At 35.9% G+C, this 72,089-nt stretch overlaps 3 protein-coding genes across 4 annotated transcripts in view; 2 read left to right on the forward strand and 1 right to left on the reverse strand.

The window, feature by feature from the left end:
* Positions 1-7,626: 7,626 nt before the first annotated feature.
* Positions 7,627-14,240, forward strand: LOC144452686 (uncharacterized; the record flags this gene model as incomplete). Its single annotated transcript, XM_078143830.1, has 3 exons — positions 7,627-7,689; positions 8,106-8,153; positions 14,187-14,240. Coding segments are annotated over 3 exons (165 nt in total), but the record flags the coding sequence as incomplete, so codon positions are not given.
* Positions 14,241-16,953: 2,713 nt separating this feature from the next.
* Positions 16,954-47,744, forward strand: LOC144452611 (cryptochrome-1-like). Its single transcript, XM_078143732.1, has 12 exons — positions 16,954-17,150; positions 22,212-22,320; positions 22,822-22,964; positions 23,304-23,488; positions 26,521-26,609; positions 27,853-27,993; positions 35,031-35,201; positions 35,569-35,709; positions 40,133-40,284; positions 41,109-41,311; positions 43,569-43,792; positions 44,403-47,744. Exons 1-12 carry the CDS (start codon positions 16,954-16,956, stop codon positions 44,430-44,432), a joined length of 1,785 nt encoding a protein of 594 aa, XP_077999858.1. The 3' UTR covers positions 44,433-47,744.
* A 6,208-nt stretch (positions 47,745-53,952) lies between these two features.
* Positions 53,953-72,089, reverse strand: part of LOC144452651 (oxysterols receptor LXR-alpha-like) — a 38,164-nt gene continuing 20,027 nt past the window's right edge. For both annotated transcript variants that reach the window (XM_078143790.1, XM_078143789.1), the window contains exons 2-7: positions 62,751-63,071; positions 62,447-62,587; positions 60,917-61,128; positions 59,762-59,932; positions 58,947-59,172; positions 53,953-58,492 (exon numbers count right to left, since the gene is read on the reverse strand). In XM_078143790.1, the coding sequence (XP_077999916.1) occupies positions 58,254-58,492; positions 58,947-59,172; positions 59,762-59,932; positions 60,917-61,128; positions 62,447-62,587; positions 62,751-63,071 (1,310 nt within the window). In that variant the 3' untranslated portion in view covers positions 53,953-58,253. The remainder of the gene's footprint in view (positions 58,493-58,946; positions 59,173-59,761; positions 59,933-60,916; positions 61,129-62,446; positions 62,588-62,750; positions 63,072-72,089) is intronic.

Genomic DNA, 72,089 nt, shown 5'->3' on the forward strand with positions numbered 1-72,089 from the left:
AACACAAGCACCAACAACCCCTCCCTCACTCACAACACTGGAACCCTCAACCCCTCCCCCACCCACTACACCAGCACCCACAACCACTCCTCTACCCACAACACCAGCACCATCAACCCCTCCCTCACTAACTACACTAGAACCCTCAACCCCTCCCCCACCCACTACACCAGCACCAACAACTTCTCCCCCACCTACTACACTTGCACCCACAGCCCCTCCCCCACCCACTACACAAGCACCAACAACACCTCCACCACCCACTACACCAGCACCCACCCCTCCTCCTCCTCCTCCTCCAACGACACCAGCACCAACAACTGCTCCTCCATCTACCACACCAGCACCGACAACTGCCCCTCCACCCACTACACCAGCACCACCTCCCCTTCCAACAACAACCCCGGAGCCTCCAAAGTGCATAGAGGAAAATCCAGAAGACGAACCACCATGTCCTGATGTAGAAGAAACTGGATGTGTTTGTGAGTGTATTTCAATTTATATATGTACCTAGAGATTATCACCACCCTCCCTTTATACCTCTGTACATTGCTAACAAATACTGGAAAAATAAACGTCATTTTTAATATCAAAGGAACACATTTGTACATCCTACAAAACCTAGTACTGTGTTTGAAGATATAGACACAAACACGGTTTGTGAATTCCAATTTTAGTCATAACGGAGGTTCAGCCAGACAGTAGTTGGAACATTCAAAGTTTTACGTATTTGAGTACTAATTTGTATAACATTAAAACTGCATTAGCTGAAACTGAAACTTTTTTGAAATGTTTTGTCAAGTACAATACTAGTATTTTACACTGTAAGCAGTATAGCATCACTGTGGATGAATGTATTTTTGCAGTTGTATACACGATTTAAGCAAATCAAATATGATTTTTTGAGCAACCAAACATCAGCACCCTCGATGCCTATCACGATTTTAACCTGTTTTTGTGCTTTTTTTATGGATAAGACCATTGGTTAACACGTATCTCTAATTATTGGTATTTTAACAATTTTCAGTGAATATATTGTGGTTGTCTTATCGAAAAATGACACTCTAATTGCACCAGTACAGATTTTACATGATGACAGAATCAAACCCAAGCTTTCGCCCAAGATTTGAACTTTCTACTACACTAGTTGCTGATAATATGGACGACTAATGAACAGACACAAATAGCTGATATTTTTTTAGTGAAGTATTTGGTTATTTAATGAAAGAAAATATCCCAGTTGTAGCTTGTGTATATTTAAAAGTTGAAACCAAACCTAAAACAACCAAAATTCTTGTGATTCGTCGTAGACGTTTTCCATCATGGCACAGCATAACAGTAAGAATGTTGACGGGTGAAAAATTGATTTAATTAAGACAGTAATGTGAACTTATAAACCAATGTAGATCATACTGTATTCGGACTTGAATATGGGTCTTCATATTTTTTGCTGAATATGTCTAAGACAATCTCTACCTTATTATACTTGCAATATTTCCATCCTTATCTTTTTTTTGATATGTTCTTTTTCTTGTATTATGTTCCTTTTCAAAGATGAAATTCCTCATTGTTACACAAACGTAGCCAAAGGCAAGTGTGCTGAACAGAGCTCTGGGTTCTGGTACAGTCAGGCTATGTTTTGTACAGATGGCAACACAGACTCTAACTTCTGCCACGAGTCCTGCACCTTGACAAGACATGAATACGAACCTTGGTGGAGAGTAAATCTCGTTAGACCTCGTGTTGTTCATTACGTCACGATAACAAACAGGGATGACTGTCTGGGCGAGTGTAAGTTTGTGAAAATCTTGTTTGTAGCTAGTACATAAGTGGAGTCATCCTGTCCACGTGAGGCAGAATGTGATGTTATTTTGTGCAAGTTTAATAGGCAATGATGTCATCTTGTCCAATTTAAATAAAATATGACATTGTCTTGTACGTCATCGTACCCAAGTAAATATGACATATCATCCTGAGATAGTATGATGTCATCCCAAAATAGAATACGTCATTTTATGTAAGTTAGATAGATCATGACGTCATCATATGTAGGTTTGATAGCATGTGACGTCATTCTTGTCAAATCAGATAGATTTGAGTGTTTCTCCAACGTTTCTCCTGATATTGGCCGTGAACAAGCTCGGGAAATCCACGAGAATACGTAGTAAATAGTATTCTCTCTCTGTACCAGTGTTACTTTGCCCAATCGATGCTTAACGTCATAATCAGCTCTCTGGGTTAAATTTCATGTCAATGCGCAACTTTAATTCATGATTATGGCGCGTACCTTGGTCAGCTAATAGCTAATGACCCGGAATTCAATATATGAATAAATTATGTATATGTAATTTGAATGTGAATGGCTATAATTAACCGAGGTCGTTAGATAACTTTACTACTTTCCAGGTACTTGATTACTCTATAATTAGACGTATTCACATGCATGTCTGTGTGGATTTGGCAACATATTACCATTATTGCTTTTTAACCAAAAACTGTTTTCAAATGCACTAGGTATATGCAAGGTTACTTTACACTATTATAGTGATAAGATATCCACAGGAAGAAAAAAATAATTTGATGTATGAGCTATAAACTAAATTGTATATCATATCATATCATATCATATCATATCATATCATATCATGTTATATTATATTACATGACGTGACTCCACATCACATCACATTATATTATATTATATTATATTATATTATATTATATTATATTATATTATATTATATTATATTACCTCACATCACATCACATCACATAACATTATAGATTAGATTAGGTTAGGTTAGGTTAGACTAGATCACATCATAATATATTTTGTGAAATAACAAAACATAATTGTTTTTATTTTTCCATCGATTCTGACTAGGTCTGTTAATTCATGGTGTAGAGATACGAGTAGGGAATGATTTGAACATGAAGCAAAACTCACTTTGTGGTGTTGTTACTCTGGGTGGCCCAAAGAAAACACAAATCAAAGTAAAATGTGAAAACGGTCCTTTGTTTGGAAAGTATGTCAGTGTACAAGCCAGATGTAGACATGCTACTTTGACTCTATGTGAAGTGCAGGTCTGGTCAGATGACACTGATGAAGAACTTGACCACGAAGTGACGGTAGACAAGAAACCATGCGAGGACGATACGAAACCGCAGCCTGCAGTGTTACCGATACCACCACCACCGCCACCCCGTCCTGAACCCGAACCAGGTAAGAGTCTGTTTGATAATACAGATGTGTACAGAAATATGAAGTATTCCGGTTACCATAAGACATACAATTGTATAGTTTGCCAACTTCTTTACACCCGGATTTTCATGCTCATCTGAACTGAGCCTATGATATGCACCAGATTTACAACCAAAGCCAACCCCCCCCCCCCTTCGAAAACTATAAAGTCGGTTTATTGTTGTAACACATACCTAAAGAAAGACATATGTTCTTAAACCACACAGAACGTGGATATGATTTGTACCCATGGATATCAGGTGGACGACCGCAGACCCATGATCTACGAGACCTACTCAGAAAATATTATGATTCCCCTGATACAGAGCAGCAACGCTATGCTGATCCTTATTACATTCCCAGGGCAAGACCTTACCGCCCGTGGAAATAAAAAGAAAGCATCACATTAGGCAGTAATGTTGTCGTTGGTGGCGCTTTAGAAGTACCAAGCTTGATTTCCGACCTCATGTCACTGCGCTAAATCTTGCCAGGGTTTATCTTGGTCTGACACAAACATAGCAACGCCAGCGGTGTCTCGTCTTTCTACCTATTTTGTTTACTTTTGATTAACCACAAATGAGCTTCACCTATCATGTGTAAAGAAAACCCAAGCTGCTGATAACTGCACATACAAGTACGTAATAATACTAACAGGGACTCTACATGAAAAATTCGGTAATTTTCAGAAATCAAGCAAACACAGAAGGCACTTTGAGAGAAAATGGAATCAGAGATGTTTACTGTTTTGTGGTAAGGGGAGAACTATTTGATTTCTGGGGTGGAGGAAGTGGGTATGGCAGCAATTTTTTTCCCATCACTGTGACAGGAATTTTTTTTCTATTGTCAGTCCTGTATCAAATTATTTTTTCCATATGCAGAAGCAATGCAATTTTTTTCCTCGGTTACCAATTTTGTAGCACATCGCAACAAATTCAAGTCATTACGGGATCAATTTTTTTTCTCTTTCAACTTTAGGCAATTTTTTTTCCAAAATCCCCCCCCCCCCCAATCAAATGGTTCTCTCCAGGTGTACTGGCTTAAGAGATCGCAGACAATTCTTTATGTCTGATAACTGTCATTAGGTTGATAACAATGGTAATAAAGCATATTCCACAATGATGGCTGTCAACATAATGTTACCCAATTATTATCTCTGGCACAGACCTATAGTGGCACCCTCTCCACTTTCACATTCCCCTAGGGAATTCTATACAATCCATTACAGGCTCATCTTCAACCACTTTGGATTGAATCCTTCACTTTACAATTAAACCCATCCCTTGATTAATTATCAAACTCTGTTTAACAATACCACAATTTTCAGACAATGAATTGCTACTATGAGTATGAGTGGGATATCATCACCTAAGCGGCTGCTTACATAAGACGAAACGTTGTAATCTCTGTTTAACTGAGAAACTATTATAATCAATGGTGAAAAGAGCATGTTACTGAACAAAAAAAATCAGAAGTAGTTGTCGTGAATTACATTTATTGATTCATATTTTGTGTTACACGTTGTTGTTGTCAACATTGTTGCCGTTTCTGATGAACTCATTATATAGTCATACGTCATACATAATCAACCAATCAGCACGCAGCCTGTCGATAAAGCAGACGATCAGTTACAAGTTGGTGCGCGTGCATATAAAGAACAGAGTTCCCAGTGTATACTTCAGCTAAACCACCCCCTGAGGATGGTATACCAAGAGGTTTTGACCAGTGAACGAAATATATTGAGTTCACTGGTCAAAACCGAGTGGTATACCTTCCCCAGGGGGTGGTTTATCGCTATTATATTATACTAGTATATTGAAAATATCGGAAACAAGATAAGAACTAACGTTTTCTCGTTTCATATGCGCCCCTGTGACTAATTTGCATAACAATAACGCTGCTTTAAAGACAGCTGATCTTGGCCTCAACGTGAACGTCGTGCAGCGACTGGATTTATTTTATCTGCGAATCGTTTCTAGGGATAATCTGTACATTGATCGGCTCATTAAAAGTGCACAGTGATGAATAAACAACCTGTTTGACTCAAGGTATAAACTTGAAGTGGTTTATTGAATACAGCGTGCTTCGATCGTTCCCGGCCGAATTCGCGACTCGGTGATGTGATAGACAGGTTGATATTTACAATGTATTTATATTACTGGAAGTTACGTCAGTAGATTTTCGGGTTTGAGGATTTCCCTCTCGGATTGATGACTGATACTCTAGGACAGGATCCCAGACAAATTTCTATTTAGATTAATGGTAAGTCGGCCAGTGTAAGCTCTTTCACTTGCTTCATTTTTATGACAGGAAAGGACAGCTCACCAATGTTTCCACTCCAGCCGCGCCGAGGCTGGGACCGATCTCGTGCATGCCTTGACCTTAGTACATGTAGTAGGCGATGATTTGAACAAATACGCGATGACTGGGTTGCTTTCGAAATTTCCTTCATAATTTCTCATAAAATATTGTCTCATTGAGAGAAAATCCTCCTCTGACAATTTGAAGAGTTCACTATTTTATCACAGCGGACTACAACTCAACGCTCGTAGACGAACAAAATTTGGACGCGTGCCAACCGTGCATTATCGGTCGTTTTAGACGCGCTAGTTCGATGTCTAGACCAATCAGATCTCTCGATTTGCGCCATCAATATACTAGTATAATAATTATAATAGTATTAATACTACTTGCTTGTATTGTCATTTCTATTACTGCTGTTTACCTCTTTTCTATTGTGAGTCATCCACAGTAGTCTGCAAATGCCTCCATGAAAATAAGTATTTCGTCGCCAACTATGGAAGTATACCTCAGTAAGGAACTTTAGTCCGACCATCTTGCTTCATAACACAAACATTTACGTGTAAACATATCGATCGTGACAATCAAAGGGACCGGTCAGTTTCTTCGGCCTGGGGGGGGGGGGGGCGGTGGATTTGTAGGGGGGTCAGTCTGTTTTTGAAATTAGCAGTAGGGGGGGGTCATGCTGTTTTGAAAATTGTGGATGGGGGGTCATTGTGTTTTGGACTCATGTCGTGGAAGAAAAATAAAAATATCCGCCTGATGATCGCTGATGGAGAGTGAAACTCAAATCTGATGTGATGAAAGCGGCTAGATGTCTTTATTTACCTCTATTTCCATTGTTTTGTGTCGTTTGTTTTGTTCTGGGTGATCGGTGGGAAGGCGGCGATAACCCAGAATAAAACAAAACGACACAAAACTATGGAAATAGAGGTAAATAAAGACATGTAGCCGCTTTCACCACATCATATTTTAATCAATTTGCATGAAACTGGGAGGAACGACTTATAACATATTTATGCTTTTGATTAAGTTTATATAATAAAATAGAACATGTTCGTGACACCAGTTTTAGTCATACATAAATAGGACTACCAGAGCTATCAAACAAATTGATATTTGTAGGAAAAGAACCAACCATATAATATTGAGTGGGACATCATTACCTAAGCAGCTGCTTACATGAGACGAAAGTGATTTTAATCAGATTACTTGCTGATAGTGATGACGTGTAACATCTTTATTCGTTGCATTAAGTCTATATATATAATAGAACATGCTATTTGATGGGGAAGCCAATCGATTATCATAGCCATATTGATACTAACAGCAGTCTTGTGTCAGACCAAAATCTTTACTACGTCCGCTTTGGAGTCAGGTTAATACATTTTCAATTATTGGGAGAGGTTTTTTATTCGTCAAAATATAATATTGATAAAATTGGAATTGAAATTTGACAGCACGACGAACGTACACGTTGAGAGAGAGAGAAAGAGAGAGAGAGAGAGAGAGAGAGAGGGGGGGGGAAGGGGGACAGACAGACAGACAGACAGACAGACAGACAGACAGACAGACAGACAGACAGACAGAAACAGACAGGCAGGCAGGCAGACCGACAGGGAGAGACACAGACAGACAGAGTACATGTCCTTCGTTCCTTACATAAGACGAAACGTTGTAAACATCAGATTTAACCAGATTGCGTGTAGCCGTGAGCAACGACTTATAACAACTTTATTCTTTGGATTAAGTCTATATATATAATAGAACATGTTATTTGATGAGGTAAACAATCGATTATCACAGCTATTCATACTAACAGCAGTTAAGCCAAAATCTTCACTACGTCCGCTTTGGAGTCAGGTTACATTTTTAGTTATTGGGAGAGAGTTGTTATTCGTCAAAATATAATACTGATAAAATTGTGATTGGAATTTGACGGAGAGAGAGAGAGAGAGAGAGAGAGAGAGAGAGAGAGAGAGAGAGAGAGAGAGAGAGAGAGAGAGAGAGAGAGAGAGAGAGAGGGGGGGGAGGAAGGGAGAGAGATAGAGAGCGAGAGAGAGAGCGCGCGAGAGCGAGAGATCTAGAGCAAGCGAGAGAGAGAGAGAGAGAGAGAGAGAGAGAGAGAGAGAGAGAGAGAGAGAGAGAGAGAGAGAATGAGGGACAGACAGATATACAGGGAGCGATAGCGACACAGACAGAGAGTGAGTACAACTCCTTTGTTCCTTACATCTTGACGAAACGTTGTAAACATTTTAATCAGATTGCGTGTAGCTGTGAGTAACGACTTACAACATCTTTATTCATTGGATTAAGTCTATATATATAATATAACATGTTACTTGATGAGGAAACCAATCGATTATCACAGCCATTGATACTCTTAAAGGAGTCTTGTGTATCAGACCCAAATCTTTACTACATCCGCTTTGGGGTCAGGTTACATTTTCAATTATTGGGAGAGAGTTGTTATTCGTCAAAATATACTATTGATAGAATTTGAATTGACAGCACAGCGAACGTACACGTTGGGAGGGAGGGAGGGAGGGAGAGAGAGAGAGAGAGAGAGAGAGAGAGAGAGAGAGAGAGAGAGAGAGAGAGAGAGAGAGAGAGAGTGTGTGTGTGTGTGTGTGTGTGTACCAGAGACAGACAGACAGACAGACAGACAGACAGACAGACAGACAGACAGACAGACAGACAGACAGACAGACAGACAGATGACCACATATTGCAATATTCAATAAAGCACATTTTCTCAAATAAAATTTGTATTCCTAAAACATAGGTTTTTATTCGTTTACTTACACATTTGTATTCTTAAAATCTTTTTCTCCATGGTATTAATCAATAATTGCATTGGTCAATTTTGTTGTATTATTCATGTAACGTGACAGTCTATTCATGTATTCATTTACTATCCCCAGTTCTAGTTTAGTCCAGGTTCCAATACAATGATCGCACAGATTTGTGTGCTACCTCCTGCAGCGTTCATATAAACATGACGACTTCCTCGCGTCCCACGTGATTTTAGTTTAAACAGACTGGGGGAGTCATCCTACAAACATGAGAAGGTTGAAGCCGTTTGGTGACGACAGTATGTATGTCAATTTGTGATGGATTACTAATGATGTGCGTCATTCGTTCTTCACTCACCATGGCATGGGGTCCAAACACACTTGACACCTCTCCTTGGGACCTGAACTAGACTGGGGATAGTAAATGGAATACTTTGAGTACATAATAAGGTGCCAGACAGGACCTGAGTAGTGGTTCTAAACGGTGTATTTTATTAGTGTTCGTCAAAAATGTATTTGTAGTCGTCCAGCTTAACTTTTGTGTTCTAATTTTAATTTTCAATATTGTTAGTGATGAATTATTTATATTTTATCAATTTCTTTTCGTATTGGACAAATATTATATTTGTTTGTCATAAACTCTATATCCACATGTTACAATTCTATTTCTGTTATACAAGATAACATCCTTTGTGATGATGTACGCATTGCCTTTCACGTAAAATAGATTTGTGTTTGTAAAATTTCAATTTGTCTGTGTAAACTTCAATTCGTATTCATGAGTCATGTGCGATATACTATGATATACGTGTGAATATTGCAACACATGGTCTGTCATCATCTTAGACAATAATATTGGAGCCTTGTGCATGCTGGTCACATGTAGAATTAAAGCTGCAGGTAGCGTTACAGGAGTCCGAGTAACGTTACAGGGGTCCGAATACTATATCTGGTCCTATACTGGTAATATAGGCATAAAATTAGGTTTCTCTCCAAAGGCTGTGCTTTCTTGAAAATTCTCTGTACACTTGTTTCCATCTGATCATGAATTGTCAATTGCAACAATACATTCTGACTTTCAGGAATGGAAGATGTCAGGTGGTGTCTGGTCATTTTTTCATTTGTTCAAATGTTTATACCTTTGCTTTTCTGGGAGGTAATTTTCTGGGTTTTGGGGGTTGTTTTAAACTGTCATGTCTTTGAAAAGACTTGTGTGTCACCTTGGTCTTGGCAACGTCGTAAATCACAGCCTCTTTTACGGCACCACCCAAATTATATAATAGCTCTGGTTAACGAGAATGGGTCTTGGCTGCTAGACACATTTCATCTTTCACCCTTGAAAGTTTATGTGGTAACACACCGTCGCCGTTTGGTTGTTGCTATGGATGTGGTCTTAGTTGCTAGACACACTTACATTCAATTTCGGAATGTTCACTCACTTGACTGTCTTTCAACCTTCTCGAGTAGGTTTAACTATCTTTCACCCTTGGAAATTTATGTGAAGTCAATAAGGTACGCCGTGACGGGGGCCCCCTCACACATCGGTCAACCCCTCACACGTCTGTATCGATCTGTACCCTTCCCAGCAGGGGAAGCAGGGTTTGCAACCAGATCTGGTTGCGGCTAGTGACAGATACGTACATAATAAGAGGCATTACAATGACCATGGCCTCAAACTTTTAAGTTGATATATTTAAATTTCTCTGGCGCCGTAACCAGACAAATGCGTCATCGATATTAACATACGTTCCGCCCACATCCATGGTATTTCTTACCATGTCATGCATGTGTAAATAGCTATAATCTGTTCACTCTTGTATAGCAACATATAGTACAGAGTAATATGTCAATAAGTTCTCAGTTTGACCACAACCACCATAGACCCTCCACCCTTACGTGGAGGGTCTATGGTTTGACCATGGAAGTATGGTTATACTTCTATGGTTTGACATAGGCATTTACCAAAGTACGTTGGGACGTTGTACTAGCTACCAGCAAAATGTCTGTCGTGCACGTGGGTGCCGTAACGAAGTCTTCCCTTGAATTTGGATTAGTTTTGAAAGGTAAGCAGAGAGAATGTCTAGAGGTTTTTTGTACACATGTTTGCGATATGGTAATGGGAAATGTATGCCTAGCACCTAAAGTCACCTATTTTGTCAAAGGATATCAACCAGGCTGATTGACCCTTTACTAAACCATAGACCCTATGACTAAATCGATGACTTTAGAGACAGTCAGTTTCTCCAGCGGGGGGAGGGGTGTGTGTGGATTCTTCCATTGCGCTGACAAAAAGTCACTGACACCCCCCCCCCTCATTTAATTCTAAAACATGATGACCCAACCCCCCCCCCCACCCCTCATATATCATATTCACATGACAGGTATTATTTTATTGTTATTCAGTGTGGACTGCTTGACCGTCTTACAAATTCTTTATAAGATTCTGGGATAGGACTATCTTATAATTATTGACTACACAGGGTAAATATATTCAAAAAAGAGTTAAATAGCATATTTGACAGTGAAAGGTAGGGGGAAAGCTTGAGAAGGGAATGTGTACACCTCTCATGGGGGGGGGGGTCCTAGGGGGTCTCCCTCTAGAAGCCCTGGAGGTTTTTTTACTCTGGAAAGTCAATTTTGAGACTATTCAGACACTTTCAGGCAATACTTTGCAAGCTTTACAAAACAGCACCAACATGTAAAAAGCAACTACATAGGGTTGAAATATTGTTGAAATATAGTTTGATAGCACCTTCACAGTAAGAGGTAGGGGGAAGAGCTTGAGACTGGGATGTGTACACCTCATGTGGCAGTGGAGAGGTCCTAGGGGGTCTCCCCCTCGAAGCTCTGGAGGAATTTTTTACTCTTAAAGCCAATTTTAGGCTATTCAGACCCTTTCAAGCAATAACCTCCAAGCTTTACAAGACAGAAATAACCTCCAAGCTTTACAAGACAGGAAGTATCAGAAACTATTCTTTATATTTTACATTGGGTTGAAATATGTTCTTAAAAAGTTAAATGACATCCTTATAATAAAGGTCAGCACATCTAATGGTAGTATCATTGGTAGGGGACATTTGGAATTTAAGGCAATTTTAGACTATTTTGGCAAACATGTCACATCTTTAAAAGACAATATCATCTCGTTAGCCTAAGGTGAAAATATTTAAGAAAAGTTTAATACCATTATGACAGTAAAAAGGTTGGTGCATCTGATTGGTGGTTGAATGCACGAGTGACCTCTGGGGGTGAGGGAATCCTTGGGGTTTTCCCTCTGGCAGATCTGGAGGATTTTTTTGTTTCTATTTATGCAATTCTTAGGTTATTCATAGCCTTTAGGGTAATATTTCCAAGCTTTGAAAGCTAATGTAAATGTAAGTTCTAAATGAGTTACCCATGTCACATAAAAATGGGCCTGTAACATTGGTATAGGGGCATTAATAATATTGCATGTATAGTAAAGTCACTGGTATGTTAGGGAACTTTAGGTGGTCATACCTAGTGTATAATAGAAACTGAAATCTGATGAGATGTGGTGATTTGTAGTGTCAATAACATGTAGTGTCCAAAATAGAAAGTGTGTTAATCCCTTCTGACAAGTTCATAGTGAAGAGTAGAACAATTTAGATTAACTTCTTTTATAAACTATATATGAAGATTACCATTATGAAACCTTCAAGTTCACTTTTGCCCCAAAGTACAATATATGTGAAGCATTGATTGTGAAACAGCTAAGTACTTACATGACATGTTCTGTAACTAGAGTGATAGCTAGGTGTATATGTATATGTATATGTATATGTATATGTATATGTATATGTATATGTATATGTATATGTATAGTTATGTTTGAACTCTTACGTGAAGTAATAAAGAATTAATGTAAGAAACAGGGAGAAGAACAAATATTTACATGTACCACATTTCAGACAAGGCTATGTGCCATTGTAGAAAAGGATTTTTATCTTCCATCACAATCCAAAACACAATACCCCCCCCCCCATATCCACAATTTTCAAAACAGCATGACCCCCCCCCCCCCCCCCATGCAAATTTCAAAAACAGGGTGACCCCCCGCCAAGTCACCCCCTCCCCTCAACCCAGCCTAAGAAACTAACCGGTCACTTAGGTGCTAGGTATATATTTCCTGTAACCAGTCGGTAATATCGCAAACACATGTGAAGCAACGTATGCCAAGTCCTTGTTTGCAACTCAATAAATTGCAAAAGATTAATAAATGAGTAAAATGTTTGTTATTGTACGAACAATAACAAACTTTTTTTGACATTTTTTAGAAACGTATTGTTTCATATTGATTTCCAAAGTAGGAAGACATGATAAAATTATTTTGTGAAATAAAAATCTGAAATAAATACCAAATCCTCATCCACATGGTCACTTTGAATTAACCGATTTTCATTAGTAGCAAACACATATATGGGTTCTTCATGTAAATTTTCAAGCAGAGGAAAATTTCTTCTCTCTAGAATCCAAAATGGCTGCCAAATACTAGTATTGTGTTGACACTTTTGGAATGAAGATTGTTGATGTCCTAGGCCTGGCACTTTGTGAACCCCATGGAGAATGTCTTTTATCATTTCAAAAGTACCCCAAGCAAACTGCAAAGCTTTTAGATATTTGAATGGCTTTGAGATATTTGAATGGCTTTGAATATCAGGAAAAATGGCTACAGAGGTTTCTGTCTAGACGACGTTGATATGAAAAGGCCTGGTACTAAATACAGATATGTAACAACGACGTCAACTCTAATCATTATATCATGTTTCCATGGCAACCATGCCATCTGATATCGTGTTTCGTTGATTAATGTGCATGTCAAAGAAAATTATTGATTGGTAACAAATAAATGTCAATTATAGAAAGGAAATATACCTATATGATTACACTGAGCACCGCTACCCATAGAGATCTTGATATATTATCCTGTTAGAGTTTTGTGAGACAGGTAGCAATACATGGTTACTATGGTAACGGTGGGTAATTAGCACGCATGGTTTATGTATTCACGTGTTTTTTGTCGTGAGTTTTAACTGCACATGATGTAGATTTTTTGTATGGTAGAACCATAGATGCTCGTGAAGTTGCTGTATCATAGAGAACTGAGCGAATGAGGCCGTTGTAAACCGCTGTAAGCACAATATGCCCAGGAACCGTGCTACAAACAAACAAACAAACTATCAAGTTAACTAAGTAAACTAACTTACTATCAATTAATCAATCAATCAAATTTCTATAGCGCCGATTTCCAGAGCAATGTTCTGTTCAGTAGCGCTGAATTGTTATTAAGCACATGCTTTGGTGAACAAATAAAGTCTTCAGTTTTGTTTTCAAACAATCCAGGCTGGAGGCTTGGTGAATGTGAAGTGGCAAGAGTTCCATAGTTTGGGGGCAACATATGAGAATGACCGACCTCCATAGGTGACTTGTCTGTAATTTGTTGTTGCGATCAGATTCTTGTTTGTACAGAACATAGAGTGTATGTCAGTGTGTATGACTGGAGAAGATCACAAATAAAATAACTAATAACCAATATATGAATAAATTGACGAATATGCTTCAGGAATTGAAATATCATTTTTAAACTCATGGATAACGCTATAAACATGTATATATTGTGTATATGGGTCTGTATGTATAGTTTGGGGTCACATCCAAACACAGCGCCCTCAACGGCAATCACAATTTCAACCAGGTCTGTACTACATACGAATAAAATAGGCCTCTAATTAACATGCATAATGTCTAATTCTTGATATTTTAATCACTTTCTGTGATATATTGTTGATTGTCTGATCGAGAAAAAAACTCTCCATTTGCTGTTTTTTTCGCAGGCAATAACAGATGTTGATGACAATTACATCATCATGGAGTATCGCACTGATTAACTATGCAAGTATGCGTAGCTTATATCCCATCATACCATGCTTATATTTATACTGACATTCGTAAACCAAAAATCTGCAGTGAGTCTTTCCCATCGCTATACACACAGGAGGTCGTATCTTTTCTATGATAATGAGATATTGATAAAAACTAACTGATAAAAACATAAATAAATTAAAAACAATAAGCGGGTAATACCAGGGACGTATAAAAACAAAGGGATTACGCAAGTGAATGTGCGCGTGACCTGTTTATAAATACGTCCCTGGTAATACCACAGGATTTAGGAGCTGGCGCTGTAGCTAAATTCACCACTAGAGGGCGACATGAGAAGTTCAAATCTGGCCCTAGACATGCCAGATTAGTCTGTATTCAGACGCTGATTATACTTTGTCGTATTCCTAAAAAAAAAACTTCTGAAATATGTTTTATTTAAATACTAGTTGTGTGCACATACATAACCTATAACATACAATCTAATAGTCAGCCTGCACAATGTCATCAATGCACATACAGAACGCGCGCTACTCACTGAGGATTCAAACACATAAAATGAAATAATCTAGCATCTTGACTTCATGGAACCATATATTGATACATGTATAAGTTCACAATTTATCGAATCATATCCTTTAAAGTGAAAAGTTATAAATTTTGATCATTTTGTGAGAAATTCCATAATACGGGGTCACGCACAAATTTAAATTTTAATGCGTGTAGACCCCCCGCGAAGTTTAATAGGCTCCCGGTCCCATTGTTCTCCGCGACCTGCGTTCCGACTGGCACGTCCTACGCACACCATGCTTAATTCTATTAATTTCAGCTGCAACAATAGCAAAAAAGTCAACATGACTGTTGACAGTCTAATGCTAGATGTGTACACAGTGACGAACGCAGTCGATGCGTCAAGAGCATGCGCGATTTCTTCTACTCCGGCGTTCCAGTTCTTATCTGTGTAACATGTTCATGATGTTTCGGCTTCTATTTATATAAAGTTCATGCCCATTGGCATGTTTGTTTATAACAGTTCTTTCATTATCAATCTATAAATAACAGCATAGATAGGAATTCCTGTGACTATACATAGAACATTGAAGAATGGCCTGAAGAAACTGAACAGATACAAATGATGGAGAGGGTTTAAAAAGGGAAAGCCTTGGGGATAGTCAAAGTAGATGAAAAAAGTCAAAGAGATTGATGAAGTTCGCTGAAATAGCATGGGAGTGATGTACAATTCACACTTTTCCTGAGCTTCTCATCAGTAGCTAAATGGCCTGTCATTGGTGACTTCAAACTCTTCAATTATTGCCGATGGTGCAACTTGGAATTCAAATTGAGAAACTCGATTCTTTGCTAAGTAGTTTTTTATGCGTCTGTTTGAGGTCGTACACCTTTGATATTCAGTTTGTAGAATAAGCGTGGTGTGGGTTGTGGATTTGATGAAAGATACATAACGTTTGCGCAGAAACTTGCGCATTTGCCAAAATTGAAAGACAGGTATTTCGATGTGAATTCAGTTCTTTTCGGATTGGAGAAAGCTGAATCGGTCCGGAGCATACTGTAGACTATAGCTGGTATAACACTAGCTTAGGGACCCACTTTTTCAGACCCTTGTTTTTAATCTTGTTTTTTTTGTGAGTGCTTTCATAACCTATGCCGCGTGCAATAGTCATAATTTCTCTTCATTCATTGCTTGCCACCCCCTCCCCGGCCCCGGTGCTTGGCTGCGTTGATCCCCCTCCCCGTCCCAAACGCGTTGTCTGTCACAAATGACATAAATAACTGTGGGTAAATAAATAAATAAATACAGACACTGGTAGTCCCGGGCTGGTAGTGTTCAAAGGGCCCAGACGACTACTATACGACTCGCGACGACGACTGTATTCTTTGCCTTGCGTTAGTACGCAAGCGCAAGATACTTGTTTACAAGCCAGTACAAGTAATCCCCGCCGGATTACTCGAATGGGTACTGAGTGGAGATGATGGTAGTATACTAGTAATCGTACGTAACGCGTTGTATATGAACTAGACTATGGAAGTGAATCCAATGTGAACATATTCTTTTTAATTTTAGTATTTTTCAATTATTACAATAATTTATAAAGAATAATACAGTTTATGTATAACTGCGTCAGAGCTATCAAATCAATGGCTTCTGACGTATTACATTTGTAAAAGATATACACGATCGAGGTAATATTATGTTACCATGGAGGTATAACATAATTATAATCGGGTGGCGCCCTATTATATTATATAATTACGTATACTTCAGACAAGTCGCATGTTGGACACGGATCCAACACGCCACATTCAACGTGACCCTCTCATTAGCATATATTATGATATTCAAATTACACTATCTCCTTATTTAGAAAACGCTAACCAATCAGAGCGAAGAAAATATTTTTTGTATAATGACGGGGGTGAGGAAAATAGGTCGCATTTTCATCACGTTGCAGCACACGACTGATAGTGTGTATTGTTATGTGAACGACTCGAGACTTCAAAACATTATTTTGTTAGTCGCAGATGCCGTTCTCCTGATACGAAGAACATTTCTTATTTTGTCTCACAGCCGAAAATGCTGGTAGCGTTTTTTGCTTTTCCAAACAACAATCAACGTTTATCTCCGGCAACCTAAACCAAAAACATTACCAACGCGGTTACGTAAACCTTTTTGTCAACGTTACACAGAAAAAAAACTTCACCAATATGCCGAAAAGGAAAAGAGGTACGACTTCCACGAAGCGGTCCTGTCTTATCCATTGGTTTCGGAAGGGGCTCCGTTTACACGACAACCCAGCTCTTCGGGAAGGTCTTCTCTCATCAGGGGTAACGACTTGGCGGTGCGTTTACATTCTTGACCCATGGTTTGCTGGTCAATCTAACAGAGGAATAAACAAATGGAGGTACGTAACATTTTCTTACGAACTCGTAAACGGTAAACCCATGTTTGCGAAATCATTCGCCTGTAAGTTTGTCGCCGAGCATCTGGTCAGTCCTTGTTAATGTTCATTTTTTAGTCTTTCCATGTTTTCTCAGTGTTCATGGAGAATGAATTTATTGTTATTTCGAAATTTGTTCACATTTTTTAAAGGTTACAAAAAATGTACATGCGATCGCGAGTAGAATATAACACATTGTGTAAGACTCACGCCTACATGTCTTACAGTAAACTGTCACGCGTTTACGTAACCTGCATCTGTACAATGTATTCGTTTTCTGTCGTTGTATCAAACGCTTTCATGTTATTTCTAAAAACAAACCCAACCATTACAAAAATTGGCGAGTATTTTCATCAAAATTTAAAAGATTTGATAGTTCGGTTCATGTACAAGATGATATGGGGTTTTTTTTTACAGACATTATCTTCCCTGTCTGATATATGTTGTTTACGACTTGCGTCATTAAAAAATGATAATGCGTTCTCGTTTCTAACCGCCTGCGTTATTGAGCTCCGAATTTTTCTGCTCGTTCTGGATTCTTTCAACCCTGGGTATTAGGATTTTACAGAATATTGAAAATCGTTTTGTTGACGTCAGTTCAAAGAAATAGGAAACGGTGAGATACACCTTGCAGAAAGTCAGCTACATTTTTTGCCACTTTGTTTATCTCTCTCCCTCCCTCTCCCCCCCCCTCTCTCTCTCTCTCTCTCTCTCTCTCTCTCTCTCTCTCTCTCTCTCTCTCTCTCTCTCTCTCTCTCTCGTTTTTATTTACCTATGTATCTCTGGTTATGCCATACTATGTAAACTTAATATTTTTGTCGCTAGAACATTTTGTGATTTTAACAGTCTCTCGCTAGATCGCAAAGACCGATTTTTTACATTAAATTTATACGAGAGTGAGACCGTGGCACCGTGTGTACATGAAATGAAGGAATTGTAGTCACTTCGTAATAGTACATGTATTCATATTTGCGTTTTTCTTGTCCAGCAAAATAAGCAAAAAACAAGTCTTCGTCAAAAAATTACTGATAGGATATCTGTATGTTATCTTGTGGTACAGCTTCTTGAATTATGTATCCCTTGTCAAATTGTCAGAATGGAGTCCCGGCTTACTCCATCTGCAAGCTGGACTGATTTATTCTACGGAAATGAAAAAAATGTACTTGATTAAAAGCAACTTGTTCGCTCACTGTGGATAGAATTTGTACCATGTTAAATTACCGCAGTTGGTTAACGTATTGTGTCCCGTGGTCTAGTGCGTGTGTTGTGCTGCATTGTCAAACATGTGACTATCATGTGGTGTGGGTATCATGAATACAAGTGTATACTACAGACTCTCCCAATGTTGGTGGAGGGTCTATGTGCATACAAATAATGATAATATTTGTGATTAGGATAATTCAGAAAAGGAAAGATTGCTTTTTTGACTAATTTTGCAAATTAAGACAGTTAAATTTTAAGACATAGTTGATTTAGGTTTTCTAGTTTCCATGATGGATTGCTATATGGATGAGGACTGGGTATTTATTTTGGAGTTTTAATGTATAAAATAATTTTATCATGGCTATATGGATGAGGACTGGATATTTCTTTTTGATTTTTGATTTATAAAATAATTTTATCATGGCTTCCTATTATAATGACTTTTATTATCTAGAATTTAATTACAAAGTGGGTGACCCTGCAAAAGTGTTATTAACCCAATCTAGCAAAGGACAGTAAAGACCCTTATAAGGAATGATTATTTAAATTAGTAAGATAAAAACAGTTCAAAAGACAAATATACAACAAAATGTTTTGCAATCAAGCACCTGTATACGTACACAGAAATCACAAGGCAGTGAAGCTATTACAAGATTGCCACTGACTGGAAAATATCCTTATTGTTAAGCAGGGGTTCTCTGAGCAATTTTGAAAAATGAAGGGGTTGCCTTATTTACTTACTAATTTGCATATCATTAGCAAAGCTGCACATTTTAGATCTTAAGATTTGAGAATGAAAAAAAAAACATTTTCAACATTAAAAATCTTCAATTAGATTCTTATTTTTGGCAATGATCCATTTAGCAAATGAGAAAAAAAAGTATAAAGAAAATTTCAAATTACTTCAGTTCAACAATTTCAAACTTTAATAATAGTATAATTCATCATGGCAAAACAGAGGGGTAGCCCCACAAACAGAGGGGTGCTGCATGAAAAGTTAAACAGGGTGGTGCACCCCTCAATTTCAAAAAACCCTCATAAAGAACACTGTTAAGGTATATCACTCATTACCAATACAGCCAACAGATGTGCATGTTTCCTATATGTTTTCTAACCAATCAGAATAAACCATATAAAGTGCTTCACATTATCTGATTTCAATTAAAAACATACAAATAGTTGGTTGTAATTTAATTGTCCACGAGTCGCCTTTTACCCCAGACCCTGGCTATGAGAATAAAAGAAAAAAGAAGTGCATTTTAATATTGTATCAGATAATCTCAGGAATATGTCTGGACAGATTTAGATCAACAATTTGTACTGACTGCGAGAATAAACAGCCTCTTATTTCCATTTCACGATCGTAAATCGTGGTACAGCATATTCCTTTCATAACCTTGTTTTATGTGACCTTTGTAAACAACATAGCGGGGTTACTCATAAATTCAAGTCATTTGCATAAATTGAATGTCGTGGGAAGTCATGCTCCTTTTATCACATCAAACAAATCTGCTTATTCAGTTATTTGAAGAAATTGAAATTTTTTCCCATCAAAATTGAATTTTTCTGACAAGTTAAAATCTCACTCTGCAAAGTTTGGCGGTAAAGAAGTCCTTGGATTGAAATAAACAACATTTTACAGTGTACACATTTACATGCCAGGGTACATGCATGTAGAAATCCTTGAAGAGCTTTATATTGGTTATTCATGAATGCAAATTAGCAAGGATGTAACCCCAATTGCTGTGACCCCCTGAAGATTACCATAAACCTAGGGGGTCTTTAATCAGCCTTCCTTATATGGTATTAGGTTTTCCATATAAGTCTCTACTACCTTCTGAAGTAATAGTGTACTAAACCTATTACATGTATTTTAGAGCCATTACTTTATATGTCACAATCATCAATTATATTCTTGGTATTTGGAAAAAAACACGATTTATTTACCCTGGAAATACGCAATGTTCATTTTATTTGCATTTACTCGTTAAATTTTCAATACTGTAGCCTTCCAATATCATTATGCTTGTAACAATTTGCCCTTGAACTATTAGACTTCAGTGCTAAGTGTAATCCTCTGATTGGCATTAATTCACTGGATATATAAATGTATTCACCTCTTATTGTTTTCATACCCTACAACTCTGTAAGGTTTATAGGACAATAACTGGTCATTTTCAGTTTAACAGTCTGAACTGATTAAGGTGCAGTAGTACTACATGTATAGGCATGATCGATCTGAAATTTGGTTGAAACGTTCTTAGGGGTGTTTAGATTAAGAATTGTTCATGACAATCCCATCAGTGATATGCAAATTAGTTATAAAAATGTGTCTTTTAGGTCAAAAATCCTTCAAAACTACTGAGCAGCTTAGGCTGAAATTTGGTTGGAACATTCTTCAGGGTGTATATATTTAGAATTGTTCATGACATGATGATCCCATCATTGATATGCAAATTAGGGCTAAAATGTGTATTTTTAGTAAAAAATGTATAATTCCACAATTATTGAGCAGATTAGGTTGAAATTTGGTCGATGCATTCCTAAAGGTGTTTAGATTAAGAATTCTTCATGGCATGATGATCTCATTAGGCATGATGATCTCATTAGGGATATGCAAATTAGGTCTAAAAATGTGTATTTTTTGTCAAAAATATATAGATCCAAATCAGGGATGGGTAGGTACTCTAGATGAGTGACTAAAGATTCAAAAAAATGTGTGCAAATATGCCTAGCAACGGGACCACACCCATAGCAACAGCTAAATATTGCAAAGATGAAAAGTGGGAAGGGTATTCGAGTTAATAAAAGATTCCATAAATGTATGCAAATATCCCTAGCAACAAGACCATGTCCATAGCAACAGTCAAACACAGTTATGCTACATTGGCACTATTTTTAATTCTCAAGACGATTTTGCGATATATTTTCCAATGTGAAATAGGATTGACCAAGTCTGTGTTTAAAACTCAGTAGTTACAAAAAAGCTAAAAAGTGTAAAAAAGTTTGTCATTGTACATTTTACCTCCAATGTTTATATAGAGTAAAAACTTTTTTTGTCAATTAGAGTTACATTACACAGAATTTTTCTGTGCTATTCATTTGATTTAAAAAGCAAAGTGAATACCAATTTTTAGGCCTTAAAAAAATTGCGTGGGTCCGATTACGTTCAATTTTAGAATAGGGTCGGGTAGGTAGATTTTTAATTTAATTTTATTACATTTGTATATATTTTTTTCTGTGCGAGTGTCTAGGTCAGGTGTTCCATTGTTTTCCAAATGGTCTCTGTGTTGTTTTTTTCATCCTATCAGATGTACAGCCATTGCAGATTGGAAAAACAGTTTTAGAAGGTCTTTTCAAGTTGTTGGCAGTTTCTGCATTCACTATTTCTTATCAGACTTCACAATTTTTGCAATTTTATTATTGAAAATTTTAAAATATTTAATAAAAAATAAGGGTCGGCAGTGAAAAGCTAGGTGGGGTCGGGTCACCAGAACCAAACAATTATTTTTTTTTTTAGGCCTTAGCAATAATCGCTAATTAACATCGGTTGTAGTTGTTGGACAACAGTGTATGCGCATGTATGTAAGCGACCCATTGTAAAACAATGGGTAGTCGGCTGTCAAACGCAGGCTGAACACATCAAAGTTCTGAGTGACTGGTAAATTTTAGAGGGGCGACAGCAGCAGTTTAATGGAAGCGGGAGCAAAATTTAATGGGGGTGTGCCGCCCCCTTAAAAGAGCCTGTGGAGAACACTGACATCTATTTACATTTCCAGCTCGCATAAGTTAATTTATTTTGAAATGAATTATATTTTTCAGGTTCCTGTTACAAAGCCTTGAAGATTTGGATGCTAGTCTTCGGAAGTTGAATTCACGTTTGTTTGTTATCAGAGGTCAGCCTGCTGATGTTTTGCCAAGACTTTTCAGAGTAAGTTACAGCTTCTCTCCGTCATATTATGCATGTCCAAATGAAGTGCTTTTAGGGACAACGTCACTATCAAGTGCGCTGTAAAAACGTGTAATGCATTACATCAGGTCTTGTGACTAGTCAAGATGGAAAACAGGAAATAATGAGGTGTTAGAATTCAAAAATAACAATAACGTCCATTGACAAACATAGCATTGATATCACTCCCACATTGAATTTGGTGTATTAACATGACATCAAAGTAACACTTCAAATCAGCTGACACATTATGTATAAAATGACGAGTGATCACATGACTTTGTATACAGAGAATGGTTGTGCATTCATTTGCATATCATTTGCATACAGGTATGCAATAATATTTACAGTATTTGAACTGCAATGTGAATACCACTAGTATGTGCACTCACCAATACAAGTACACATGTACATGTAATTGCTGACAGTAATATACATAACAATATTGAAAACTGACAATGTTGAATTTATCTCTTCACCCAGCAATGGAATGTAAGTCGCCTATCCTTTGAAACAGACTGTGAACCATTTGGAAGAGAACGTGACTCGGCCATCAAAACACTAGCAAGTGAAGCTCATGTGAAGGTCATCTCACGCTCATCACATACGCTGTATGATCCTCTTGAGTAAGTCAAGTCTTCATTACATATACACTGTATGGAGTATGAATAAAAAGATGTTTCTAGTCATTACAACCACAAACACATCAAAATCATGGGCACAAAGGTGGGGGGGAGGGAGACTACTCCCCTTATTTGAGTATACGGAAATGTGTCGCCCTTTGGGGTGTGTGGTCTAAAATGGAGTCTTTTTTTCCTCAGTATAGTGGTCTTGAGTTTGACGATAAAATAGGGAATTTGCAATCCAGACTGTGCATGCTCAGATGCAAAGGACTATGGGATTGTCTGTGGTCTCTTTTGTATTGGGGATTTGATTAGTAACAATCTTTTTTTTTGTTTTCTCAGAATCATTGAATCAAACGATGGTGGTCAGATGTTGACTTACCAAAGATTCCAAAATGTACTTCAGTCGCTACCTCCGCCTGCCTATCCAGTTGATCCAATAACCTTTGACGTTGTCGAAAAGCTGTACACACCCGTTGAAATCGATCATGATGACAGATTTGGCGTTCCTACTCTGGAAGAACTAGGTAAGGGTGACTTTTTCATTATAATCTGTTTCTTATGATCATGTCAACCTACACATCTATTTTAATAAAGATTGATAGTATGTTGACGACAGTAAGGGATAATTGTAGAATGTCACAGAAGCTCAAAAAGCGAACTTTGTTCTTTATGGGGGAAGGGGTCTGGCATCAATGTTATTGCTGAACTTCACACTTTTAACCAAATTTCGAAAATGTGCATGTCTTCAAATGATAACAGCTTCTGTATTTACTATTGAGATGTCGATAAGTTTTTAAAAGATAAAAAATTTACTTCTAATGTGAGATACATTGCACTGTGTCTCCTGTAGTATTTTGATGCATTTACCATCTCCGTACATAGGTTCATAAGGTTGGAACTTCATACCATCATACTTTTACATTGCATCGATCGTAGTGCTGTGACCCCAACAGATTTCATCATGGTTTACATCATATGTAAACATTTAATGTGACACTTGTGAACTTTCGTTTAGGGGAAGGGGTTTTGTTCTAAATGAACGTCCGTTTATCTAGCCTGTGTGACATTGTGCAATCGTCCCTAAAGCATGTACTATTTTTCATGATCCTATATTTGTTGAATACAATTTTTATTCAAAATAATGCCCTCTATGGTCACATCAGGAAATGGTAAGTTGGTAAGTATTTTTTGCCAAAACTTGAGAGTGAATGAATGTTCAGGACCTTCAAGTCAAATTAGTAAGAGGATCTATCAGATTCATTCATCAGAATGTACGAATAATCGCAAGCATCGCCAATTTGTACTCGCATAAATATTTTTAGTTTCCAACGGGCGAAGCACGGACAGAACTACTACTTTGGGTCCCATAAGTCCATTATCACCTGTATCTGAGACTTGTAAATTCAACCAAACCTGGCACAAATGTCATACATGTAGTCGGCAACAATTTTTGCATGTCAGTTTGTTTCGCTACCTCCAGGATAATGGCTGAATTCAAATTATTTTGCCATTGACAAATGCATTGATAAAACTGCTTATGAAATCTTGCAAACTTTACATGATGTTTAGATGTTTTCATTTAAAACCAAATTAATGTATACAGCTGGGTACGTTTAGTTCAGTGGAGTTTTTGCCATTGAAAACTGTATTGATTCGTGAAATGAAAATTCTATATTGTTTTCTAGCACAACTGAACCAGTAAGGTTGTACTGGGATTGCCAGCTGTATCCATTTGGTATATAACATTCTGATGTTTTCATTTAAACCAAATGGATACAGCTGGCAATCCCAGTACATCGACAATCTGAGTGCATGTAGTCATAGTTGCCTAGGGTCAACATTGTTGGAAAGAGATTCCTAGTATTGCCAAGGGCAACATTTGCATGTTTTACCTAAGACTGCTATCAATCAATCAATCAGTGAATTTTTTAAAGCACCCGTTTCCACTATAATGTAGAGTTCAGAGGCGCTGTACTTAGAATGCTCTGGAGAACAGATATGTCTTTAGGTTCTTTTTAAAGGAGTTAGCTGTTGGCTTTTGTTGTATTTCCAGTGGCAGTGCATTCCATATGTGGGGTGCAGCACGTGAGAATGCACGCCCGCCATACGACAACATTGGGTTCGTGCAATAAACTTTCGGCAGTTGATCAAAGTGTCCTGGGATTTGGCTTCAAGTGAATTAAGTCAGATATATAGATTGACGATAGTCCATTCAGAGATTTGTTAGTGATCAATAGCAGGTTATATTTGATTCTATCCTGCACTGGTAGCCAGTGGAGCCCTTTAAGGATCGGTGTTATGTGATCATATTTTTTGGCCCGCATGATGATCCTTGCTGCAGTGTATTGTGCATGTTGTAGTTGTTTCAAATGTTCATTAAATATGCAATAAAACATGCATTTCCGTAGGCTACTGCTACTGAGAAACAATCTAAGATGGGAATTCTCCTACACGAACAGAAATGTCAAGTAGATCTATTTACCAGTCTGTGAATATCCAGGTAGTATAGATAATGTACATTGTAACCGATTATACTGATCCCTAGGGCAGGATATGAATATTTTACCATAAAGACTGTGCTGGTGAGAAACGACCACTCCCACACGAGCAGAACAGAAAGGTCAAATATGTCTGTTTACAAGTCTGTGACTATCCAGGTAGAAATGTAATCGATTAGACTGATCCCTAGTATTGTCGAGGGCAGCATATAAATATTTTACGTATCTCTGTGCTAGAGAAAAAAACAATCCAAACACGAACAGAAAGGTCAAATCTGTTTATATACCAGTCTGTGACTATCCAGGTAGCAATGTAATCGATTAGACTAATTCCTTAGCATTACCCAGGGCAGCATATAAATATTTTACCTATCACTGTGCTAGAGAAAAAACAATCACAAAAATATATACACAGATGGGAAATCTCCACAGACGAACAAAAAGGTCAAATACGTACATTTGCCAGTCTGTGACTATCCAGGTAGCAATGTAATAGATTAGACTAATTCTTTAGGATTACCCAGGGCAGCATATACTCGCAGATCAGTACACCGTTATAGTATTGCTCCAGATCGGAGCGAGGTAACGACTTTAGTTTTAGATAAAACGTAGCAAAAAAGGCACGAACACAGTCTATGTTTATGTCTGCCGAATGGCAGTGTTTCATCTGAACCTGAGTAAAACATGCAAGGGTCAAACTGAAGAGTGAGGTGGAAATTATCATAAATTATGATTTCACTTCAATTCAATCAATTCAATAACTTTATTTATCCCAAATGGGCAATTCGGTTTGGCAGACATAATATCTACACACAAAAATTTAAAAAAAAGAAAAAGAAGACAACAGTTCAAAGCAAAAACAAACAAGATAAAAGGTTACAGGACAAATCACACTACAATGAGAGTATCTAAAATGTTTTGTTTAAAAGCCGCATAGCGCATGGTATGAAAGAGTTCTTATGCCTGTTTGTCCTGCAAATTGGGCATCTAAGACGTCTACCAGATGGAAGGAAATTGAAATATAACTCTATGGTCTTGTTTGTATCTTTTATCTATAGGCTTTGATATGGATGATATACCACCTGTGACATGGATTGGAGGAGAAACTGAAGCTAAAGCCAGACTGGACAGACATCTTGAAAGAAAAGTAAGTCTTGTGTAACAAGATAATCGGACAATTTATGAAAATTGCAGGGAATTGAAATTCTTCTTTTGGTTGGTATGAAAATGTTATTGTGCAAATTTATAACAGAGGAATTCCTTTAAAAGTGAGTTATTTAGCATCAGACTATTGTACATCTCAAACTTTTCAACTTGACTTGTGTAGACTAGCATCCCTCTAGCATTTGTTAGCTATTATGAAGGGTGATTACAGTTAAGATCCAGGCTACTTAGACTAGCATCCCTCCAGCATTTATTGTAGCTATTAAGCTAAGAAGGGTGATTGACCTGTTGTCGGTTCCAAGATGCAAGGTGCTCAGGTGTTTGCACTCACTCAGTGGGATGGTTGTCACCTGACCGTACCCTGGGTTCACCGGTAAAATCCCTCTCTGTCATTGATGGCGTTTAGTCTTTGTTCTATAAAATCACTCATAATCAAAGAGGTCAACATGTCTTTCCATCATTTCCTGATGAAAATGTTATTTCAAACATAATAAAGACAAAACAAGACTAAACCTAACAACACAAGTGACTTCCTCTCGAGCAATGCATCTTGGAACAAGAAAATTGACTATTCCAGCGAATGACACTATGCTAACAATGTATTTTGGAATATGAAAAACAATTGGGTTAGATGTTGGCCAAGTGTTTTTTACTACCATTATTATTTGTCATGTATATTGGACCAACCCCATTATGCATTGTTTTCAGAAAATGATGATGACGTAGTGATCTGTACATATCAGGGCTCAAAATTAACAGTAGTCTCATGTCCACAGACTACCAATTCTTGTCATGGCGCTACCAGAATTTGTAGCTGGTAGCCCACTCAGGCTACCACTAATTATGAGATGAAGGTAGAAGATTTAAGGACATGAAAGTATTTAAATAACACACACATTTCCAATACAGGAAACCTGTTTTCAGTTCAGGAATATAGGACTACAGGCCACAATCCCTGGGCTACCAATTTCTGAAATTGGTAGCCCACTAGGACTACCAAAGAAAAAAGTTAATTTCAAGCCCTGCATATCTGTACATGTAAGCAGAGAGATGGACTGTTCATCAATGTTGATTTTCCTCAGCGTCTCAGGTTTCTGCCTGCTTTGAAATTAGAGAGCTGTTCGATGCAACCATTCAACAAATCTCCCAGCTTTTACTTGGACTTGTATATGTGTGTGTGCTATAAGTATGATATGTATATTGATAGTGTGATTTCATCTCTACAGGCTTGGGTTGCTAATTTTGAAAAGCCAAAGATGACACCACAGTCATTGGTAAACACAAACACAGGACTGAGTCCATATCTGCGGTTTGGCTGTCTCTCAGCAAGAATGTTCTACTGGAAACTGACTGAACTATATAAAAAGGTAAAGCTCTAATTTTTTTTCAATATTACCAAATAACTGTTAATGTATAGCACAACTGAAGTGTGTGTGTGTCCGTGCGTGTGTGTGTGTGTGTTTACAACTTAAACTCAAAATCCCCTTGACTGGTTGCCTTATATGGTAGGGACATTACTTTTGGCATCTAGTTGGGAAATTGTTCAAAGCAAAATGATTTCTTCACAGGTATATGATTTGGGTCAAAAAAAATATCATTTTTGGTCAAAAAACTGTAATTTCAAAACTACCAAGCAGATTGGGCTGAAATTTAATGGATATAACACAAAAATGTAAAGAAATTATTTCAGTTCAATAATTTCAAACTTTAGCATAGTTCATCATGGCAAAAATAGAGGGGAGGGGTGGCCCCACAAACAGAGGAGTGAATAATGGATAAATGGATATACAATATCATGTCTGGTAGTGCAGAATTTTTCTTTTTGACAAGGTGTGAAGGAGCAACAATCTAAAGGTTTGCCCTTACGGAAGGCATTCAGTTAATATCTGGTTAACGTTTTCACATATTGAAATTGTGCTCGTGCCTACCACAGTGGGATGATTATCCAAAATTGGAGTGTATAAAAATATACCTACATGCAGGTAGTAATGATGCATTTACTTTGCTAATGAGATTCGTGAATAAAAAAGGCAGATATACGCAGCAGGCAACAATTATAAAGTACGTCATAGCTGGTATTAGAGAGCATTTTATTACCGAAAATAAGTAATTACGTTCTGTATAGCACGATTGCTTTTGGGGATTACCAAAAAAATCTCATTTGGAGAACACTATCTATAGATACTACATGAATATACATGTAACTGCAATTTTTGAAAGCTTTGAGGCCATATTTCACGTGTTTGCACTTGTGCATGCCACAGTGGGGTGGTTATCCAAAATTAGGGGTACCCTCAAACAAATTTACAATGTGGCACTTTCAGAATCGAAGTATGAAATCACACATCTACATGCAGGTAGTAATGATGCAATTAATTTGGTGATGGGATTCTTGAATATCAACATTTCTGAAAAAAGACAGATATACATAGCAGACATGAATTGTAAAGTACAGCACACTGTAGAATATTTTACCCACAACTCTCTCTGATTTGTACTGTTGGACATCATCTCTAAGAATTCATCTTTTTGTGAATTCTGTGACGTCAGTTGAGGTTAACGTTTTTACAGTATCTAAAATGGTGGACTCTAATGACAGTTACGATGAGTTGAAAATACGCCAAACTCCACTTTTGCAGAAGCTCATATGTCAGCTACATTTTATTTATGATGTAGTAACAAATGGATATGCAATATCATGTCTGGTAGTGCAGACATTTTCTTTTTTACAAGGCTTGAAAGAACAGCAATCTTAAGGTTTGCCCTTACAGAAGTCATGCAGTTTAGATCTGGTAGAAATTTGCCGACAGATTTTCTTGAAAGATATGCATGTTTGTTACTGACTTTTATTTCTAATGAAACCACTGGGATTATTTTCCAAAATTTGGGTGTATAAAAATATGAAATCGTGTGTCTACGTGCAGGTAGTAATGATGCATTTACTTTGCTAATGGGATTCGTGAATACAAAAAGTAGATATGCGCAACAGGTAACAATTGCAAAGTACGTCATAGCTGGTATCGAAGAGCATTTGATTACCGAAAATAAGTAATTACGTTCTATATAGAGCACGATTGCTTTTGGAGATTACCAAAAATCTCGTTTGGAGAACACTATCTATAGATACTACATGAATATACATGTAACTGCAGTTTTTGAAAGCTTTGAGGCCATATTTCACGTGTTTGCACTTGTGCATGCCACAGTGGGGTGGTTATCCAAAATTAGGGGCAACCTCAAACAAATTTACAATGTGGCACTTTCAGAATAAAATCGAAGTATGAAATCACACACCTACATGCAGGTAGTAATGATGCAATTAATTTGGTGATGGGATTCTTGAATATCAACGTTTCTGAAAAAAGACAGATATGTAGCAGACGAGAATTGTAAAGTACGGCACACTGTACAATATTTTACCCACAACTCTCTCTGATTTGTACTGTTGGACATCATCTCTAAGAATTCATCTTTTTGTGAAATCTGTGACGTCAGTTGGGGTTTACGTTTTTACAGTATCTAAAATGGTGGACTCTAGTGAAAGTTACGGTGAGTTGAAAATACGCCAAACTCCACTTTTGCAGAAGCTCATATGTCAGCTACATTTTATTTATGATGTAGTAACAAATGGATATGCAATATCATGTCTGGTAATGCAGACATTTTCTTTTTTACAAGGCTTGAAAGAACAGCAATCTTAAGGTTTGCCCTTACAGAAGTCATGCAGTTTAGATCTGGTAGAAATTTGCCAACAGATTTTCTTGAAAGACATGCAAGTTTGTTACCGACTTCTAATGAAACCACTGGCATTAATTTCCAAAATTGGGGTGTATAAAAATATGAAATCATGTACCTACGTGCAGGTAGTAATGATGCATTTACTTTGCTAATGGGATTCGTGAATAAAAAAGGCAGATATACGCAGCAGATAACAATTGTACAGTACGTCATAGCTGGTATCGAAGAGCATTAGATTACTGAAAATAAGTAATTACGTTCTGTATAGCACATGATTGCTTTTGGAGATTACCAAAAATCTTGTTTGGAGAACACTATCTATAGATACTACATGAATATACATGTAACTGCAATTTTTGAAAGCTTTGAGGCCATATTTCACGTGTTTGCACTTGTGCATGCCACAGTGGGGTGATTATCCAAAATTAGGGGTACCCTCAAACAAATTTACAATGTGGCACTTTCAGAATAAAATCGAAGTATGAAATCACACATCTACATGCAGGGAGTAATGATGCAATTAATTTGGTAATGTGATTCTTGAATATCAACATTTCTGAAAAAAGGCAGATATATGTAGCGGACGAGAATTGTAAAGTGCGGCACACTGTAGAATATTTTACCCACAATTCACTCCGATTTGTACTGTTGGACATCATCTCCTTGAAGTTAGATAAATCTCACCTGTGTACAGGATTTTGTAAAAACATTTTTGACTTTTGCAAAGCATAGAATTGCCACTGATAAGTTTCTGAAAACCCTTTTCATCGGTTCTGGTATCAATGATTTATTGCAGAAGGAGTGACAGTTTTTACCTTCCGGAAGGTAAAAATTGCAACTCCTGCTAGAAATCAAATTATATATTATTGAGGTAGCTTTTAGTTTTAATAACTTATTTGCATATTTTTGGTAATTAAATGTATAAAAATTCTAGTTATGGTGTGGCCTATGCTACAACATTCTATAAATGCTTCACAATGCATGCTGTGCTGGCCGTAAGATCACATCAGGAGGCAGTGATGCTGAAAAATCCGCCGAGATAAATTCACATGATCTCTTAACTATTTCATTCACAATCAAATTTGAAAATCTTTTTTTTTTTTGTACTTCATTGATTCCTGTTTGCATTCCCATGTGTTTCTGTTTGCCGTGAAAGTTTGAATGGGAAGATCATTAGTCAAACCAGGTCAGCTTCAACGTTCGGGTCAAATTACCCCTCTTTCTACCGAAAATTCTGGAATGGATCATTACACAAAGACTTTGCCAATTTTTTTTACTACAGTCATATTAAGCACATAAGAATTCATCTTTTTGTGAAATTTGAGATGTCAGTTGAGGTTCACGTTGTTACAGTATCTAAAATGGTGGACTCTAGTGAAAGTTACGACAAGTTGAAAATACGGCAAACTCCATTTTACAGAAGCTCATATGTACAATGTGTCAGCCAGAGTTCCGAAGCTAAGTTTTATTGATGAAGTAACTAATGGATATGCAATATCATGTCTGGTAATGCAGAAGTTTTCATTTTTACAAGGCTTGAAGGAACAGCAATCTTAAGGTTTGCCCTTACAGATGGCATTCAGTTAACATCTGGTAGAAATTTGCCAACAGATTTTCTTGAAAGACATGCATGTTTGCAATGAAACTAAGGAAAATGTATGCACCTGTTATGACTCTGCCAAAGATACAGATTTATTTGAATAGGAATAACAAAAGAAATATACATATTAAAACTCATCATACACACTGACTACTGTGATACTTTGACATTTAAAAGTGTTTTATTCAAAGACATGTTTAATTTAGTTGTTAGTACATTTGTATACAAAATTTAGAACTTTGTTTTTGATTCGCCAGCGAACTTTTGTTACATATCAATTAAACGTAATTATTACGGTTAAATGTTGAGAAATATGGGACATTGAAGAAGTTATAAAATAAGGAACCTCCAAACATTCCAATCAGAGAAAGTTATGGGTAGGATATTGTGCAAGTGCAGGCATAGGTTTCAAAGGGCATTGGATTACCGAACACAACTAATTACATTGTATCTAGACATGATTGCTTTTGGGGATTAACAAACAGCATTCAACTTTCTGGGGAAAAGGCAGACACCGTTGGAATTAACAAATTGTTAGTGGAATACTTTTTCTGGTAATCGAAGGTCTGTAGAATATTGCCTTGGGGATATCCAGTGATGGATTATCTGACAGCTATCTGGGGACTCGACTTTAATCATTATTTGAAGATCTAGGGACTTTCTAGGGTCTGGAAAAAGGAATGAAATGAATGATTAGGTAACCTTTCAGAAAATCCAGGACTCGGGATTGTGGAAGAAGCAGCTATTCCTGCTCAGTAGAATATTTGGAGGATATTGAACTAATCTTTAAAATTAAACATTCTTTGGAAAAGTCGATCTGTTTTTCATTCTCTAAATTTGTGAACCAGTAAACAAGTTTTATTCTAAGTTATCAGAAGAGATGTAGTTGCAAATATATAATTTAAATCTCTCATACAATATTTTATGAAATGAGATGGCATATTTAGATGTACACATACTGCATTTGCAAAAAATGTCTTACATAAGGAACACCACTTCAGGAAATAGGTATTTTCATAAACTCTACATTCTGGAGAGTCATTTTACGCTTTCACATCACATAAATTTCTTGTGATTGCCGAGAAACACCAAATTGAAACTCTTGTTCACCTCTGTTTTCAAGGTGCTGGAAAGCTCTTTGAATATCAAGCTTAATTGTTTGACATGAGGAATTTTAAAATAATTATTCCTGTCCAGTCAGAAGGAATTCGTTGACACTTTGGTGTAAAAAGTATGCTTTTAAAGCTACAGGCAACGGGAAGATTTTATGAAACTGTTTTTGTGTTACACCCTGCACAGTATTGAATCACCTGAAGGTGAACATATTGGTTTATATAAGCAGTCCACATATTATGGTGCAATCCAAATAAATTTTTGGGTCAGCACCCGAAAACCAGCACCCCAATTAATCACAACTTCAACTTATTACCGTTACTACGTATAGATAAAATGGACACCTAATTGACGTGTATGTATTTCTAATTATTGGTAATTTTCCATGTTGCTGGTTATCTGATCCTAAAAATGATACTAAGTTACACCTACAGGGTTAAGAGAAAAGACTACTTGAAGTTATGTAGCATCAAGAGGGTTCGTCATGTAATATTCTGCAGGGGGTATTATCTAATTGTCTGTATGTAGTATGTCCCAGTTCTTTTAGCAATGATGTAATATTCTGCAGGGGGTACTATCTAATTGTCTGTATGGAGTGTGTCCCAGTTCTTTAAGCAATGATCACTTCAGATATGTAGATTGGATGCACATCTGCTCAAAATTCAATACCGTCAGAATTTCTGGCGCCATCTTGATATCAGAGATGTATGGCAATAGAGAAGAGTACATGGAACCTGGATTCAATTAATTATCATATGAAGGAAAATTTATACTTGGGAGAGCAAAATGCATTCCCAAATTTGCGTCATCATTGCCAGGGGTAGTAACAAATGATAATTGATACATACAGAGTAAAAAAAAAAATTAGAAGCATGATATCAAATTTGACAAGAGTATAGTTACAAATGAAAATTTGTACGTACATAGTAAAATGAAACTTGAAATCATTCCCAAATTTGCGTCAGAGGTAGTTTAATACAAATGAAGATTTATACTAAGTATTGCCAAATTTGCGTCACCAGTGTAAAGGGTTACGTACAAATGAAGATTTATACCAAGTATTGCCAAATTTGCGTCACCAGTGTATAAAGGGTTACGTACAAATGAAGATTTATACCAAGTGTTACCAAATTTGCGTCATGAGTGAAAAGGGTTACGTAGAAATGAAGATTTATACTTAGAGTATAACAAATTTAGGTCATCATTGTCAAAGGTTACATACAAATGAAGATTTACACTTAGAGTAAAACAAATTTGCGTCATCATTGTCGCAGGTTACGTACAAATGAAAATTTATACTTTCAGAGTAAAAAACAGAGACGAGTATCGAGAATGATAGTTTATGTAAATTTTGGTACAGAAATCAACCCCAGCAATGTACGCCATAACCAACTGGATCCCATGTTTAGGAAGTAATAGTGTATTTTTTCAGTCCTCGAAAAATAAGTAATGACAGATGTTTCCTCAGTGCAAAGGCAATATTATACGTAAAATAAAAAACATTTTATACATATTTTTTAATGTTTTGCAATTTATTGAGTTACAAACAAGGACTTAGTATATGTTATTTCACATTGTTTTTTCAAGTAGAAAAACATAGTAAAAGATTCAACAGAAATACCCAATTCTCATCCATATGACCACTTAAGGCCAAAAAAATGAAAAGAATTGTTTCTGGTCAGGACAGTGTCTACAATGGTGTGACGGTGCGAAATTTTTAATTTTTTTTATTCTCAACAAACCTGAGGCAGTATTATTTTTACTGTACATGTATATTACATGTATGTGAAGGATGTATTAATTGTGTGTTGATTCCAAATGTCTCCGATGTCGCAAGAAGGAATTTATTTCCTCCTCGATCAACCCAAGACAGTCTTTATTGTCATTCTCGGTACACATAACCTAATTTTATCTTCAAATTAATCATTTTCAATTAATATTTTGTCATTTCAGGTGAAAAAGAAGCAAGAGCCACCATTGTCTCTTCATGGACAATTATTATGGAGAGAGTTTTTCTACACCGCAGCAACAGACAACCCAAATTTTGACAAGATGATAAGTAATCCCATATGTGTACAGATTCCATGGGACAAGAACCCAGATTACGTCCAAATGTGGGCTGATGTAAGTTTATGCTATGTTGTTCAATGTCTAGGACCATTTGTTGGCTTTTATATCTGAAGATATCTTCTAGCCTGTAGTGGAATCGCTGTAATAGCAAAAATCTGACGAGACAACATGCTGGTAAAGTTAACAACAGCGCATGTCAGTAGTAATCCATCACACATTGACAAGCGAATGTAATTGGGTACTTCATGCACAAAAAGCATGCTTATATGCAAATTATGTTTGCAATGTAACCCTACATGTACCTTCTTGTGTTAATGCAGTATTGAAGTTTTTCACAGAATGGATGGTGGCAACAGTTAATGGTCAGATACAGATAACATTAAGTTGCCATCCATTGATTATATGTTCCCACTCCCTACAGGCACAAACTGGTTTTCCTTGGATTGATGCAATAATGACACAACTAAAGCAAGAAGGCTGGATCCATAATTTATTACGTCATGCTGCCGTGTGTTTCCTGACACGTGGCAATCTATGGATAAGCTGGGAAGAAGGCATGAGGGTCAGTTTTCATTTTAATAAATATTCTGTATTCCCTAATAGTATATCTTAAAGTTTGCTTACACCAAAACCAGCTAAATCTGGTCCAAACCCATCCACAACTGTCCCAAACCAGTAGAAGTCGGTTCCAACCGATCTAAACTAGTAAGTCCAGTCCAAACTGATGTTTCATTGGTTCACTTTTATTATTTATGGAAAATAATTCATTTGATGAGAAATAGAAGTATTTCTAAACCACATCCATAGAAATAAACATTATGAAAGAGAACAAATTGAACCACCGCTGGCAAAATAAAAAAGATAACCAGTTCAACATTGAGCTTATTGAATAACCAGATGGTGAAAAAGAGCCAGCAGTATTATTATTTCATACATTTCAGTAAGAAAATGGCAAATTATGGTACTACAAGTAAGACCTGATGAAATTTTCAGTGTCAATTCTTCATTTTAAACAGCAAATCATAGTAAACTATTTCAGAAAAGCTTGCTGTACTCATTTTACATGTCATCTGCAATTTGGTTATACGTTATACTTCAAGTTTGTTTTTCAGTTATTTTTCAGCATTTTTCAGAGTCCATATTATTTCTTAGTTTTATGAAATTCACCATGGCTGTATACACGTTAAATGTAGGAGAACCGTGCCACAGGACTCAATACCAGTTTGGGCTCTGTGATGTAGCTTCTTTCAGCATTGAATAGATTAGGAGAGACCTTTCGCCAAACTGCTTAAAAAAGAAACGTTTGCCCTAAGCTGAAAGAAGCATCCGGTATCTATTACACACAAAATTAAAGTTTAAATTTAGTGAACCTTCATTAGGTAAGTTTGTATAAGGTTTCATTATTTAAGAATTTGTGTTTTTAACAAAAAGAAACTGATTCTTCAGTATGATTGTTGAAAAAAGTCATTGTCAACACAAAGTCACCGAGTCGGAGATTTCTATTCCTCTGACATTCACTAGACAAAACGTTTATAAAAATATAAAGTGTTAATCCGTTACTTGTGCATCTTTGTATGTTTAGTTGAGTTTGTCAATGAAAGCATGTTTAGATTTAAAGGGGAAAGTCCAGTCAGATTTTATTTCTATCTTTAGTACAAATGCAAAAAAGAAACAGCATTATAAATTCAGTATAAATCTTCTTTAATCTTTGACTATTTTCTCATCAGTGACTTTTTCAAGAGCTTTTATTATATTCCAATGTGAATACAATTTTAAAGAGATTAGGAGATCCCTAATGTCATAAGGTTTTCCCATAAAACCTTGCAGGAAGTCACTTGAAGTAACAAACACATGTCAAGCACAGTAGAGCTTATTTTACCACCCCAGATCATATGTAAGTTGATAACAGTTATCGATAAAGGAAGAAATAAGCCTGGCTGGACTTTTCCTGTAAAGAATTACATGTGTAAAACAAAAATGTTTAGTGAAGCTTGTCAATTAGTATGAAAGCATGTTTACTTTTAAGTATTTGAAGCATTCGTGAAAAGTATATTTTAGATAAGATGTATGATGCATGTTTAAAATATTGAATATCTCTGTTGTTTATCTGGTATCATTTTCAAAGTAATTGCAATGTCATTTCTAAAGATTCAGAAATTGTTCAATGTGAAATCTGATATAAGAACAATTCAAAAAATCATGAAATTTTCTCAAATGTCTTTAAGTTTTAAAAGTCAAAGTAATTTGGAATCCGTTTAACAATGAAATCTTTTGTCCAGAATTACTTAAGGCAGTATGACTTCAACTCCATACATAAGTTTTCAACTGAGATGGAGGTGAATTAGGAAAGATACAATGTGACATTTGAAAATTGATATTACGAGATGAATATTAGGCAAACAGCTGATTGCAAATATTACATATCGATAAAAGTGAGATGCTGTTATTAGGAGGTATTCCTATATGCTACACGCCATGTACATCAGCAATTGAAGTATAAGTGTAGCATACAGTAGTATCAATAACAACTACCTCGCTGTGTAATTGAAGGAACATTCTCTGTATCTTGAGGCTTTTAGTATTTGATTGACAGGGTTCGTTAATATCTGGGGCACAAACATCCGTATTTTCACCAAGATCAGTATACGATAAAGCTGACAAATTCTCTAGATAGAAAACTGCTGCTGATTCTGGTTTATCATTAATCTTGTGTATGAGCACTCACTTTGCCATTTGTAAAAAAAATTAAAATTTGTTATGCATACAAAATTAGCTCATTTGAATAAACTTAACATTCGATGGCTTCCTTGCATATTTGACTACCTAATTTGAATAAACATCAATTCATTCATACATGATTGCATCATATGATCAAGTCAGTCCTGTGCAATGTCTTTCATGCATATTTGATTAGATCATTTGAATAAAAAGATAAAATCAGATTCAGCAGTAGAACTGGAATTTTTGACTAAAAGTTACAGAGAATGTTCCAAGGAAATGTCTTTATGTCATATTTTCACTTACTAATAAGCACAACTTTTTATTACTATAATATGAATATTTCACTTTGGTACACTGATCTAATCACAGAGCAGTTTTGTCTTTCTTTTTGATTTTGAGCTGTTCTCCAGGTCAAAGGTCATATGTGGTTGTCATGGTCGTGCTCGCTGAGTGCTCTCTCCAATCATGCAAATATACCACCACAAGGGAGTATACCATTGAACCTGCCTTTCCTTGTCTAAGTATCATCTTTGTATCTCATAATTGTCCTTGATTTGTTTCACATCGTCATAGTTTGACTTTGGTTTTCCGAAGGGACGATGGCGAGTTGTATGCCTGTCTCTTTCTCTTTTGATTCTGGCATCAAATTGTTCAGACATTCAAGATCAAGATCAACTTTCAGTACCTTCTGACATCTGCAACATTATATATAGAGAGAGATGATATACATAATCACACATTCAAATGTTGTTTTCCCAACTTCTCCTCCAAACATGGTTCGGGAGTGAGTAGTTTCCAAATTTTATGCAGAGTGCAAATTGAATTTTCAATTTCTGAACTCAATTGACGTCGTTTTGCAGTGTACAAATTGAATTTTCAGAAATTATATAATTTTGACACACATTGTTGCCAAGATTTATATTCAACAATTTGATGTTTTCTGTGACAGTTCTTCAACAATTTGAGCCAGTTTCCATAGGAACCATTGTTGTACGCACAAGAGCAGTGGATGATAATGTTCATATTGTGTCTGAGTTCGTGAATAATTTTCTGCCTCAAAGCTATCCAAGTTACGAGGTTTTTGTAGCATAAGACCACTTAAACAATCAGGAGAGTGGTAAAAGTTGTTCCATATGGACCCCGCGGACATTATTTTTGCACATGGTACAACTTTTGTTACGTTCTCGGTTGTAGAAGTGTTTTCACGCTCCAAAAACCTTGTGTCTTGGAAAGACACGAAGAGAATCCGAAAGAGATCCATACAAGGTTGTCTCGAAAGCAGAAGAGAAACAACGCAAAATTGAAAACTCCTATAGTCACTGATGTATCAATTACAAAATAGCATCCATGATACTTCTGCTACACAAAGAAAAATAGAGCTTTTCCGTGCGGTGAAGCGTCCTTTTCCTGCAAAGCTTTTTTCTGAACTTGGTGAGAACTTGTTTTGCCAAGGGAGACCTAGCAGGCACAGCCAACTCTTTCTGGCTGTGACTTGCTACAGGGTCAAAGGTGACTTATCAGAAAAAGGCTATGCAGGAAGGCAAATGACGCCCTCAACGTACCGTAAAGGTTCTCTAGTGGCTCAGAATATCAAGAGTGCTATTTTGTAATTGGATCAGTGGCACGGGAAATATTCATTAAAGTAACATTCAGTTGTGTTGTACTGTAAATGCATATATTATTGTGAGATTTCATCCATGTCACTTTATCTGTCCTCCCACCCCTCCCACCCCACCCCCACCCCTCAAAAAAAACAAAAATCCTCCAAAAATTTGTTGTCACAACTTTGATCATTATCGCCAACATTTGGCTAACTTGATTGTCATGTAGCAGTGATTTGGAAATAAGTCAATTATTCATCTCAAAAGAAATGTTGAAAAGCAATCTGACGTTTTTTGCCCCGCAATTGTTATTAACCAAGGTGAGAAAATACATGAAACTGATCTCCCCCATAGATAGTTGTATTTGTCTTTTAAAACTTACGTCCTTTTCAAATAACAATTATTATATACCCAGCCAGGTGTTTTCAGCTTACCCACCAATCAAATTCAACTAGTTCTCAATATTCAAATTTGAGTTACAACCCCCTCCTCTCCATTATGTGTTTTATATAACCCCCCCCCCCCTCTCCTCTCCCCATCCTATGCACATAGCAATAAGAATCAGTTTGTTTTTATAATGCTAAGACTTCATGCAATTCAACACGAAATATTTGAGATTCAGATTTAAGTTTTTCTGTATTGTTCTTGTTGATTGATATCCAGGTATTCGATGAAACCCTATTGGATGCTGATTGGAGCGTCAATGCTGGTATGTGGATGTGGCTATCTTGCAGTTCCTTCTTTCAGCAGTTTTTCCACTGTTACTGTCCAGTTGGCTTTGGTAAAAGAACCGACCCTAATGGCGATTATATCAGGTTAGATCAATTAAAATTGTTACAGATGATGATTAACGATGATGGTGGTTGTTATAACCACCAATTTGACCACCACTTATGCACAAAATTTCAAGTGCTCCTGTATCTCTTACTATGTGGTGACCAGTGTGCCCTCTAAGCCAACTTGACTGCCACTTAGGTGCATAATTTCAAGTGCCGCACCAAAATTTGGCGTTCCCCTGTCTAATAGTATATGGTGACTCACAAAATATCCTAGTTTTTCTCATTTTGACTCACTGTCATCATCATCTCTATTTCTTAAGCTCACCCAATAGGCAACTTGCAAACCCGCCATGTTGAATGTTGCATCATGGGAAATGTGATAATAAATACTAATGAATTGGTATTGTAAACAATACTGTTACTTTGTTTGCAACCACGAATGATCAATTCATAGTTACATTACCATTGTGGGAGGTTTATTTTATTGGTAGCTCCAGATTAGGTATTACGCTAACCACAGATAATCCCATAGTCCTTTGTGTCTGAGCATGTTCAGTCTGGATTGCAAGTTCCATATTATTATTCTCTGTTATTGAACAGCTTATCACTATTAATAAAAAGCGCTGATATTCATAGGATATTTACGATTGATTGAAATATTTACGATGCAAATGGAAAGTACTTCTTTTTAAAGCTCCTCGTTTAGGAAGTCATGATAAAATTGTTTTATAAATTAAAAATCTAACATAAATACCCTATACTCATCCATATGGTCACTTTAATATTCTGTACTATTGAACAGCATGGGGAGAAAAACAAAGACAAAGACAGTAAGATTTTTGTACTTTATTTTCTCACAGGAAATATCTACCAATTCTGAAAAACTTTCCAACCAAATACATTTTTGAGCCATGGTCAGCGCCTAAAGAAGTACAAGAAGCGGCCAAGTGTGTTATCGGTAAAGACTACCCATTCCCAATGATAGACCATGCCGAATCAAGTCGTATCAATATTGAACGTATGAAACAAGTGTACCAGAAACTTAGCCGATATGGAGGGCCAGGTAAGATATATTTATTGTCAAGTTTTGCTTGCTACTATCATACCCCATATTTTCCTGTATTTCGTCTTTGCTTGGCATACATCATTCAAGCAAATGCATCAGTGTTTTTTCGTGGGATTGACCATTGATAACCAGAAAGTGAAAATGTACACTGTCCAGGAATAACCCGTCTAAGACTCTAGCTATAGTGTAGGAAGTCTATGTTGATATGATTTGAATGGAGCACAGAAAATAGTGGCCTAAAGCTGAACTTGCTCGCAACTGGGACATTTTTAAAAAAAATGTTTTGTTTAATTACTCATAGTATAGTACACCATGAAAAGGATAAAAATATTTTTGTAGCTGTGTACACAATAATTCAAATCAAATCCAAAAATCAATGAGTGTTTGTAAAAATATTGCAAGTTATAGGGGTGGGGTATCTGAAAATATATTGACACTTTTAAAATATCTATGTTGAAATGTAAATTGTCATCCGTGTTCAAATCACTACTAAGTTTCAATAAAGGCTGAAATGTTAAAATGATAATTTTTATTGCAATGAACTAATAAATACACACAAAGTAAATGTTCACTGATTTAAAATTATATAAATATACAGTCTTAATTATTTATCAATTCTGAAACATAATTATGACTCAGTCGGAATCACAAATAGCCAAGTTCAGTGGTTGGTAGTGTACTGGTTGTCAACTCTGTAATAAATATAAAAAAAGCAAATCTTAAAATATAATTTGTTATATGAACTTAAATAAGTAGTATGTATTCTGTACATCCAAGGCCATCAGCCCAAAATACAAAGTGTAGTTGCTTGATTTTTGAAGACAGAATTTAACTATGAATAAATTAAGTAGGAGGAAATGTTACAAACGAAATTATCATAATTTTAAATAAATCTCTCTACGTAATTTCATTGCATGAAACGTAAATTCAGTTAGACATTGAAGAATATGTAAATTATCTGATGTAAGTAAATTGATGAATTTATTAGTACATTTGGAGGTTCAAAGTAAAATCTTGGTAAATAATTAGTTCGCAATAGCGCAAAGATTTAGGCCCCCATTCATCCACACCACAGTTTAATTTTAAATCAGCGTGTAGTAAGAAAAATGCTTTTATTAACAAGAAATATTTAAGATAGAGTAAAATCAGTACATTCTTTCTTAGAATAATCTGGGTTACGCTTTTAGACAGTGTTATTACAGAAATATTAGCACCAGTACTGTATTTTGCATTCTATATTTGCTTCTTAGATGTTGATAAGTTGGATTAAAATTTACTGGTGTGATTGCTACAGTTTTCACCATGATTTACATTATAAATTAACTCATCAATGTTACACTTGTACACATTTGTTTCAAGAGAAAGTTTTTTCCTCTATTAAGCTCATGTGACATTATGTGATTGTTCCTTGTGGCTCCAGCAACAATTTTGGTACATGCCGAATAAAAGCACCAAATTTGGCATGAATGTTCCTAAGGATCTACTTATTGTTTTTAGAAAGGGCGCCCTCTTGAATATTTCCATGAATTTACATAAATCAGGGCATATATTACCAGAATGGATGGATAAAAGTAATTTTGGAAGTTCTTCATATTTGGCATCAACAGTAAACATTTTTGTACATTCTGGTGAGAAGTAGGTTCTAAAGAACACGGGTGTCAAATTTGGTGCCTTATTTCCCAAGGGTGTTGGTGGCCATTTTTAATTTTACCGATTTATGCAAATTTTTGTCAATATTCAAGAAGGCTCCCCTTCTAAAATGAATAAGCAAGTCCTCAGGAACATTCATGCCAAATTTGGTGATTTTATCCAGCGTGTAACAATAATGCTCAAAACTGGTGTTATGCCACCTACTACTAGTACTACATATACTGTACATGGTTTGAAAACTGCACTCGCTGTAACTTGGGTATTCGTTGCAAAATTGTTAAAAATGCTAAGGTCCATTATACCAATAGATAGTATATTATCTTTGTATTCAATACTATATAGTTAAGTGTTTTATATATATTTATAATTGTCTAATATTTTTGTTATTTCATGTCAAGTAAAATATACTAGTATACTGTCGATTTTGACTGGAAACATTAGCACCATTCTATACTACTTCAAAAATATGTATAATATTATGATTGTTAAAGTCTGTATGTTTAACAAAACAGATCTAAAAAATGTGTCAGTTACAGCAAGGGCAGATTTCAAAATGTACTGGGAGAAAAAAAATCTCATTAAATTTTGTTACCGGTTATTTCAGGTTTGCTTGCTTCAGTACCAAGTTCCAAAGCTGCCACTGGTCCAACTGATAATAGCAATAATGTGTATTCTGCCGCTCAACATCCATCAATGCAGAACAGTCGGAGTCCAGAACCTACATTTCAACGAACAATCGGGGGACCACCACATCCGCTGGTTAACAATAACCCACGTCCTAGTTACTACGGATCACCGCAACAAAACACTGTGGAATACAGTCAACAGGTAAATATTGTTAAAGATTATAAAATCATTCATCTCTCGAATAACTGGAATATGGGTACATTCACGATCAGAAGCTTATGAAATATTGTAAACCTAGAAAAGTTAGTTCTCAAAGACTGACTACCAGACTGGTACATTGTGTTTATGTGCAAGAAGGCAGTTTAGTCACTACTTATATTTTACACTTGTTTTCCAGTGAAATAAACAAAAATTAGTCTTTAGTGAAAATTTCAAGGTTTACAGTATGAGCTTTGGAACAATCTCCCATGTCACATCAGACAATGCACAGAAATTGACACTTTCAAACACAAGTTGAAAACTCACCTTTTCACCCAGATTTACAGTGTGTAATCTAAACTGAATTACTCTTACCAATCATTTATTTAGATTTAGTCGATTTAGATGTACTTTTTAAATCATTATAATGTTGCCATTTTTTTTACAGCCATACTTGTAATTGCAGTAGCTTTTGATTTCTTTCAAATGTGAAGCGCCTATGAGCACTGTCGTGGATATATGGCGCTATATAAATGTTTATTATTATTATATTTATTATTATTATCAGAAGCTCAGTTTACTTAATTTTACTCTTTGTATATTATATTTACAGACTACATACAGCGGTGAAGCAATGCAATGACATAACTTAAAATGAAGCCATCATCATTTCGAGCCAAGACTGAATGAATCTATAAAATATTATCTGAACAGTTTGTATCAAATTCTTCTTAGAAATTATTTTACGGTGTTATGACATTCTTTATAAAATATTTTAATGTGAATATCATCTTTTTATGAAACGTGAGAAAGTCGTCGTGTGAAAGTGTGTTTTAACCACTCTAAAGTATGTATATAGTTTAACTTGCTGGAATGTTCATGTTGAACAAAATCAGTGACAAGAAGGGGAATATTAAGTTCGTATAGGTTATCATTTCAACTAGCAAAGGGGAGTCTTTTGGGATGAATTTTGAATGAGTACAATTTATGTAAGAATGTTTGAAATGAAAATTTACAAAATTATAGTCTATAAAAAATTTTTGCAGTAAACTATCATTTTGTTTAGCAAAAAATACTACTACTCTTTCTTCATAATCATAGTGAAAAAAAATCGTTTATAAAGCGATTAATAAGCGATCAATGCTTTATGATTTTTTTTCACTATTTGGTAATTGAAAATAAATAAGCGGCAAACATTACATGGTCATGTAGCGACTACCAAGTGGAGTAGTGGGTAAGTAAGTTGACTGGCAAGGCTCAGGCACGAGTTCACTTTAAATTGATCATATGGATTAGGATTGGGTATTTATTTTGGATTTTTAATTTTATGAAACAATTTTATCGTGGCTTCCTAATTGAAATATCATTGACGTCTGTGTTTGTAACTCAATACATCTGTATAAAGCTAAAAACTGTGTGAAATGGTTTGTTTATTGTATGCACAATAACAGACATTTTTACACATTTCTTAATCTTTTTGAATTTATTTAGTTACAAAAAGAAAGTTGTTTCACATTAATCTTTCAAGTAGGAAGCCATGATAAAAATGTTTTTATAAATTAAAAATCCAAAGGAAATATACATACATTCAGAAAATCACTAGCTCACCCATCTTGTCTCATCTAATGGAAGACACTATAGTTGTATATTTTAGTCCCTGATGGCCACTGCCTGGAGGGGGCATGTACATTGGGTTCCGTCCGTCCATCTGTCTGTACACATACATACACCAACCAATTTCAAGCAAACCTGGAACAAAGATAATATACTATATGAGACAAATGCACATCACTTTGTTTTGTGACTGAATCAAATGGCGACCATATTTGTTAAATTTCAAAATATGCATCATAACTTTGGAGGTACAATATGTAACATGTCCCATGTTATCAAATATTAGCTTCCATTTATGACCTTGACAGTCTTCAATGTCAAATAGCCAAATTTGGGTCATCTTCAATGCTTTTTGACAAAGAATTTCAAGTGATATTATGATCATGAGGTATATATGCAAGTCACTTTATTTTGTGACCTTGACCTGTGTAACAAAATGGCCGCCATATTTGTGATAGAAAAGCATTTTGTCTGTTATTTCCAAAAGTTCAATACAAATGGACACTGTTCACATGTCTACCCGCATATCAATGATCAGCTTTCTAACTAATGAGACATGACTTTTGAACATAACAAACATTTCAAGGTGAAATGACTAAAAAAAAAAATTCTACGTTAACACACGCCATACCCCAAAATTTAGTTTCCTCTTTATACTTTGACCTCCATATTCAAGGTCAAATTATGAAGTTTTGTATATAGAGACACCATATAAATTTGCACAACAACATTGGGGGCTATGTCTTCAATGAAGGCTTGTGATTTATTGTGAGCTATAGTGTACTCTTTTGAGCAAACAGATCACATGGTCATTTTGAAAAAAAAACTAAATTATTTCAAATCAGTGTGTTTCTTGTAAGGGTTAAAGGCACGACTGACTATGTTTGGAGGTGGAGACCTTGTGATGACTCACTGGCAAGTAATCACCAAAATATAAACATTCCCTGTCTAGGTTGTTCACATGAAAATGTAGTCTGTAAGGTACGCCGTGATGGAGCACCCTCAAACATCGGCCAACCCTTAACACGTGTGAGAGGAGGCCGGTGAGGGTGAAACATCACGACATATCTTAGTCTAATGCAAATGTCGCATATTGAAATAATCGTGAGTGACAGTCTAAACAGCTGTTTGCAGGGGAATTTGTCTCATTTTGAAAGGTTTTTTCATTCTATGAAACAAACAGATTGATTATCAAGTTACCATCCTGCGAAATTCACAAACGATTTGTACATGATACATGACTTGTGTGTTTCTCGGAGCACAGAAAAAATGCTGAAAACAAGACCCAGAAGCTAGTGCGCTGTACAGCAGTTTAGCCATAATCCTCTTTATATAGGCCAGTTCTGTGTTTGAGACAGATATCACCTAATCTGGAGCTACCAATAGAATATCGCCAAAATAAACCTACAATGGTGAGGGTAACCATGACTACATTATTTTGGTTAAAAACAATGTAACATGATTGTTTATATTAACTGATTCATATTTAAGATCACATTTCCCATGATGCAACATTCAGGATATTCAAAATAGTTGGGTGGCATGTTTATAATGGCACCAATGCTAAATTCTATAATTCTCATTGTAACAGCTTAAAATATTTTAGGTTAGGTTTAAAAAATAGAATTATACAGAAAACAAACACGTTAGTGATACTTTCATTTCATGATTGTACATTTAGCAGTCTGCATGGCGTAGAAAATATAATTAAAGTCAGAAAGAAACGTTGAAACGTGTTTTCATCAATGTCCCAAATTTCAGCAATAAAGGATAACTTTTTACACATTTGTAGGGTTGCCATCATACAATCAGTAATGTTATGTTTTCCTAATCCTGCCATAGGTGGCGACTTTTTTATTTTGTCAGATTTTAGAACTATAAGGTCATTCGGGTCAGGAGAAACACAGAATTAAGTAATTTAATGTAAATTTTATTTTAGAAATGCTATAGGGCCAAGATTGTCAGAAAAGTATTGTTTTATCAAATTTGTTGGTATGTAAGTGATTATTGCATATGTAATTGAAATGAGCGTCATTTAAAGACGACTGCCTTTTTTGTTGACTTAATATAGTCTACAAAAGTTGGGCATTATCTCGGGTTGATCACATTTAAAATATTCCTCCCAAGGTTCAGTTTATTTTCAAAGGAAACTTGCATGTATAACTATTTTTAACAAAAAAAAATATTTTAAAAAAAAATTGAGGTTTTTAGTCATTATACAAAAAAAAATCTTTGAAAATTGAGAAGAAAAATACTAAAAAAAATTGTGTAATTGTATTGTTATGTTTTGTTAAATATTGTCTTGTTCATGAAAATAAATCTTTGTCTGTGAGGAAAAGAACTAGACCGAGTAATTGACTTATTCTTGAATGTGTGTCCGGTTAACAAAAACAAAAGATTCTAGAGTTTGGCCACTTGGAGTGCTGTACAACTGACTATGCCATAGCATTATCAGAAAAACAAAAGATTTCATAGTTTGGCCACTTGGAGTGCTGTACAACTGACTGCCATAGCATTATCAGAAAAACAAAAGATTTCATAGTTTGGCCACTTGGAGTGCTGTACAACTGACTATGCCATAGCGTTATCAGAAAAACAAAAGATTTCATAGTTTGGCCACTTGGAGTGCTGTACAAATGACTACCACATTAAATAAGTTATCAGAAAAACAAAAGATTGTATAGTTTGGCCACTAGGAGTGCTGTTTGCTTATTGGCCTAGATGTGAGGGCCACAGCAGTTTTTATAACCATCTTTCACAAATAATTTGCTATTTTTTTCACTGTCAAAGTTGATGGCAGCCATTGAAATGACAGGAAAAAGCTGTTGGTCCTTACTTGCTGCAATTTATGCCATGCCCTGACGTCACGTAAGTTATTCTGTGTATCAAAAATGTACAAGAACTCCCTACTATGCTATCAACAGTTCTAACAATGTCAGAATACTAATCGTAATGTCATAGAAGGAAGACATCAACATTAACATTATACTAGAATAGTAAATGAAAAATTTTTGTCAGTATTTTCACGTAAGCAAAAAGTTTATAAACTCAGTTTGTGCCATTTTAATTCAAATTTAAATCAATCATCAGATGACAAAGTTGTTGTTACTCTGCAAAACAGTTCATCCTTATGGAAAAATGTTGGTCCCAGACCAACATTAATTCCGCACACTGTTCTCAACCAGTTAGAAAATTCTGCTAGCTTTCATTGAGACAGGATGGTGTGTTGTAGCCAACCTGTAGAACCAGTGTTACATTATTTCCGCTATCCTAACTGACATTTGGATTTTTTGCTCATTCAACTTGTTTACTATTATTCTTTAGTTCTTTAGGCCATGTCCAGCCACACATAACATGTGCAAAATATTAGCATAAAATTAGCATAAAATTAACATAAATGCAGATATTTCATTGACTATGGTTTAACCTTATGAATATACAAATGAGCTAAGTATGTGCTATATTTAATTACAATTTGAGGATACTACATCGTTTTACAACACATTCATCAATGACGACTGTCTATGATTCATATAACACTCACTACCGCCCCCCCCCCACCCCACCCCAGTTTACTAGTGATTACATACATGGAAACAACAACGATGGATCTTTCAGCCCAGCTTTGATTCAAATCAAGTCATTTGGAGTTTGTGTTAGCCACATCATTGTATTCTCTGCTGTGTCTACTACTGCCATGATCTTTTCCTAATCAAGGGCGCCCTCTTGTGGCACAAATTGTAAGTCTACTGCCATGATCTTTTCCTAATCAAGGGCGCCCTCTTGTGGCACAAATTGGTAAGTTGATAATATGGCAATATGCAATGTTCACCTGTTAAAGTTAGCCTTGATAATCACCATGGTGATAGTCTGATTCTGCTTCATTGAAAGTGAATTAGGATTGCGATTTGTTATTTATCTAGAGTTAATTACTGTCATATTAATTAGATATTAATTAGTCTTCTAGATCCATTGATTACGTACATGCTAATTAATTTCTAGTATACGAGCACCTAATTATCATATCAACTTGAGTCAAGTTCACACCATTTTCAGTATACAGGTCTTTTTCTTTGGAGAATTTAATTTGGAATTCAAGTCATTAGCATGTAATTAATGAATTAATTAATAGCAGATTCATGGCAGTCAAGTGGTTAGTGACTTTTTAGAATCAGCAAGTAGTCAGTTTAGTTATCATTACTGCTATTGGTTTCTAAATAAACTAAAGTCCTTGGCCTAGCTTTAAAGGTGATTCAAAATGCTCACATGTATTCTTTCACAATGTTGTTGAGTTTTATTCACCTGTTGACTACGCTCGTCTTAGGCTACGTGCTAACCATATCTCCTTATGACGTCATAAAATCCTGTGGTCTAGGTGTGACCGGAAATATCCGAAAACTCTTGAAGTAAATCCGAAGGGAACTGACTGAAAAAAGGTCATTTTAAGGTGTTTGCAGACACTTTTTTAAAGTTTTAAAACCAGAATGCGTTTCACTAACATGTCGTCTAGCAAAATAGCAATAGTGAATGTGAGCATTTTGAATCACCTTTAAGTGGCACAAACTGAGTTGATATATTTTGGGGATGTAATATTCTCTGTGTATTAAATGGTACTCATAGTATTATATTTACTGATGTATACTTAGCTATCACTTGTAATTAAAAGGTACTCAAAGTATTCTACTTACTGATGTATACTTAGCTATCACTTGTGATTAAGTGAATTCAAACATGGAATTAGTAAAAGATTATAACAAATCTGATGATGTCATTTATCATGCATATCAAAAAGCGTGCAGGAACTCCCTATTATGCAATCAACAGTTCTAAGACTGTCAGAAGACAAATTGTAATGTCATACAAGGTATGTATCAAAATTTTAATTCCAAGAGAATTTTTTATATGTATTTTCACATAAGCTAAAAACTTGTGCCAACATTACACCCTAGCTATAGCCGTATGATACAAATTGGGGCCTGGTAGAACAGAGGTTGCTATGTGAGGGATTTAGTCCTGTGTGTTAATAGAGACTGCAATGCATGGATTATATGAATCAAGGGAGTTGAAGGAGCAAGGCGATTGTGCCACTCTATGTCTGTACCACAGGCATCGATTGTTCAGCATTTTGAGGACCCAGGCAAGGTTTTTTAGCATATATCATCCGAATACACCACTGTGACTGTATGTTACTACCTACATTATTCAACTTAGGAAGTTAACTCTTTTAGCAAGATTAGGTTAGGATCAATTCGCTTATGAATGTTAAATTTTGGGAACAAAATGCTCCTAAAATTTAAAACTTAGAGCAAAGTTAAATAATATATATCAAACTTCAATTCTTATCAATATTCAGTGTGAAATATTTCATGTTTATCTCTTGAATAAAAATAATCAATTTTGTTGAATGACTACATTCATATTAATGCAAATAAAAGGGTTCCTCATTATCATGAAAAGTCTATATTCAATTGGGCTTCAAAATGTGTGCATCGAATGCAAGTAAAGTTGAAATTCTACCTTTTAAATGCCAGTAAATTTAAAAGTCACCTGCTGAAGGCAGGTATTTAAAAATTTTCACCTGAATTGGACCATTTATCACCTGCAAATCCTAGTAATTACTAGCAACTTCCTAGGCTGTTAACTGGGGATTCACCATGGGCATGTAGTTTCAATGACACAAGATATTAAGTTCAGTGAGACTGACCACGAAGTTTGATAAAATAAACACAATATAGACAACAGAGAATGACACCACATTTTAAAATTGGTCCATAGTCTAGTCTGTGTAGTCCATATGAAGTTTGATATTTGAATGTTTGAACATGTACTATCTACCATGGATATGTGCTTTGTAATTCATGCATTGCTATCTTTATTATGGCCAGTCTTCACTGAACTTAACACCCTTGCTAATCAAAACCACATGCCCTTGGCAAAACCCCTGTATTAGTATGAGCACAATTAAATAAGTGAAATAATGGTACAATGCTGTAGTCATTAGATTTTAACTTTACTATGTATGTCAACATTTTAAAAATGAGCCATTTCATCCATTAACCGAACAGTAATGTTGATGTTTATGAGGTAACCAGAAAGACAAAAGATTAACAAATTTGACCACTGGTGGCGCTATTCAGAAATAGATCATGACATACGAGTTGTGAGTTTGAGGAAGTGTTTTATATATATATATATATATATATATATATATATATATATATATATATATATATATATATATATATATATATATATATATATATATATATATATATATATATATTAAAACTGAGTTATAAGTAATTACAATCTGACCATTTTAGTGATCTATCCCCGTTCACCATCCTATGCGAGTAACCCAGTACAAACATATTATTTTTGAAGTTCAGATAACTACAATTACTGCAAGTTCAACTACCCACACATCCACGTGGCCGCGTATTAAACAGCGCCCTGGATATTCATGCGTGTACCTCAACTTGAATTCTGTTTATCACATCATGTTGTTATTACATTTTCGAGTTTACGGAACGTTAATACTAATAGTTTTCCTGAAATAATGTACGATTTACTCTATGGACGGCAGTGATGCCGAAAGGCGATTTCTCGATGGTACGTTGTCTATATACAGGAGGAATTAACAATAGACAAGATTGCACACAACAGTTCGGTGATATAACCATGGAAGTATCACGATGATACTTCCATGATATTACACAGACAATAATGTCACGCACACAAGGGTGATAATATGACTCTTGACCATGTTTATACCAGAACGAATATTCGAGATAGTCTTACGCAGTACAATATACGCTACCTACACTGTACTAAACACTCGGCAATGGTTTCAAGTTCCGAAATGAAGTGAACTTATTGTATCTCTACACACATTGTTGTGGTTTACCAGTAGCTGCAACAATTGTAGCGTTAGTTGTGATTTTGAGGAGGTTTTCTTCTGTGTTTGTGCCGGCCCCTTTTCGCTACAATTCCTGTATTAACGTTAACGCACATAATCGGAAGCAGATGTGAATCGCCAAGTTCAGTTGATTTTTCTGCTAAATTAGGCCTTACCTGCCAAAAAATTTCCTAACTCCGACATTAATTACGAAGCCTTAATGACCCGGAAATCCCGTCAAAAGTAGCAACGCATGCAAACGGGTAACATGCACGCCGACATAGTGGATGCGACATCTCGCTGAGTTTGTCCAGTGTGGGAATAGTACCGTTTGCTTCCAAAATAAAGCACAAAAAACAGAAGAAAAACCCCTCAAAATCACAACAAACTCTACAATTATTGCAGCTAGTTTTCCAGGTACTGTAGGAAACTAATTACACTGAACTGGCTTGAATATTTTAGTCTTTTCGACATGTATAGTACTACTCCAAAATTCCCTTATGCAATACACTACGAAGCGACACAGTTTCACTCCGACCAACAATGCCGCGCCTGAACGGCAGCGGAGGAGGTCATTGCGAATTGAATGAACAACTGGGCATATAAAGATTGTAAAAAAAACTCACAGTTATGGTACCAGTTCCACGGCATGTTCGGGCGGTGTCTTCCGCTTCTTCCCGAGGAATAGCTTCAGGGTCGGCGACTAGAACCATTATTGACCACGGCGTACAAGAAATGGAAAGAATGGCTGCCGACCGGCCATGTTGCAATTTCATGAATCTGCACGTGCACGTTACATTTTTAAGTTACAGGTGGATACGGTACATCTGATTGGTCGATAACTTGCAGTGGAAATGCGCACACATGAATAATAATAATAGAAAACAAAGGTATAAAATAAAGAAATAATGAGGGCGCCCTCTAAATTAAACGGCTTAATAGGGAACTTGCAATCCAGACTTAGCATGCTCAGACGCAAAGGACTGTGGGATTATCTGTGGTTATCGTAATACCTAATCTGGAGCTACCGATAAAATTAACCTCACACAATGGTCAGGGTAACTATGAATTGATTATTTGTGGTTACAAACAATGTAAAAATACCGTTTACAATACTAATTGGTTAGTATTTATTATCACATTTCCCATGATGCAACATTCAACATGGCGGGTTTACAAGTTCCCTATTATTAGCCTTTGTTTTTCGACCTTTTTTGTTATGTTTTTTGTTTATCCTGTGGCACATCTGAGAACAACAAATCGGAAACAAAGGAATGCACGAAAGGTAAATTAAATAAAGCAAACGTGTATTCTCACATCAGATTTTGATCAGATGGTGATTATAGGGGGGGGGGGGGGCTTATATGCACACACAACAAAGGCCACACTACAATCCACTATACTTGTGTAATCTACCACATCACAACAATAGTCTCAGTAAGCCGAAAGCTTGGTTTCCACAGTGGTAGGTCAAATAATTGCAGGCTAGATGAAATGAACTGTCCACCCATCCAAAGCCCATAGGCATACTTTGTTAATACTGCACTTGAAACTAGCCCGTTACCAGGGTAACATCCTTACGCAGATTGATACAGCATTATACATTCTATCACCCTTCTTCCTCACAATATAAAACCAGACATTATACAAGTTTGCATCTACATTATCCATAGAGGTCGTATATTTTTACTCATGATTTGCGAAATACATTAACCAACATAGGTAATACTGCCTTTCAGGCCTAAAAGTTTCCTAATTGAAGGAAATTGCCATTGAACTCACAATCTCTGTACTTCTCCATGATTTACACAGTAGCTGGCCGTTGGTGGTGCTATTGCAGAAAAGCATTCATACTACATATTTGCCATTGATGACACTGCAAACGAAGTTACTGTTCACATAAATTTTGTTTCACATTGCTAGAATGTTTAACATTTCAGCCAGTCATTCTTTCCCTTTTCTCAAAATTTCTAAATCAAGATGAACTTTGAAAACATATGTAGAATTATTTTAAATTTTCACTCCTTGTTACAATATATAACCTGTTTTCGCTGGAAATACAGAAATGGTGAGTTGATGCTCGACTATAAAAATTACAGCGTCAACCACTGAACAACACTTTGATTACGATTAGCAAAAGAAATACAGAAAATGAAAGAGCCTTGGGCAAATAAGAACGCGTTACAGTTAAAAAGGAGACGAGGAGAGACAAACAAACGGTGGCTATTATAATTTGGCGATAAAGGTATGATTCAGGACCCTTTATCATATGACAACGAAAGCAAGGACCACAGTATACATCAATCTGTGTTAGGTATATACATGGAATCTTTTGATGTAAAATCTACTCTACAAACATAGTACTAGATGCAACCAATCTCCATTTACTGCATCAATGTATTGACGACACACAGGGTAAACTAGCTCCAAAAAAATATTACAGAAAAATATGGTGGAGAACAGGTAGTGAATACTATACTACCCATATTTTTTTTTAAAGTTTTACATTTCAATTGAGTACCACCATTGAAATACATAGAAGTTTGTTATGTATGTGTTAGTTAACTAATAACTCCACTGTAATATTGAACACTTTCCCGCCAAAATCATCCAGTCAAAAAGTTTCCCGCCAAAATTATTGATCAACATTTAAAAAGTTTATTTGCCTAAATTTTGTACAATTTTCCCCTCATCTTCATAATTTTTATTAAATATTTCACCACATTTGGTGGTAAAATATACAATTATGATTAGGCTTAGGTTTTTTTCTAAAAATTTTCATTATTTTGGTCAATAAAGTTGAGTACTTTACTAAAACATAATTTGTATTTTGGTAGAAGGGTTCCCAATTTGCTGACAATATGGCCGACGTGTTCAATACCAGCTAGAAGTTCATCCCCTATCTATAATGGGGTTTAAAGCTAAAAGAAAAAACCCAAAAGTTTCTAATTTTTATCTTTATTATTTTTTTTTAATATAAAAAGTCTTTTTCCATCTGATGGAGGCCAGACTTATAGTTGTTATATGAATGGAATGCACTGCTAGGCATGCAAATTATTTTTAATCTCTTTTTTCAAAATTTTAAAAATTCCCAAAAAGCAAAAAAAAATTCCCAATGTCAAATAAATCAACCAGCCTGGAATGTCCCTATTTGTTTGTTTGTTTGTCAGTATCATTCCTGCTTTTCTCAGCTGAGAATCATTTTCAAAACAACCAAAATATTCAAATTCTTGCCGACTGTAGCTTGATAAATAAGATATTTTGACAGTAGCATGCTTTAATTCACTGCCATCACCACTGTACACATAACAGCCAATCTTCACTATCTATGCACACGACTGAGGTAGCAAAGTGTCACCTATTCCTCTCTGTACTGATGAAAAAAAATCATTCTAGACTTTTACAAAAAAACAACTAAAACTACAAGTCACTTGGGTAATTCCTTGCTACTTGGAGTCTATCCTATAAGGGCGTTATTCCAACTCAGTGGCTATCCTGTGAGGGTGTTATTCCAACTCAGTGGCTATCCTGTGAGGGCGTTATTCCTACTCGATGGCTATCCTGTGAGGGTGTTATTCCAACCCAGTGGCTATCCTGTGAGGGTGTTATTCCTACTCGGTGGCTATCCTGTGAGGGCGTTATTCCTACTCGGTGGCTATCCTGTGAGGGCGTTATTCCAACTTGGTGGTTATCCTGCGAGGGTGCTATATCTCGCCTCATGTCTGTCCCATGAGGGCGCTATTCCTGTGTGCTTATCTAACCTGCAGAGCTACGACATTTGGTATTGATTGGCAAGTCAATGCATTCAGTCAACATGAGAATGGACTGTGTAATGTTGTAAAGTTACAACACAGTAGTAACAGGTGAATATCTAATATTACAGGTAAACACAAATAATACAAATAACTTCAAGGTCAATATAGCATTCTTGAGCCTAAGAATTGGGTCCATATAGTATTTAATAGTATAGTAATATAGTATTTATGGGCCATTATAGTATTCACAGGTCAATATAGTTTTCACTACTAATAACCTTTGATGGCTAGTTGGTAAATAATACTTAACTGACGGTACCAAGTCAATATACTGCAGTGTTAGGGGGATACAGTATTGAAAGGTTAATATAACATTTATTGACTTATATAAACAGGATACATTGTTCCTATATAAAGATAATTGTATTTTTTTTGTATTATTACATAAGACAGCAGCATGATGTAGTATAGATTGTGAAAACTGCTTAATTCCCCCTATTGGAGAATAGTTGCAGCCATCATCCCTATGGGGATAATAGTTTCATCCCCCACACACTGAAGAACAGTGTTTCATATACAGCCAGTACAATAATGGCTAAAATACAAGATTTCGATTCCAGTTTTGTTTCGATTTCTACATAATTATTAGTTATATATGTAACTAACTCCTCAAGGTAACCTTTGCATTGATAAGTCTTAAACGTAAAGCATCTAAACGAAACCGACCTGAATAGTTACTTTAATAAATGTTTATTTCTATGGGTAAATAATTCAAAATTGTTAATATTTACTAAAACTGCGGTCAAGGCCATTAGTGTACACTGCAAATTATCATCGCAATTATTAACCTAACAGGTTTTATATCTGCCACATATTTTGGATGGCATACTCTGAGAGGGCTCTGCACCAATCAATGATCTCTATCTATAACCTTAGATTGTAAAAGGTATACTCTGATTGGACATTGCTGATCACATGATTAACATAACAGTGTATTTGTTTAGCATGGCTTTACCAAAGTCCATTTGTAATAATAATCACCAAAGTATTAACAAGACAGGGTCTATATCTGCCTAGGACTGTTTGAGAGAGGTATACTCGTTAACAGGAAACGCCACTGACAGCAAGACTATTAATTTGTCAGGGTCTATTTTAATATACCAGGGTCTAGTTTGGCTGGAATAGACATTTAAGATTACACTAGTGCAAGCACTGCTATTAACAAATATATATGAGTGAAAAAGCAGGGGCTTAATTTGGTTGTTTTGGGAAGTAAACTCTACAAAAACACAATGTTAACCTCATTACAGCTTATAACCTCTTACACTCAGTAAAAGAGATCGATATCTTAAAATCTAACCAACATAAAGCTGACTATAAAACGAAACAATACAGTGCTTGTGTTAATGTGGAGATAAAACTGTCAAAAAACTTTCATAATTTGTAAAGTATACATACAGATATTGAATAAAAATCATCTGATTTCGGGAAAACACTCGTCAGCTGTTCAGTGTAATGTTATACTTAGTAGTTGAGAGTGACTTTTTTTTTTATTTGAAAGTCTGCGACACTGTGAAGTGGTTTAAAAAGAAATGACAAACTGTCACTCAGCATTTACATATACAATGATCTTCTACCAACTGTATCTCTTAGCCTGTCTCACGCTGTGCTAAAACTACCTACGAGCAGCAAGTTTCTCTATTGATCCAGTGTAATCTTTCACTCCCTGATGTTTTAGTGTACATTTCACCAGTGGTGTTTTAAGTAGAGTCTTCAGGATATCAACACTGTGGGATATCTAATCTGGTATAATAAACAAAGTTGCAATTTTGTATTGTGTTCTAGTTGCTAAATTAACATCAAATGTTAGAATTGTTTGTTTACCATCTGAGTGAAGTGAGATCAATGGAGAAACTTGCTGCTAGTAGGTAGTTTTAGCACAGCTTGAGACAGACTAAGAGATATAGTTGGTAGAAGATTGTTGTACCACTACAAGTTGTTTTCCATACTAGCCGGCCAGACTTGTGTGACGAGCTGATGTTAAAACCTAAACTCATTGGACATATGTGAGAGACGTTTCCCTTACTTCTCACATATTACTGGCGTTACATGATGCAACTGCGAAGACAGCGATTTTTTTCTGTCCTCTGATGTAACTAAATCTATATACATGCATTGATGCGGTACTGGTGGTTCGTTACTGGACATCCCAAATCTCAGCGAGTAACGGTGGTATTTGCTGATCTTGGAGCTTGAGAGCAAAGAGCATCTCAGAGTGACTGTTATTCAGAGTACGGAGCTCTGTGAGTTTCATCAGTACTTTTGGCAATACCAGAGTGTCTTTTGGTTTTTTCATCTTTAGACGTGTACGTAACATATCCAAGTACTTCTCCTGAATTGCCTCAACGGCTTTTCCGTCGGTCACCTGGGCACGATCTGAAATCAGAGAAGGGAATCATTCTAATGTTTTCTGCTTAAACGATGTGGCTTCTAATATTGTAATATAACATACTAGACCATTAGACCCCAAGACTGCTTTAATTTGGCTGTATGCGAGCAATGACGGAATTTTTGGATATTCGTGACCAGCTTCATGAGACGCAATCTGTGAAGAATTCTATTGCAATACAATTTTTTGCATGTCAAATTAACAGGTTCACAGTATACTCAAATTGAATCCTGTTTTTTCCAACTTGTAGTTTTTTGTGTACAAACAAAACCCCTCTCCCTTTCTGTTACCGGGGTTCCCATGTCATTTTATCTGGGTTCCCAAACAAAATTACCATAAACACTATGGGGAAACACTGCTATTGTTACCCTTTTCTCCCTTTTCTATTACCAGGGTTCTTAGCAAAAACACTGAATATAACAAAATTGTTATTTTTCATACCTGCTGAGAAAATGACAATGGCCATGAGGAGAGTATAGTCTTCATAGTCCAGTTCAAGGTCAACCATACTACGAGAAAATTCATACATTGGATCCACAATATCGCCAATCCCTCCATCACAGAGTTTGTGTCGCGAGTATGGCAAACCGTTTCCAAAGATGATGGCGTCATCTTCTCGAACGTACCTCATTGCAGCACGAAGTAGTAGTACTTCAATGGCTGAGCCCTAGGGACAGAGAAAACTCAAAAACTCAGTGGGGTATAAACATGCAGCTTTTCAACTATGGAAACTTATTACCCTGGTAACTGAACCTTTGATTTTCTAAGATAGACACAAACTAAAACTATTGTCACAACATGTTGACACAGTACTGTTCAGGATGTACAATACTATTAATAAGTCAATATAGCTAACAAATCAGTTTCAAAAACCAGTCCAGTTGTAGCTAGCGCAGCTTTCAATGGGGAACTTGCAAACCCGCCATGTTGAATGTTGCATCATGGGAAATGGGATAATAAATGCTAATAAATTAGTATTGTAAACAATATTGTTACATTGTTTGTAACCACAGATAGTCAATTCATAGTCACCCTGACCTTTGTGGGAGGTTTATTTTATCTGTAGCTCCTGATTAGGTATTACGATAAACACAGATAATCCCATAGTCCTTTGCGTCTGAGCATGCTAAGTCTGGATTGCAAGTTCCCTATTGTAAAACAGATTTCTGTGTATCAAAGAGTATCATTATTGGCATTGATGTAGGATTGGTATTTTTATTCCAACATGATCAACCCGACTTGTGCGTTATCATTACCTTGAGTAGGACAATTTGGTCTTCTCTTATCAGATCTAGAAATCCTGGCAACTTCTTACTGAACTCAACAACCAGCTGTACCGTCAGAATAGTCAGTTCTGTGATGTGAGCAAATCGATTGTGTAGTTTTTCTTGCTCTGTTAAATGATCATCATTTTCGGAAGGCCACGGCTGGAGAGGTAAAAACAAAAGAATTTGCATGAGTCAGTCATAGTACGGGAAATGAAGGGCTGGGAAAATGCAAATAGTCTGATGATCCCACCACTGCCACCAATGTCTCAAACTTAATTTTTTTTCACAAAAATGAATGTCTGATGATCCCACCACTGCCACCAGTGTCATATTCTTAAAGTGGAATACTACTCCATGAAATCAATTCACTTTCATAAACTAGACATGTAATGGTTCTGGAGAGTCATTCATGATGTTACATCACCTACAATTACTTGTGATTTCAGAGAAACATCAAATTGAGTTTTATAGGGTATTTCTGCTATGGGCCTCATGGGAGTCAGCAGAAATTTATTCATGGTTGAACACAGAATATTAATGTCTCCTAAGTGCTTATTCCCTTCAGTGTAAAACATGAATATTCATTGTTCAACCATGAATAATATTATAAGGGCATTCCCCTTAAATGCAACTTTTATTTTTACAAATATAAACAGTCTGGTGATCCCACCAATGCCACCGCTGTCTAATGATAATAATAAGATGATTTGTAATGCGCCTCATCTCCGAAGAGCTCGAAGCGCAGAGGAAGAGTGGATACAGAAATAGTTAATGGAAATGTGAATTCAAGGTAATGTGTATTAAATAAAATGAGAAAGAAAAACAGTTATTAGCAATTGAAGAGGTGAGTTTTGAGAGAATGTCTGAAGGTTGACAAAGATTTGGAATGGCGGAGATCAAAAGAGAGGTGGTTCCATGAAGTAGGGCCAATGTAAGAGAAGGATCTTTCACCAAATGTTTTGGTTGACACCCTTGGAACACAGAGAAGACGAGAATCAGAAGACGAGCGAAGTGGTCTTCGAGGAATGTATTGATGTAGAAGATCCATGAGATATTGTGGGCTAATACCTACAAATGACTTGAAACAAATGGATGAAATTTTGTATTGAATATGTGAAGTGATAGGCAGCCAATAATACTTACTGTAACTTTTTTAATATCTTCAGGGCCAGGTATTTCCAAGTCATGCTGTGCTTGTACAATCTTGTCGATGAGTTCTCTCTGTTCCTCAGAGAGTTCAAAATATTCATTTTCACCATCTTCATCGACACTTTGTTGTGGTTGTTGAGGACTGGTATGTTGTTTCAGCATTTTACGTTGTCTCTTTGATTTGCATTGTTCCTCTGTCAGAAGACCTGTGATAAATTATTACAAATCAAGTCAGTTACCCTTGAACAGAATGATGTCTAGCTTCACAAAATTCTTCCTTACTAATATCGGTACATTTCCAGGGGTGAACAAATCCACTGGTCCTGGGTTCGAGACTAGCGATTTTTTTGGGCAGACCACACAAATTTTACCTTGTCTGGTCCGTTGGACCAGTACTTTACTGTTAATAACTATGTTAAAAAGTCGTCTGAATATACAGATTCACAGGCATGATTTAATGTTTCACATTAGCGGGACCTGGGACCACTAATTCTTTCAGCAGGACCACTGGATTTTTGAAGGCACTGGTCCGCAGACTACCAGTTCACAAAATGATTTGTTCACCCTTGATTTCATGTAGTGGCTGGGCATGTTTTGATTAATGGTAGTACCTAAGGAAACTGTACAAGTAAAAACACCATGACAAATAAGTGGTATAACCTTTTGTCTGCTGCCTTTACGCTCAGATACTTATTGTTTTCCGGCCCTTACTACCGACCCAAAAACAATGGTAAACAGAAGTCCTAGTTGTCAAAACATGTCATCATCTAAGTTCTAACCAAGCATACATGTATTGCTTCTTCACTTTGTAATCATATTTTGTATTAGTTTAGTTTAGTTTAGTTTAGTTAAGTTAGGGATTGGATATCCTAAGCATAATAACATCCCATCAGAGTCTGGTACGGAAGTGCTGATCAATGTTATTTTTGAAGTCATTTATGTCCTTGGATAACACAACATAGTCCAGTAAAGAGTTTCATTCTTTGACTACTCGAACAGGAAAAAAGTTCTTCCTAGTGTCAGAAATCTGGCAGATTTCTGATACAGTTTAGCAACATGTCCTCTTGTGGATGTATTCAAGAGTTTCAAACTCAGCGCATATTTAAATAACACCAAAGTAAAACGTTTTCTGTATGTACCACAGCTGTTTATAGCATCCATATCAAGTGTAAAAGTATACTGTTTCATTTGCTAATTGACCACATTAGAAAGGCCACATGCTAGACTTGTAAATAAACCAATTGAAACAGTATACTTTACACTTTATATGACTGCTATAAACGAGAGTAGCACATAGAGAAAGTGCTTTAGTGTTACTGGTTGTACCTAGTACACCCATGGACAATAGCAGCTGTGGAAGGCCAAGTGATTTAGCCAAATGATACTACAATAAATTTTTTTACACTCTGAGTTTTGAACTAATACAAACAAATGAATTCTTTCTCTGATAACCGGAATACCCCAAATTGGATCTTTGACAGTAAATAGAATGCAAATACAAATAAATAATATTCTATTACTCACACTCGGGCAGCATTCCAACTTCTCGACATTTTCGTAGCCTACATTCTTGACATTTCCGTCTCATATACATGTCCATTTCACAGTTACCACCACGTGTACATTTATACACAGCATTTTTGGTGATACTACGTCGAAAAAAACCTGTGAACAAGAATATATCGATATTAGTCAAGCTAATGTTGTTTTCAATAACCAAGTTCACCTCCCCAGGAAAGCAGTTCTTGAGTGGCAAAACATTTCGCAAATATTCAGCTAACATAAATCCTGTGGCATAGTACATACGACTACAGTATGACGCCCTCACCTTTACATCCCTCGCAACTTAACGCATTATAGTGGAAACCAGAGGCTCTGTCTCCGCACACCAAACACAATTCAACCTCCATCCTTGGTGCTGGTCCTTTGCGTCGCTTTGTGGAGTTTCCATCCTCGTCATTCAGTGGAGACTGTGGATAGATTTGACGTTTCAATGGCACTGTTGAGGCAAGGACAACTGAGGCTGGAATAATCGCTGGTGATGAACTCGGTGATTGATGCGGTGATGATGACTGATCGAGAGATGATGGTGAGATTTCATAACCACTATCTTGTGGTTCCCGCTTTATGTTCACATTGGTTGGAGGATCTGTAATTCAAGAAAATAACATGACTTTACAAAAGGGGACTTTACATGCATCTTGTGGGGGTGGGGAGAGGGGGGTATTTCATGGAAGCTACAGTGTGCAAACCGTGACAACTAAGGGAAGAAATCAGATAAAACTACATCTAGCAGAGATTTTCGTAAGTTCAAACACACTATTGGAGGTGAACCCCAGTAAAATACCTGGACAACACCAGGCAACAAAAAGACTAGATGACAAGGCTATCTGCATATACAATGTACATATATTACTGGTAATGCCACGTCTCCCGAGGAACTTGTGATGAACTCGAGGTAATCTTGCAGGCATCCTGCATACTTACTTGTTCGAAGTATATTTCGACAAGTATGTAGAATAGTGGACAATACATGTAGATACACATTTGTATGAAGCTAGGGAGTAAGGCTTAGGATTTGTAGGATAGGAATATGGTTTAGACTCCGTAACAATAACACAAACCTAATTTGTATTGTCAGTAATGAGTATACAAGTTGTACTTCCATGTGTCCATAGTTTTTCACCAAAATTTTGAAATAAATTTATAAATGAGTATCATTCCAATAACTTTTGTCCAAATTGATATCGAATAGTGTCAAAAAGTTAGATGTAAACAAGAATTTTTGGCAAAATGGGAATGCACGACATTTTGTGCTGAATGGTATTGTAAAGACATAGCAAACAGAGGTATAAAATATCACTGACTCTGAGGTCAGTGTATTTCCTGTTTGCTCTTGTACAGCAATTTCCTTTCACTGGCAAGTGTACTTAACCTCCTGACATCTACTTCCCGCCAAAATAATGTGTGTTCCACCTACCGACACATTCTACCTCACCAAAATAATCCATACAATTTTTTTTTTCAGAACTTTTTTGTTCATTTTCAATTATCTTTAGGTGAAATCAAAGACATGATTATAACCAAATTGCTTTTTTTTTTTTAAATGTCATATTTTAAACTCATTTTTACTAAAAAATTATCTAAAATCTAGTTCTTGCTTTCAGTCTCTCGGACACATATTACAATGCAGAAGAACACAATACTGTGGAAATGATGTTTTGACCTTTGAACCCTGTCTGTGGCACTATATGAACAAGGGTATGCTTGACAACTCTGTGGCTTCCTACTCCCACTCACTATTCATCAAAATGAAAAGAAAATATCTCAGCAGGAGAATATTTTATTACTCCTCAGGCCAGCTAAATATTACCCTTACTTTTTGACAGAATAAATAACTCTGAAAGCTGGTGACAGTTATCTATATCTCACTGTAGCGTGAATCTCCGGACTACAGCTGCAGGGGAAGCTGCGATAATCTCTGCTATGGTGGTGATAATCTCTAATATGATAAAGTGATAGTCTCTGCTAAGGTGTAGCGATAATCTCTGCTAAGGTGTAGCGATAATATCTGCTAAGGTGTAGCGATAATCTCTGCTATGGTGTAGCACCACCCACGTCTAAACGATGAGACTTGGCTATCTGACACATACATGTACATGTATTCATATCTCCAAGTAAACTGAAGTCTAGTCTGCAATGTATACATGTATGCTATGACGGGGTGCCCGGTCAATCCCTTTTTTTAGATAGAGCAGGCCAAAGTACATTTTGTATGAATATCAATTTTTGAAGATAACGTATTTGGACCATCAACACTCTATTTTACCATGTTTATAGTAAACTGTGGTATACATGTATATTCCTATTACAGGTGTGAGCAAATCCACTGGTCCTGGGTCTGGGACTAGTGATTTTTTTGGGCGGACCACACAAATTTGACCTTGTCTGGTCCATCGGACCAGTACCTTACTGTTAATAACTATGTTAAAAAGTCGTCTGAATATACAGATTCATAGGTAAGATTTAATGGTTCACATTAGCTGGACCTGGGACCACTATTTCTTTCAGCAGGCCCACTGGATTTTTTAAGGCACTGGTCCAGGGACTACCAGTTCACAAAATGATTCTTTCACCCCTGTATTATCATCATTATAATCTAAGTTACAAAATTATAAAGTACACAGCTACTAATAGTAAAGATTACACAGATTAACCTACCACAAAGATTATAGATAAGGTGATATATAGATCACTGTCACCTGTCCCTTGAGGGATTTTTTTTTTCTTGCCTTCTTCAAATGTTTTGAGTTTGTTTGTCATTGTTAGTTTTGTCAAGTACAATGTCCTCAACTTTTCAAAAATATTTTTCCCAGTTACTGGTAGTCTCTCCTTGGCTTTACATGTAGATTTTTGCCAGACTGTTTCGTAATCATTCACTCCTGTTATCATTTCACAGAAAAGAACACCATTGTGTTTTTAAACCCTTAAAACCCTGACACCCTATTTTTGGGATGTAAATTATAATTTATACACAGAATTACAGAAACAAAGTCCTTCAAGGGTTATTTAAAACAAAAGTATTTCACTCCAATAAACATTTAAAAAAAAAAAAAAAACTTCAGCAAGTGGGGGTGAAATATTTGCACACACACAGACAGACAGACACACACTGTTTGCACACAGTGAGTCATTTTCCTCATCTAATCTTTCTTCATATATGAGATAGGATATGACTCATTGCATAAGAGTGACAAGACACTTCAGAAATCAATGTATGGACTTGAACATTTTTAGACCAGATTATGAACAACAGAGAAAACATAGATGTGTTGACGGATCAAAGGTCAAAAGATGACACTATCTACATTTGTATTGTCTGTTGGTCAGTGGACCTCCTGGACTCAAAATATTTTCAATGAGATTAATTGAACTCAATTAGTTGTCTGCTCAACTATTTTTATCTTCTTTTCCACGTCTGCATAGATATGATTTCTGTAGTTCAGTAGTTTTCTAGTTAATTGTTCATCTTGGGGAGTATTAAAGTACTATTATTAATAGGTGCCTCTGGAACTATGGAGCATTACAAAACCACATGTTATGTCATCAAGGTCCAGAGAAAACATATCTATTCAGCAGAGCTTTCAACATATAAATGTACAATGCCAGAGTATTGGATCCTGACACTTTATAAATGACTTGATTGATTGATTGATTGATTGATTGATTGATCGATGATTGATTGATTGATTGATTGATTGATTGATTGATTGATTGATTGATAGGTGAATCGATGATTGATTGATTGATTGATCAATCTATCGATCAATGATTGATTGATTGATTGATTGACCAATCGATCGAGGATTGATTGATTGATTGATTGATCGATCAATCGATCGATCGATGACTGATTGACAGGTGAATCCATCTTGTCTTATTGTCATTATTCTCAACTCATACTGATATGTGTACTACCTATCTGTAGCCTGGTCCCAGTATCACACTATGACAGAACTATTTCATGGTTTGATATGAACAGTTTTATGGCCTCTTTACTGTACAGGGGAACTTAAAATTTGTTTGTGAATGTAAGCTTTTACCTCTGAACTACCAAAATGCTGTGTGATATTAAATCCACTACATTCGCTTGGACTTTCTCTCTTCATACTAGCTTGTCAAGGGCTGTACTAGACTACAGGGTATTGAAAACTTCAATACAGCGACAATATTGTGTACTTTCCATTGTTGAAGTGATTCTACATGTGTGCCAATCTCAATTTCTTTTGTTCGACAACCAAAAATCAGTCATCAAAACATGATAAGTGATGTTTTTAATATTTGCCCACTACTTGCTATGATGGTATTATATTTCCATTATTTTGTTTACTTTGGTCTAGCAGGTGTTATTTTAATTTGTAAAACAACACTATCCATTGCCAACAGCTTGCCCTTTACTTTTCCCCAAAAAAATTCATTAAAAAGATTTGTGTTTCTGTTATTTTTAAAAACAACAGGAAGTTATTTTAAACTCTAGTCACACTGTTTCACCTCACTGATGAATTGATTTAAGAATTTGGATGTAGAATAATCACATTTCAGTTGCAGCTATTTTCCCGCCAAATTGTATGAACAAAATTCTATCATATAACAAACTTGTTTTCTTATATAACCATTCTTTTGGATCGGAATCGTACAAATCATCATTACGTATAATTTGTTTTCAAAATCTTACTGTATAGGTAGGTGAAACTTGTAAAAATCAACATGTAAACTTATGTAAAAGTTTTGGTGGGAAATATACATATTTACATGTACAGCCAAATTTTTGCAATGAACAAAATTTAAAAATTTTAACAATTTTTTCACTCGTATCCAGATGATTTTGGACTAGAATCATAAAAATGATCATTTAGAATAATTCTTTATCAAAATTTTAGTTCAAAAGAAACAAAATTCACCAAAAATTCCAAAAAATAAATGTGACTACATCTGTCTGAAGGGTTATGGTAGGAGAATGACATACAAACCCTCTGCATGTCACATACATATGAAATATATTGTGTATTTGTCACTTCCTGTGTATGTCTGAATCACCTAATCCAATTTTATTCTAACCATATAAATTACACACAAACTGTATATGTGAATATAAAACTATACATTTCCATTACTTAAGAAGCTAACAAAAACAGCAACTGTTTTTATTACACAATTTATTATTTCCTGTTTTAAGTTGGCAGTATATGCAGCACATTAATATCAAAGAGTATAAAGTTTAGTATGTATATGACAATGTTTTCATCTGGTAAATTACAAAGAACAATTTATGAAAGTATGAAAGGAAGGAACTGGCAATTTTAACATTGTAAACCTAAACAATTCACATATGTACGATAAGTTCAGTGTTTTTGTTCAGTTTTTGTATATAAAATTCATGTGAGTTCCTTAGTCACTTTACGGTATGATTCCCAACATTTAACATTTATTTATTTTTTATACCATCCTTTCTATTATAAAATATTCAAATGCACTAAACAGTAATGATTGAACATTCAGAATTGAAATAAAATGACATACAAACAGTTAAACTCGTAAGATATAAAAGTGTTTTTGTTATCATAGTAAGTAGATAAAATCTATGTGAGGTTTCTAGTCATTTTATCAGGGCTTCCTACCAGTATTTTGTTAACAGCAGTAAGTAAATATAATTTACCTGTGTTCCCCAGATATTTTACCAACGCCCTCCACCAAAACTACATCAAAGGGTATGAAAATTTACCTCTGTTACCAAGGTTACCAAATGTTAGCAAAAACACAAGATACATTTTTAAATATTTCAGAGAGAAACCGATAATGATAATTTTCCCTACCCAAGGAAGTAGATGACGTTCCAGGAAGCAACGTCCGAATGAGTTTATAGTTACCATATAATTGCACATCCAGCTAAGGAAGGGACAGTGTAGAGTTTCATACCTGGGTAGGAACTGCTTACAATTACATGTAGCAAAGCATGGAATCCATGCAGATGGGGGTTTGAATTTGTGATTTCCCCAACAGGGAAAAGGAAAGGGGAAAACAACATTCAAAATCACCTGGATTCTACGCTAACATGTACATGTAATTACACATACAAAATGTATTCTATGCACTACCACCATTCTCGATCTCTACAAGTTAACCACCATTGCATACACGTATGATAGCTTTTCCTGTAGGAAAGAACTGCTCAGTTACACATATTCTATACCCTACTACCTATACCTATTCCCTAAACACTAACCAACAGACAATCATCTAATATGACAGCTTTTCCTGTCTAAGACAATGGATAGAGTACTGCAGTAAAACCTGATGACGTCATCCCCACCCACAAGTAGTTCTGTGATCATTTTTAATACGAATATTACAATACATAAAAGTATAAAATTCAAACCGATCACATCATTACATCCACAAGTAGTCTGTGAACATTTTTTATACAAAAATTACAATGTATAAAGTAATTACGGGGAAAGTGATGAAATCATCTCCCACACACAAGTAGTCTACGATCATTTTTAATACGAATATTACAATACATAAAAGTATAAAATTGAAACCGATGACATCATCTCCCATCCACAAGTAGTCTATGGTCAGTTTTACATGCAAAGGATATAGTAATGTGAGATTTCAATCGTTTTTAAATATTATAACTAAACACAACTTACTATGAAGTAGGATTACAAAATACATAATGTGAAATTATCTTTTTAAAAAACAACTTATCCCTGATTAGTAGAATGATAGAACAGAAACTGCATGACGTGTGAATGCCAGTATGACATACTTATGATTATTTACAGGAGTGCTTATGGTGTTCTCTGCAACCGTACAGTGACGAGTGACAAGCAAATACTTCTCGGTTACCAACTCTGGCACTCTCATGTCATGGGGTTCTGATAATATAAGTATGTCTAACACAGCAACTTTCTGTACAAATGTTACTGTGTGTTCAGGTATATATAAAGAATAACTGTACATTCATTTGCATATCATTTGCATACAGGTGTGCAATAGTGTTTTTGATATCGCACTGCAGTGCAAATACCACTGGTATGGGTGCACATCAGTGCAAGTAATCACTGGTACATATGTAGTAACACTTGGAACACTTACATATTTATTTTCATGCATACATACACGAATGTTTTCGGTATCACACTGCAGCGCAAATACCATGAGTATGTGTGCATAACATTATTATGAGTATGTATACTGTTCCATGTAACTAAGAACTGGTACACATGGAATAACTTTCAAAATTCTTGTTTTGTGATTTGAAGATTTTAAATCATACACATGTATGATTACAAGATTAATCAATTGGTGAATCTAGACAGTATCACTGAGGGTTTAAATGATTGGTCAATACAGCCAGGCTCCTGTTTTTTGGCAGAAAATTCTCAGTCGATTGATATTTTTTTAAATTTTGCAAATTGCCATTGTTGTGTCATGACGAATATGCCAATAAAACTTACATCAGCCCTTCACAAGATTACATCAATGACTCTTCAGAGCTTTTCAGAGTAGCTTTCAAGTATTTTAAATTAGTACTTATCGTATTCTGACACGATTTATAAATACATTTAGGAAATTATCTACTTCTACTTTATTTTGTTTGCATACAGAAATTCCAGATGTTGGAGAGTACAAATTTGAATTCGAACAAATTCTACTCAAAGTTAGTAACATATTGTGATGTCTATAATTACATACAAAGTGGGCAATCTATACTGTCCTGTTCGACAGTATAACCTGGAATCTATACTGTCCTGTTCTACAGTATAGCCTGGAATCCATGCTGTCCTGTTCTACAGTATAGCCTGGAATCTATACTGTCCTGTTATACAGTATAGCCTGAAATCCATACTGTCCTGTTCTACAGTATAGCCTGGAATCCATGCTGTCCTGTTCTACAGTATAGCCTGGAATCTATACTGTCCTGTTATACAGTATAGCCTGAAATCCATACTGTCCTGTTATACAGTATAGCCTGGAATCCATGCTGTCCTGTTCTACAGTATAGCCTGGAATCCATACTGTCCTGTTCTACAGTATAGCCTGGAATCTATACTGTCCTGTTCTACAGTATAGCCTGGAATCTATGCTGTCCTGTTCTATACATTATATCTCCTGTCCCGATTCTATAGATTGAAAGCCCATAATTATTCAATACCAAACCACATACTATCTTTTTTTAACTTTGCTAACCTTAAATGTAAACAAATATAACCTGTACGTCAATAAAATTCAACTCAAATAGTTACACCCAGAAATACTTTGTGAACCTTGTCCCAAACACAGACAGTCGTCATTTCCCTTCTATGGTGTCATCAATTGTATGTGTCTGTCAGAAAGAATTTCCTGTTGAACCCTGACCTATTTTAAGTTAGTAATGAAATTTCTACTCACAGAGTCAAAATATCTCCAGAATTTTTGCCAAGGTCTCGTCAGCATCGTTAGGGGTGTACTACAATGGACTTATTTAAGTTACACTGAAACATTCTTAATTTTATTTCCATTTTTTTAAGTGTAAAATCGTTGTCAGAGGTTTTAATATTTAACAGCTCCTTCTTTCCTAGAAATTAGAATATATTTGTTTGTAGACAACGAAGTTTGCGTTAAATAAAAATATCAATGTTGGTTTTTTATATAGTGCTTTCCCACTCTGTGCTCTCAAAGTGCTTTACAGTTAGGAGAAAGAGGAATAACTAGATTATTGACTGTCCTTTTTGCTTCACATAAAATCAAAGTCAACACTTGTTCAAGTTTGTCTAGATTAAAAATTTAAATTGTTAAAATATTTAGAAGTCAACACTTGTTGCTGGAAACTGAAACCATGTAACATGTATGAACATATTGATTTCGTAGAAATATCAGATAAACCAATAAACAGGTTCAGAACTGGTAGGAACAGACACTTACTATGAAATGTATTATTTTTTGTTCAGTTCTGTTCTGTTCATTTTCATAGGCAGATAGACTGACAGACTCTTCAGGTTTTTAAATCACTGAGTCTTACTTCCTTTCATCGTTTACCCACAGGTGCTTGATTGCATTTCTTCACTTTGACATTCAGGGCATTGGGCAGATATTATCCGGTCAACTCCCAGTCACTGTCAACTCCCAGTCACTGTCAACTCCCAGTCACTGTCAACTCCTAGTCACGGTCAACTCCCAGTTACCCCAGTGACAGTCCTCGCAATGTTTGTTTTAATTAATTAACAGGAGCACCAACAGTGACAAATCCAATCTGTCAGTCTAATAGAAGGCTAGTGAGGTATAGAAATGGCCAAGCATCTAAAACCTCTTCATGGTTTTAAAAACTCTGATGAGATGAGATTAAGTAGTCATGGTAGTAAAATAATCTAGTTTACTTTAAGTGTTACAACTAGGGTGGTAAAAGACTGAAATCTGGTTAAATTTAACAATTAAGTTTCTCATCTATTTTTATGACGTTTTGTTGTGGTGGGAAGTCCATGGCTTATGAGGCAGACAGACAGACGGAAGGAAATGAATATAGTACACACTCTGCAGTGTATAAAATATAAGTTCAGAGGTAGTCCGATTTATAGTCAAGTGAACCGTTTCAGGTACAGTTTTTAATTGATTTCCATTGGTC

Source organism: Glandiceps talaboti, chromosome 23, assembly GCF_964340395.1.
Source record: "Glandiceps talaboti chromosome 23, keGlaTala1.1, whole genome shotgun sequence".
NCBI lineage: Eukaryota > Metazoa > Hemichordata > Enteropneusta > Spengelidae > Glandiceps > Glandiceps talaboti.

What these genes read in the sequence shown, in the direction of transcription:
- LOC144452611 (XM_078143732.1), top strand. Translation starts at nt 16,954, where the DNA reads ATGCCGAAAAGGAAAAGAGGTACGACTTCCACGAAGCGGTCCTGTCTT. An exon ending in ACGCTGTATGATCCTCTTGA is followed by an intron (nt 22,965 to 23,303) that starts GTAAGTCAAGTC and finishes TTGTTTTCTCAG; the next exon opens with AATCATTGAATCAAACGATG. An exon ending in GCTGGGAAGAAGGCATGAGG is followed by an intron (nt 35,710 to 40,132) that starts GTCAGTTTTCAT and finishes ATTGATATCCAG; the next exon opens with GTATTCGATGAAACCCTATT.